At 40.2% G+C, this 60948-nt stretch overlaps 2 protein-coding genes across 2 annotated transcripts; one reads left to right on the plus strand and one right to left on the minus strand.

Moving 5' to 3' along the window:
* Positions 1-23093: 23093 nt before the first annotated feature.
* On the plus strand, positions 23094-47059 carry LOC103723434 (pyruvate dehydrogenase E1 component subunit beta-like). Its single transcript, XM_008814343.6, has 4 exons — positions 23094-23346; positions 23716-23816; positions 24096-24139; positions 45806-47059. The coding sequence occupies exons 1-4, from the start codon at positions 23244-23246 to the stop codon at positions 46776-46778; spliced, it is 1221 nt and encodes a 406-aa protein (XP_008812565.2). The 5' UTR covers positions 23094-23243; the 3' UTR covers positions 46779-47059.
* A 1205-nt stretch (positions 47060-48264) lies between these two features.
* On the minus strand, positions 48265-50907 carry LOC103723433 (F-box/kelch-repeat protein At1g30090-like). The gene is made up of 2 exons (XM_008814342.6): positions 50405-50907; positions 48265-49885 (listed from the first exon to the last, which is right to left on the minus strand). Exon 2 carries the CDS (start codon positions 49829-49831, stop codon positions 48596-48598), a length of 1236 nt encoding a protein of 411 aa, XP_008812564.4. The 5' UTR covers positions 49832-49885; positions 50405-50907; the 3' UTR covers positions 48265-48595.
* Positions 50908-60948: the final 10041 nt, after the last annotated feature.

A 60948-nucleotide genomic window follows, 5' to 3' on the forward strand; every position in this document is an offset into this window, starting at 1 on the left:
AAAAGAAAATGGACATTGTTCAAGAGATGAAAAATCTGAGCAAAGGCAAGTACTTCAATCTTAAGGAAAAGCAAAACAAGCATAATATATTCGGCACATTTGGAAGGGATAAAATCTATAATTAATTACACTCAAACAGGGAGAGTTTGAAGTAAAGATTTTAACCTTCTATATTGCTCATCATAGGGATGGTGCCAATGGGGAGGCTAGTGGTAGTACCCGGCACTATTTGACCCAACTATTCGGTGTAGGGCATATTAGGGACGGCACAAGAGGGAGGCTAGTGGTAGTACCTCGTGCCCCTTCCCAACTCCACCGGATAGGGAGCAAATAGAGTATAGAGCATAAGAAAGCAAAAATGAAAGACAAAGTAAATGAAAGTATATAAGAAGAATCAAGTCTTTTTATCACTTGAAAACATAATTTAAGGATGAAATCAATGCAAGATAATATTTAAATAGGAGGAGTTTATTTGAAAAGAATTGATTTTGATCCTTGACATGCTTGTTCTTATTATTTTAATGTATGACTTAACACTTAATATAGTGTGCATATGGTATGATGTTTTGAATTATGGGTTCTCAATATTTTGTAATGCTCCATGCTTAGATAATTTAATTGAATGTTTGAAATACTGCATAAATTTTTGGATATTATTGAAAAGAAATTTCAGATTTGTCGTTCACAATCATCTTTAAAATCTGAAAGTTAAATAAATTTGTAAAAAGGAGAAGAGAAAGATATCTCTATTTAGGCAGAATGAATTAATCTTGATCTATCTTTCTACTTGCCTAACTTTGATACATAATATCCTAATACTTGTTAAAATATCCTCCATTTTGTATCAAAACTCAAAATTAAATACAAAGATTCTGAAAGTGCTCTAATGTTATTGAAATATGCGTTTTCAATCTTAATGATTTAAGATGAGCTATAATGTGGAAGATACATATCTCAAATTATGATTTTGAAAGCCTCAATTGAAAATCCTATGTAATTCAGAATCTGATTTTGTATACAAGCTTAGACTCAATATGATTTCTAAATAAAATCTTAATGTAAGAAAAACAGAATTAATTCTGATGCCTTTGGTTGATTGCTCCGATACGCATCCGAAACATATCATTTCTTATCTTCAAAGTGTACTAATATTGGTCCAAATGATGTGTCTTTCGATGATCTTGATTGCAAACAAAAATTTCTAAATATATGATCTTATTTTGATATTAAAAAGATTTATTGTGCTTCATGTATCCATTGCAGAAAAACTATAATTAAGAAATTGAGTTCTATAAATAGATATACTTCAATGATCATCTATATGTTTTTCTCTCCTACATTATTAAAGACTTCCATCAATAGAGTGAATGATCTTAAAACTAGAAATATTTCAGTTCACTCAAATGACTCTAAAAGAAAGAAAATGTAAATGCTTTTGAAAGAAATTGAACTTCAAATGAATCATTTTCTGATTAATATTTTTATACATTTTCTCTAAGATTAAGAGAAAGCATAACTTGTTCGTAAAGGATTAGAAAGAGTAATTACTACAAATTTTGGAATAATACTAGATTACTCTACATTCTTGATATTACAGAATTTCAGTGTTATTCACGTTTATCACCAAAAATCTGAAATTCAACAATTAAAATGATTAAAGAAGAATGCATCTTTTGAGGGGGAGCTTCAGATATTCAGTATCTTTTTTTATGGATTGTTTTTAATGAATCTCCTTATATTGCACGACTTGCTTTAATTATATAATGAGTTTATACCTTGAGATGAGTTCTATAAAGGCTGTCTTATCTCAAACCTTGAGTCTTATGAAAATGAGCTGAAACTTATAGAAAATATATTTTTGAGATTGACAATTTTATTGAACATTATCTTCAAATTCTAAACTCTTAAATGGAATGATCAATAGAGGGAGAGAAAGAAAATTTCAGAAGGAGAGGTCTCACGGAACTTAATCGCGTATATCTATAACTAAAGGAGAGAGGAAGAATACAAAATGAAAAATGATCCTAATACTCTCCAATATGTATCATCTGAAATTTAATCTGAAAATCTTTATGATACACCTTGAGGCGTGTTATTTGGTTAGTATATCTTATGCATAAATCATGAACCAAATTGCAAGTTGAGCTTAAAGAGCCTCTAACTTAATGAAAAAGGGGGAGAATAACGTGTAAAATTTTCTTGAGCATCTTTTAGAAAACCTATTTTGATATTCACTAATGAGTCCTACTTGACTTGATCTTTAGAACTTAAATTGTGTGCCAATTCATATTTTTATGTATCAAATTGTGCTTACTTTCTAAAGAAATAAAAGAAAGTCTTTAAAAGAGCTCTAAGATGTATCAAAAAATTGCATGATTTCATATTTTGGTATTTGTGCTCCAATGCTCTTATTATCATAGAAGAACTTTGAAGTCATAGAAGAATTAATGATCCAACATGATGATATGTCTTTCACATATATAAGTTTTGATCTTTTACTCTGAAACTTAATTAAATTGCTCTCAAAATACTTAATAGATTGGGCAAAAGGTCTTAAATGAACAAGCTTTCATACTTATTGAAGAGGTTAGATTTCCACTCATGTCTTGAATTAACCTAAGGAAGATTCCACCTACACTTGATTAGAAAACTATTTGTGGTATCAAATTAGAAAACCTCTTGAATTCACACTCGATGTGTTCTGCTCTGATCTTTGTGCTTAATGTTTCACTATCTTTTTGATGTTGTCAAAAAGGGGGAGAAATATCTAAGTATATGCTATATATACTCATAATGCTTTATTACTTTGAATTGAATACAAATCAGCTTAAAATTTAAATATGTTAATTGTGTTAAGCTGATTAAATCTAAAGCATTATCATGAAGTATGTTTTTACATATATATGTTTTCTACTTCATGCAACTTAGCTATGTATTACTTCTAGAAATCAATATCTTTTATATTGCATATACTCCAAGTTTTGTCATCATCAAAAAGGGGGAGATTGATGACCCAAAGATTGATTCATAGATTGATTTTGATGATCACAAAATCTTGAAGTATAGATACTAATGTTTATGTTGCAAGGAGAAAGATATTTATTTTGCAAGGAACATAGCAAGTTGGGAGAACACAAGAAGGCCTCCAAAGCTCTCAAGTTGAAAAAAAAGCTACAATTTATTGGCCCAAGCTTAAAGTTCAAAGGATTCAAATTGGAGGAGTAAAATCAAAGGAAAAAATTCAAAAGAATAGTCTTCGAGTCGACTCCTGAGGAATTCGAGTCGACTCCCATGTTTACCGAGTCGACTCCGGGGAAGTATGAGTCGACTCCTAGGAGTCACAGGCAGAAAAGTCAGAGAGCAGTTTTTGGGTCTGAGATTCGAGTCGACTCTAGTGGAACGCGAGTCGACTCCGATGGTTGGTAGGTCGACTCCAAAGAAAGCAAGAGTCGACTCTCAGCGGAACACAAGGAAAAAGTCAGAGAGCATTTTTGGGACTCTGAGATTCGAGTCGACTCCCGCATTGCACGAGTCGACTTCGAGACTGCGCGACCATCAACAGACAGAAGATCAAGTTACTGCCTCTGAGATTCGAGTCGACTCCCAGACAGCTCGAGTCGACTCCACGATAGCTTCACGTCAAAAGGCAGAAGACCAACTTTCAGAAACTGAGAGCCGAGTCGACTCCGAGGAAGTTCGAGTCGACTCCAAGACTGGATGAGCCAAAAGACAGAGGATCGGGAGTTCGGGCTCTAAGATTCGAGTCGACTCCCAGGACAGTCGAGTCGACTCGAGTGGATCAAATTCAAAATTGGATCCACGGACTTCAGTGGATGAGCCGACTCCGAAATTGCCAAGTCAGCTCCAGAAGTTGGCGAGTCGACTCCAGGTTAAGACGAGTCGACTCCCAGTCAAGGCATGCACTTTAATTCAAATTTGGAACAGTGGCCGAGTCGTCTCCAGTAAAGCACGAGCCGACTCCTGCAACAGGCGAGTCGACTCCTGATCGCGCGAGTCGACTCCAATCCCCACGGTAATATTGTCAGGAAGTGCAGACTGTGTCCAACGGCTCTATTTTTGTCTCTAACGGCTATATTCTTGTTTCCACGCCATCTAAAGCTATAAAAACAAGAAGAGAGCTAGGGGAGAACGAATGGAAGTGGGAGAGATCATCTAGAAAAGAGATCTCAAAGAGATTACAAAGGAAATCTCCCATAAGCACAAAAGGGCCATCCAAAACGAAATAGAGAGAAGAAGAGCAACCAAGTGAATCCGAAAGCTTCCTCTCCATCCGTGTGCTGCCTCGGGGATCCTCTACTTCATGCCAAATCAGAGGAGGATCAAGTAAAGAAGAAGCCGAGCTCCTCCATCTTCAAAAACTCGTTTGAGGGCTTCTCTTTACTCTATTTGTTTATATTGTCATATTTGCTTGTTTAAGAAGCTTTGATTTGTTTTTATTCTTTGTTTTAATATCTTGTAACTTGATTCAATCAAGGGATTGAATCAAGGAGTTAAAGGTTTGTTGGTGAGCCAAAGGGAAAACCAACGGTGTAAGGTTTGTTGGTGAGCCAAAGGGAAAACCAACGGGATTAAGGTTTGTTGGTGAGCCAAAGGGAAAACCAACTGTGTTAGGTTTGTTGGTGAGCCGAGGGTAAAACCAACGTGTAAGGGTTTGATTGTGAGCCCGGAAAAACAATCGGGGTTGGTTCTAGTCGGTGAGCCTGGGAAAACCGACCGAGTTCGTTGTGCGCTCGTAAAACAACAAGTTGGGTTGTGAGCTTGTAAAACAACCGGCTGTAATCGGTAGGATTATAGTGAAATTCCCAAGGGATCTTGGGGAGTGGATGTAGGTGCTGGGGTGCACCGAACCACTATATGTCCTTTGTGTTTGTAATGCCTCTAGTTATTGTCTAACTAACACACTTACTTACTTAGATAAATTGCTTGCTTAATTCTTATCCGCACATCCTTTAGTTGCAAGCATATTTAATCAAGTCGAAGTCTATACATCAAACCCTTGCTAAGTTTAACTTTCACTGTGCATCTATACAACTTAGCATAGTTAATCAAAAAGTTTTAGAAGTAGCATAAAAGTTTTGAAAGACCCAATTCACCCCCCCTCTTGGCTTGTATCTACTGGGCAACATGTATGATTACTTACTGAGCCGTGTAGCTCATATCCGTTCATTTACTTTTTCTTTCAGATCCTTACCACTGATAGCTGCCAGAGACACGTTAATTTGGTATCAGGGCTTCTTTCTTTTGGGGTAAAGCAAGTATACTTTTGCGTACATAAACTACATAGAAGCTCTGTATTTGGGTACTGACCAGCATGTTGTACTAAGAATGCTTTCATATGAAAAGATTCGGTTGGTTTGACTACCCTGTTACCCAGGTATGAGGCTGCGTGCTACTGTGGGCGATAGTCGGCAATAGCACGGCCGTGTCACGAATCCGGGTCCGGGGCGTGACACAAGGCATGCTCCATGGTTTCAACCACTTGGTAGTTCGAGCATTGGGGCTCGATACCTGGTCCCCTTCTACTCAGCTTAAGTCTTGTCGGCAGTCGCCCCCATGCTACTTTCTACAAGAACAGTGCCACCTGCAGGTGGAGACCGAATCCCCAGACCCAGGCATAGTCTAGCCTCGGCCCATGCTCCCACTGGAGGGCGCAAAAAACATCCCCCACCTGTACTCTAGCTCTATAGGATGTGCTCAAAACACTCACATCTTTGTAGGACATGCTCAAAACCTTCACATCTAGGTCGGCACACTCCGGAACTGGATGCAATCAGATCCACTCAGCTAGATGCTCACCAAATAGCTGTCCGATCCTGCTAGCATCCCACTTCACCTCCTCTGGTCGAACCAGATTGCAAACTCGTAGTCCGTTCGCAACCTCGACGCTGATTATGGTTGGCCAAAGCCTCATCGGAAGTGAGTCTACCCAGGGGTCCTCCATCACGTCCGCACTTTGTTTATCGCTGATCAGCCATCTGGAGTTTGCCAAGGGATCTTTTGCCATAGGTAGGAGCACCTCTGGCCACTCGGAGCCGCTCCTTCGGACCGTACCCAGCCATACCTCGTCGTCATCACCGGCTCCAAAACTCCTGTAGCTCAAGAATGAGCCTCACCACATGATGAGCAATCAAAACCTCCTGCCTCTCTAGAAGGGACTGTACCCGTAAGTCTCCCTCATAGATTGGCAAGTAGACCCTCTCCCAAGCCAATAGATGCAAACCCCCCCCCCCCCCCCCCCCCCCCCCCGCCACCATGTGAGCCCCATAGAAAATTATGAAGGAGCCGCTCAATTTCTATTGTACAGTCTTCGGAATAATAGTGTTGGACATCAGTGAATTGGCATGGAGCTCAAGATTGACTTGACTAGTGTCATGGATAGAGATGATGCCCTCCAGCCCTCTCACCGGTCTTGGACTTGTTGCACCAACCTGGAGCACTCTAATACCCGCAACCTCCTCCATGAGATTGAAAACCCCAGATAGCTCCACGACCCCTCCTGCTCCCGCATCTCGAGGAGCATCCTGATCTCCTGCCTCACCCATAGCTCCGTCTTTGGATTGAAGCAAACCATGGACTTATGGAGGTTCACTCTCTGCTCCCAGGCCTCACAGTAATCTGCCAAAATTTTCTTAAGGGCCAGCGCATCCTTCGCCCTTGCCCTGACCAGGATGAGGCAATCATCTGCAAAGAGGAGATGAGAAATCGGTCGAGCACCAGCAGCTGGTGCATAGGCTTCCAGCTCTTGGTTCCGACAAGCTGCTCGAAGGGCACGGGAAAGCACATTAACACAAATAATAAATAGGTACAAGGACAAGGGACAACCCTGGTGAAGCTCGATAGTGTACCGAAAAAGCGGCGATGACATCCCGTTGACCAAGATGGAGAAGACTGCTCCTTGCACACAACTCAGGACCCAAGCTATCCAAGTCTCATGGAATCCAAATGCCTCCAGCGCACGCCTGAGGAAGTCCCACCGAATCCTATCGTACGCCCTTTCCATATCCAGCTTGACTGCCATCAGACTCTTCCTTCTCGAGGCTCGTTGTAGGTCCCACATCATCTCCTAGGCAATAAGAACATTTTCAGAGTTGTTCTTTCCCCCCATGAATGCCTCCTGCTCACAGCAAATGATGTCCGGCAACAAAGGCTTCATCCTGCCCACCATGATCTTTGCCACTACCTTGTAGAGAGTGGTGCAAAGGCTGATAGGCCTAAAATGGCTAGGCTATGCCGTGTTCTGGTGCTTCGGTATGAGGATAATAAATGTAGCCTTCCAATCATTAGTCATATTTGCCTTGCTGAAGAACTGCTGTATTGCCTCCACCACCGCCCTCCGGATGATGCACCAATACCTTCGGAAGAAGGTAGGAGGGAACCCGTCCGGCCCGGGGGCTTTATCCTCCGTCAGTGCCTAGACAGCCTCTTGCACCTCCATCTCCGATACTGGCCGAGTTAGCGATACATTCTCTGCCGCTCTAATTCTGATTTCTAGCATTGGAAGCTGGCCAGTCGCCTCGGGTCCATAGTCCTCCGTCCATTTGAGCCTAAAGAAGCCGACTAGAACCTGTTTGACTACATTGTCCTCTGCACCCGCCGCCCTGACGCATCCCTCAAGAACCGGATCATGTTCCTCTGTCTCCTTATGATAGTCGTCCGGTGGAAGAACCAAGTATTCCGGTCACCCTCTTTTATCCACTAAACCCTGAATTTCTATCTTCAGAAGACCTCCTATTGACATAGAAGGGAATGGTGCCTGGCTAGCTGTTGTCGTAGGACAATTATGTCCACCTCCGGAAGCTTGCCACAACTATCCTCCCTCCCCTGGAGGTTCATTATCGACGCATCCACCTCTTCCAACCTTCTGAATATATTGCTTACCACCTTCCGGTTCCACCTTCGAAGCCGCCGCTTGGTGAGCTCCAACCTGCGAGAAACCCTCTGCATAGCATCCCCCTACACCGGCACTCCCATGCCTCCCGAACAATCCCAAAGCTGGGAGTACGATAGCTAAACATTCTCAAAGCGGAAGGGGCTATGGTAACTAGTGCAGGAGACAGTGAAAATCAACAAAGGACAGTGGTTAGAAGCAATCCGGAGTAGGTGATGGATTTGGCAGGCAGAAAAGCGAAGGACCCAGCACAACAACACGACGACCCTATCGATCCGCTCCCACACTCTGGCACGGCCCAATCTGTTGTTACACCAAGTGAACCTCGGCCGAGTGAATCACGGCCCAAAACTTTTTTCTAGTTGTTAGGAGATGTATAGAAAAGAAATTAATATCCTCTCTTTCTAGAAAACAATCCTACATGGGATGGAGGATTTGGCTGGATCACTACTTGCTCTAAATATATATTTATTCTTTAATATTTCGTTTCTAAACACTCATGATAATTAAGCAAGAGACAATAAAAGTTATCTAATAACCTTAGCAACCTCTATGGATCTTAATTCACAAGTCCTGTTCATGCTAGGTGGAACCTTTTCTTCCTACCCTGCAGCGGAACTCGCCCCGCTAAATAATCATAGAGAAATATATTTCCCCAAAGAAATGGTTCTACTTTGACCAAACAAAAAAAAAAAGTGCACCGTTTTCGACAAGTCACCGTGTAGAATTTTGTTTAGTTACCACAGAAGTTCCTTTTAGCTTTTGCCATGTGATATGTTTCTTGTTCCATACCTTGCAAGCATATTGAACATGTCTCAGCTGTATATGAAACAACTTTAGTTGGACCTTTGGTGTGTTGTAATGATCTACCATTGATGGCTCACCTGTCTTTTCTTGTCCTTCATTATTCATGAATAGAGTTCCTGTGCACAGATCAATTCTCCTAAATGCACTACTTCTAGATCAGTCATTATCTGATAAATATAATGGAATGCCCTTTAGAAATTTGTCTGCCATCCATTCAACAGGGGTAAGCCTATTCGCTATTGCTCAGCAAGAGAGAGAGAGAGAGACCCTCCGGGACTACATCAGCCGCTTCAATGCACAGCTACTCAGGAGGTGCATGAGTTGAATCATTTAGCCATGATGTTCGCATTGAAGCATAGACCGAAGATATCTCGGTTGTTCTTCTCTCTTGAGAAGAAGTTTTTGAGAAACTTTTCCTAATTGCTTGCCCGAAGCGAGAAGTACGTAAATACTGAGGAAGCAATGGCAGCTCGGCGAGAGTCGGTCGGGCATAAGTCCGACAAGAAGATGAATAAATAGGCTCAAAAAGAAAAAGAAGAGCTTAGAAGGAAGCTTAGAAGGGACAATCAAGGTTCCCATCAACCATGGAGTCCACCTCAGCATTTTGAGAGGTATAAGCATAAATTCTAATAGAGATAGAGAACTAAGGCTACGTGAAATGGCCTCAGAAGATGAGACAAGCTGCTAAGAAGGACAAGGATAAGTTCTCAAGTTCAGCTTAAAAATGCGATTGAGGCCTTCAGCTAGTGGGGGAACCTCAGTCGCTTTATTGATGGCTTGTGGAGTTCGGATGATGTTGATCGGGAGCGGCATGCACCCGAGTAGGAGATTGACGATTGTCCTATAGCAGGAGTCATCAACACTATCCCAGGCTATCCAGCAGCTAGTGGAACGAGCTTATCTGTGCAGAGGAGTTACATGCGACTACCCAAGTAGAAGCTCTAATTCGAAGAGGAAGAGGATGGGTGAGGTGATTTTCTTGTTGGATGCCAATATTAAAGGCGTGTAGTCTCCACATGATGACATTGTTGTAGTTTCCATAACTGTTGCTACTTACGATATAGAATGTATTTTAGTGGATAATCGAAGCTTGATGGATGTGTTATTTTATGAGGCTTTTTGCAAAATAAACTTACTATTTTGTGATTCTCAAAAAATCGAGGTGTCACAACCCACTGAGCAAAGCAAGCTTGCACCAAACTAGGACGAACTATATAAAGTGACCGAGGTCATTCGCTTGGAAACTTACCGCTTGGAGCATCTTGACGGGACACTAGTGCCTCGGACGTAGAATTTAACCAATCTCTAAGGGTATTATCAGTAAGATATAAACCTGACCTCAATGAATGAGATATTCTACAAGAAATGTCCAAGTGTTTTAGGTTAGACAACTCGCTCTCAAGCAATTGACGAAGGGTTAGACGTGTCCTCTGCAGACCACCAACCGGACCTCCAATGAACTAGAGCCTGCACGGCTACCATAAGTCAGGCATGTCTCCTCAATAACCACCAACCTATAAGCCCACATGCTTATCATAGGTTGGGAGCATCAACCACCAACTACTAAGCCCATACGGCTGGGGAGTTAAACCTTCGGGTACTCCCATGGAACTACACCTCCGCTCCATCGGCCCTCGCACTAAAGATCTAATGAGCTAACTGACCTCTTTGGGTTGGGACGGTTCAGGTGGAGGATAATGTGTCGAGCGTGTCTCTCCTATGACCACCGACCTACAAGACCACGTGCTTGTCACAGGATGGGTGTGTCGATCACTGGCATACAAGGCCATGTTGCTACTACAAGTGAGAACTCAACAACATCCTGCTCGAACTTGGCTAAAGGCTTCCACTCTATTGCTTAGGCAACTTTCCTCAACATCTAAGCAACCCGATGGTGAGTGACTATAGCTTTCTTCCGAGCTCGGAGATCCTGAGCTCCACCTTCTCTACTTTGATTTGGGCTCCTCTTAGTTCAGCTTCCATCTCTGCTACCTTTCGACGGGCATCGAAAGCCTTCTCTGCTGCTAGCCTACTTTGCAGAAGTTCCACTTTAGTCTTGACTTCGCCCACACCCTCCATGGTTTGCTAACAGCTAGATGGAGTGCCTCAAGATGGTTTGGGAGCCAGCCTGCTGACAAGGGATCCATGCGGCAAAGGAAGGAAAAGGGTGGAGGAAGAGGATGGGCTTCATCCCATCCATAGGATAGGGGTTAACACTCCCCTTCCTTTTATAAAGAACCTGGACAACTGAGATTCACCCGTCCAGCCTGATCCTTTGATACATGGTGTGCCCTCTGAGTCTCTGGCGGTTAGCCTTTCTTTTGGAAAATATTCGCCAATGCTTTTCTTTCAGCAGACCACTGCTGCATAATTATAGTTTCCATAAAGGTGGCCCGAAGTTCAATGAAGTGCCTTCTCTAAACGGCAAGATTGAGGAAAATATCTTCGAATAATTAAAGTAATGTTACTCAATTGCTTATTCACAAGGTTACTAAGTGGTCTCAAAATTTATCAGTTCCTAACCTCGGTCACAGTAAAATCGAGGGGCAGGTGGCCTAAGAGCCCATGATTGGACCACACATCGGCCTACGCAAGGCAACCAAAAGGACTCATGAATAAGCTCTATGGAGCCTAACAAGATGAGTTACTAATGTTGGTCCAAGTTATAACACTTAACAACCCAAAAACATGATACAAAATGAGGTTTTTGCATTCAATGCAAACAGAAGGATTACAAAAGGTCAGAAGATTAAAAAGAAGGATACAAAAGAAAGCTTGCCACACAATCGAGCTGAAAATAAGAAAAAATCCATTTTATTCTTCCCCTTCTCTTCCCTCCCCTTTGGAGGATGCATTTCATCGACCATCACTCAGCATTTCTTAAAGCTCTTTTTGAAGGAGTCTGTGGCAACCTTCAACATCTTGCAAAGAAACTCCTTTGAGCCCTTGCCTGCTAATCCCTCTTCTAGGTCTGGATAGCCTTCTCCTTAGCTTGAACAACTCTCTCTTCGGCCTCGGTAGCTTGTTTTCTGGCTTGAGCCGCCTTACTTTGGCCCAGGCGAATTTCTCCTCAAACTAAGAAATTTTGCCTTCTACCTCCACCGTTGCCTTCTTGAGCCAAGTAATCTCCCCTTTGTGTTGAGCTTCCTCTTCCTTCGATTTCTTCTTTGCCTCTTCAAGCATTTTGTGTGCTTAGAGGAGCACAATATTGCCAAAATGAGCGCTCTCCTCGACAAAATGAGCTTGTCCCTCAGTATGCTCCCTTGATTCTTGAGCCATCGCCCACTCGGACTCTCTAAATCCCTCCCTCGCTATGCACCTCGCTCTTGGCTGCTTCTACCTTCTGTGAATAGGCTAAGAGGCTCTATTCATCATGTGCTCATCTTGAATTGCCGACTCCCTCACCTCATCTTGGATTGTTCCTGGCGCACAACGCTCTCCCTTATCTCTTCTTAGATTATTTTTGTAGTGCACCACTAGTGTGGTGCACATGGTGTAGGATATAATTTCTTCCAACATAGGTACACCCTGATGCTAAGATTAGGTCCTAGTCATATGTATCAATTCCAGTCAGTTGGTCCAGACTCTAGAAGTTAAACAAATTGATGAGGCATTTTGTGATTCTTTTTAATGCCTCCGTGAGGACCGGAGAGTTATAAGCCCACTTAGGTTTCATTAGGTCATGCTTTTTTGTGGCCTTATGGTTTAGAAAATAGTAGCAGCCAAGCGTATGTCAAGTAACCATTAGTCAAAGAAAAAGCATTGGTAGATTATTCCTAGCATAACATAGTGGATAGGAACAACCTCAGCCTAAATTTAATTTTAGATCTTGTAATCAAGGGAAAATAGGAATAGGTTGTGAAATAATTATCTCAATAAATTCAATTATTTTTATTCCTTTTTGCGTTATCCTCGAACCAAATACAACTTTAAATAAGCTTGCTATCAGGTTGTACAGAAGCTGCTAAGTAGAGGTCTTTGGAGCATTTTCTGGTTCAGCCAAGTTTTTGCTAGGCGTTTAACTGTTAGGAGTTAAGAAGGTCCACAACAGTGGCAACTTCCTGCATGTAGTTTTTCTCTGTAACTAAGTTGGCGTCATTTTCAGTTTTTCTTATCATTTCTTGTTTAGAAAACACAATAACATAGACAAAAATGTTTTTTTTAAAGAAATACATGAATGGTGTTTGATAACCCAATATCTATTTTTAGTTATATATAAATTTCTTTTCAATTTCTAGAAATTATGAAAATTGAAAAATCTAATTTTCAAAATTTTTTAAAACTAAAAATCTTCGAATATTGTCGCCCCCGCAGCCACCCCTACCAGCTGCTACCCATTACTCATCATCACCACTACTTCCATAGTTATCATCAAATGCAATCCAAATAACTGCCAAATAAATAAAAATAGATATTAACTATAGCTTCTGAAAGATCGAAAATTGAAAACTGAAACCTACGAGTTATATCATACACAATCGGAATTGGCCCCAATTTAATGTGGTACTTACCATCATGCCTTTTAAAGGAGAAGTTATTGGTTGGAGCAGATTTACTAACTCAGCGGAAGACTAGTTCAACCACAAAGGGACACACACAGGAGGGAAGGGAGCAATATATGTTGTATTGTGCGTGTCCTATGTATGTTCTTTTGTGGTTGGACTAGTCTACATCTAAGCTGATGGATCTGGTCCAACCAATAATTTCACCTCTTGAAGAGCTCAGATACAATGATTGCACCCCATATGGATGCCACGTCACATTGGAAGACCTTTGATGATAAATATGGCTGCTTCATAGTGCTCTCGATCGATCGCTCGTGATCTCTCTCTCCTACTCACACACATGCACACCCGCTAATCTGATCGGAAAGAAGAAAAATTTCTTCAACTTGCTCAATTCGAATCTCTCGCAAGATAACTAGAATAAGAAAGAAGAATTTCGAAAGTAAGGCTTACGTCCTCTTTTTTTTTATCAATGATTAAAAAATAGAGGTACATAGCCTCTATTTATAATGTGAGGTCTGTTCTTATATAATTTGGATCGGATTCCTCTTCCGAATCCAACATAATGTGAGGTACATAACCAATTTGCTTCTGATCCCTATTTAGCCCTGATCATAGTGGCCAAAGTGGTGCACATTGATCTCGGGATCCTCTTGGATCACCTGCGCACATACACACACAAAATCACAAAAATCAGTGCTCCTCTAAAAATGCAATAACTGATGGTATTAAAAAGTTCAACAAACAGAAGTTGGCAACTTGATGGCATCATCCCATTTGCTCTACGTTTTGAAGAAGAGTGTTTTTTCTATGTGGCACTTGCGTGAAGTTGGACATCGAACTTGACACAGTGCTGACCCAAAGATTGATTTTGATGATCACAAAACCTTGAAGTATAATTACTAATGTTTGTGTTGCAAGAAGAAAGATAATTTATTTTGTAAGGAACATAGCAAGTTGGAAAAATACAAGAAGGCCTCAAAAGCTCTCAAGAAAAGTTGGAAGAAAGCCACACTTCATTGGCCCAAGTTTCAAGTTCAAAAGATTCAAGTTGGAGTAGCAAATTCAAAGAAAAATTCAAAAGAACAGTCCTCGAGTCGACTCCTGAAAGTTTAGAGTCGACTCTGGCACTCTGGAGTTTCAAGAAACAGTGCTCGAGTCGACTCCTACTGTTTACGAGCCGACTCCCGCAGAAAAAGATAGAGAGTTGATTTTCAGCGCTACAGTGCTCGAGTCGACTCCAGCTACAGTCGAGTCGACTCCCAGCTACAGTGCCAGGCAGACTCCTATTCACGAGTCGACTCTTGCTTCAGCCAAATCGACTCGAGCACACTGGGAGGCATAACGGCTAGTTTTTCTCAACTCCAACGGCTCTATTCTTGTCTCTAACGGCTAGATTTTTGCTCTCACGCCATCCAAAGCTATAAAATCAAGGGGAGAGCAAGGGGAGCAGGTAGCAAGAGGAAGAGAATACATAGAAAAGAGATTTCAAATGGATTTTAAGAAAAACCTCCCTAAAGCACAAAAGGGCCATTCAAAGCAAAAGAGAGAGAAGAAGAGCATCTGAGTGAATCCCAAGGCTTCCTCTCCAACTGTGTGCTGCCTCAATGATCCTCTACCTCGTACGAAATCGGAAGAGGATCAAGTAAAGAAGAAGCCGAGTTCTTTCATCTACAAAATTTGTTTGAGGGCTTCTTCTCTTTACTCTATTTGTTTATATTGTTTTATCTGCTTATTTGAGAAGCTTGTATTTGTTTTAAACTCCTATTGTGACATCTTGTAACTTGATTCAATCAAGGGATTGAATCAAGGGGTTAAGGATTGTTGGTGAGCCAAAGATAAAACCAACGGCGTAAGGTTGTGGTTGGTGAACCGGAGAAAACCGACTGGATTTGATTGTCACTCCGGAAAAATAATCATTTGGTTCTAGTCGGTGAGCCTATCAAAACCGACCGAGTTCGTTGTGATTTCGTGAAAACAATAAGTTTGGTTGTGAGTTTGGAAAACAACCGGCTGTAATCTGAGGGATTATAGTGAAATTTTCAAGAGATCTTGAGAAGTGGATGTAGGTGCTGGGGTGCACCGAACCACTATACATCTTTGTGTTTGTGATGCCTTATCTCTTGTGTTTCATGCCTTACATTCATACTCGATTGTGTAATATCTCTAGCTTTGTTTCCTATTGATTTATAAGTGATTATTTAGAACTTGCTTAGCTTCCACTCCATTCTTACCATTCACATAGATTAAAATTGATCATACAACTATAAGTTAATTTTAGATCAATTGCATCTTAAAGTTATAGTATAATTGCTCTAGCTTAATCTTCCACTGCTTTACTTGTAATTGCTTAGAGCTCAAGTAAGATAACATCTTATCATTCCGCTGCATTCAATTCAAAGTTAATTAGAAAATATAATTTTTTAGAAAACCCAATTCACCCCCCCTCTTGGGTTGTCACCTTGGGCAACACACAAGATATTTAGGTATTTGAGAAGACAGTCTATAAATGCAGCAAATTATGAATATTAAAAATTCAAAACTCAAATGTTCACATGTTCAAGTTTTGCAATACTGACCAATACCATCTTGTAACGGTTGTACTGGCAAGATATCTATGCAATATCAAGATTCAATTTAGTATTATTGGTGCTCTTTTCATTTTCTCCGAACATGTCGTAGAGCTTGCTAGTAGAGTCCTATCTGAATATATATGGTAGAGAAGAGTTGTGATAAGTCCAATGGCTATGAATAGATATGCACGAGTATGCGACTAGGATTAGATCAACTAAAAGGATGATGATCGAAGAAAGGATAAAGAGTAGCATAGGTCTAGCCACCTTAATATTTAAGAACTTTTGTCACTATCACACCATTGCTTAAAGGAGATGAATAAAGGGTGCAACGCCAGGCTACGGTAGAAGAGTTAGCATTGTGCTACGGTAAAGAAGTTTTTATGTTGGGATATGGTGGTGAAAACTAAATTACAGCTATTCCTAGGGTCAAAACTAATAGTAGATAAAATTATGATAAGATAACATGTATTAGATTGATTATCGAAAGATTATCATACAGAGCACAAATGCATTGTTTATACTAAACTATAAAAACTACTCGTTCTGATGGTTACTCCCACATCTGGCCTTCATTTTTGGCGGTTCTAGTAACTGACTCTAGTCATCTTCCACTATGCACATTTGTTAGCATGGTTGTCCCGTATCAACTGTCAAATGAATAGTCATATCTCATCGGTCATAGCTTATCTTGATATAGTTTATATTGGCCGTCTCTTTTATTTCAACCTATAATATAAATTTCGTACTTGGGAGTATCTCTGAGCCTGCTTCAGTCATCTCGGTGTATTCCTATGTCTTGTGGTTGATCATGGCCAGATCATGAGTTCTCGAGCTGCTTATCAATATCATGACTGAACCCCCCTCCTTCACACTTGGTGAAAATCATCACGGCCCGACTCTTTCCAGATAAGCAAAAGTCACATGACCCTCATCTACTCTGATTCTATTAAACCTGATGTATGTGGTGCTTCCTTTCAGCCGCCAGTTGGATTGCTAAGATATGGTGTAAATAGATATATAAGTTGAATTGGCTTGTATTAGTCTGAACTGAATGGAACCATCCTATATTGCCTAGTTTTGGACAGTACCATGGTTAGCGGTGAAGAAAAAGCGTTGGAAGACTATGTTGGTATGGGATGGGTATTGTTTTGTACCAAACAAGACAAATGAGATGGAGTTTTCTCAATACTAATTTTATGGACCTTGCAGGCACTCAATGAGATGCATTTTCCCCATTAGTCAATCATTGATTGACGTAAGAAAACAAGACAAATTCCCTAAAGAGAATCTTAAGATTGTTTATTTGTTTTAGCATACAAGTAACATAAAAGTTACCAACTATATTATTAATTGAAACAAAAGAGAATTTTAGATATAGGATAGGCTAAATCGAAACAAATAAACTGAAACACCATGGTATATTGAACTCTATAATATATAATATGGCACATCTGGTTTGTAAGCAAAGTCCCAATTATTCGCAATTTTTAATTTTCTTTTATTAAAAAAAATTGTTGAAAGGCTCCATAGCCATTAATATGCTACAGAACTAGCCTTGCACCAACACCCCAATGCCGACTAAGCCCCAGAAGGGTCTGAAGTACACACACCATTGTTTCACTAGATAATAGGCAGCCAGATGTGAAGAGTTCAGATAAGGAAACAATCATACAACTTGTGGAAGATGTACGTGTGGGTTTTCCAAACACAAATCGCACATCCATTTAAAAAAAACACACTATAGTCGGCAATGAGAAAGCATCATGGCCATGGCCATTGACCATCTCTGCATACGCACCACTTGTATCTCTCGTCCCCATGAATAATGCCTAAACTCTAAACTAAAGTAAAAATAAAAGGGCTAATTTGTTATTTCTTCTATGGCCCCTAGAATGCCAATATTAGCACGGATCGTATGAAAATGTAACTTGCTATTCGGCTTAGGTAGTGACTACTTTTCAGGAACGAGGGGTGATGAAATACACCATTGTGAAAGCCGAAATGGCGGATTCATCCGCTACATTACAATACCTCGCTCCTTATACAGGAGCGGCTCTGGCTGAATATTTTATGTATCGGAAACGACATACTTTGATAATTTATGATGATATCTCCAAGCGGGCACAAGCTTATCGTATAAATTGTGTTGGGGAAAATACAATAAGAGGACGAAACCAATCGGACTGAGGCACGGAAATCTCGCTTTTTTTAAGGAGATTCAAGCCCTCTGCGGTTGGCAAAGCCTATAACCCGGTGCAGCAGAAAATACTATGGCTTGTCTCCTCCAGGATACAACAGCCCGACGATCGTCTTATGACAAGTAGTCTAGCCCAATGCTCCACCCAAGAAACACCCTTCTTTGCCAAGAACTTTTCTTAAAATATTTTTTATGAGTAAAATAAGATGATATATTGTCTCTTTTTGAAATGAAGGGGGAGAAGGATTTATATAGAGAGTTTATAATTTTAAATTTATGAGAATAATGATAGCATAAATGTACTTAAAAATTCTAAGAGTAATTCTCCCACCAAATAGACATTGAATTCCAATTTCAAAAACGGTTCATGAATTATTCCCATTTATTTCCTATGAATCTTTCATCTCTCCAAATACATGAACCTTTCATCTCCCCAAATAGTAATCCTTTCATTTCCCCAAATACATGAACCATTCATGAGTCATTAAATACGCAAACCTCATAAATGAAATAAATATTAAACTTTAATATTGAAATGCACCAACAAATTGAATGGCTCTTTCTTCTTCCAATGCTGCAAGAGCAGCAGAAGTTCTTGATCCCGCATTAAAGTATCATTTCTATACGTTGGATTCATGCAATTGGGATATTGTAAGAAACAGACATTTTTCCACCAAAATTTGAGGGCCTAACGAAATGCATAAGAGAGAAATTAGAACACTCGATGTAAGTAGGTAATTCTGAAAAGGGTGTCAGCAATGCTAAAGGACTCAAAAAATCTTTCAGTCTTCTGAAGTAGTATAAATAAACAATTGCAATTTTCTCCCCTAAGATGCATTCGTTTGTTTGGAGAGGTCAAAAATTAGAGCAACAATTCAGAAAACCTGGATGAAAATTGTAAAGAAATTAAGATCTACAAATCCCACAGGGACAGCCACATCCTTGAAAGACATCCTTTAAAATGGACTGAAGGGTGTGGAGATGAATAAGATTATCATTTGCTTTATTTGCAGGATAATCTGCAGATTCCTGGGTATAGTTTGGGCAGGAGGTATCCTTTTCTCTAAATAGTGGAATTCAGATTTGTCATAGTGAATGAAAGTTCTCCCAAATCTTCCATCAACTTAGTTTTGGTTGCTCATAACTTAACATCCTAAGCAATTGTCCTCGTAATAGTTGTCCCAAACTTCGTAATATATGTTTTATATTTGGATAGAAGTCGTTAATAAAGTTCTTAAAATTGCAGATCACTTAGGTTAATCCTAAGTACCACCATGACATATAGGTTAAAAAATACAACCAAGACTTGCATGATATTGTAATAGGTTTGAAAGAAACTTGGATTTTATGCAATTAATGATGTGTGAGCTTTCTTTATCACTAACCCAGTCACATTGGCCTACCCCCCTCCTTTATCATTCTTCCTACCCGCAGAAGCTCGTTATCTATCCGACAAATTCCTCCTGCCGGTGCTGGCTTCTTCCTCAGGTCCTCATCATATGAGAGGGAAAGTTTTTCACTGAACATACCTTAGATAATTATTGGTGGGAAAAAACTAAGAAGGGATAGAGAGATTATTATTTTAATAAAAAACTTTGGCTCTTAGAATCCTAAAAAGTTCAGGATATTGGAACTCATCTATAAACTTAATGCTTTCCAAAGGCATCCCATGGAAGGAAATTTTGTTCTAGAAACCCTTGAGGTGAGATTACTTAGTTTAGTTATGTTAGGACTTTATTTGAGTTATAATCTAGTTGTAAGGGACCCCACAGGTTTCTTTTATTATAAAGGCTGCGGAACACTATAAATAGGATCCCTATGGATTCTCTTTTCATCAATTGAAGTTAATAAAATTATTTCTTTGAAATTTCTTCTTAATTCTTCTTATGTGGTGAGATGTTGCTTAGATGCTATGGTTCGAGAAAAAGATACAGGTGGAATGATAAAGTTTCTCAATTGAAGCCCCATGAAGACGGCGGGATGTCGAAGGTTCGACAACAAGAGAAGGTGCACTTCTGATTAATTTCTCAATTGCCTTTCCTAGTTCTATTCTTTTCAAGTTACAGGTAGTTATCTTCTAGATTAATTTTAAATTTTACTTTTGTTCTTCTAGTTCTAACTTCATTATTTTTTTTTTCTTTTTCTAATTCTAACTTTTAGATTCATTTTAGCTTATAGTTTGATGCACTTCTGCTTCTAATTCTCATTTGTTATATTATTCTGATCTCATGCAGGATAGGGTTTCACTTGCTTGCATTACTCGCTCCATAACTACCCCTCCCTCCCCACCAACTTCAAGCAAATCCACCACCCCCTCCCCTTGGGCTTCGCCATTGGACTCCTTGACTCATTCCCTCGTCCATCCACACATCCTCCTTTAGGCTTGCTCCCTCCTTCCCCCACCTCTACACTCCTCTTCAATTCCTTGGTTGGATCAATTGCCTCTCTACTGACCCATCATTCCCAACCTCATCTTTTACTGCCTTCGTGTCCTCACCAGCTTTGTTATTAACCATCTCTAGCTCCAGTTTTCCCATTATATGCCTTAGTCTTTCCCTTCGATAATCTTCTTGGAATTTGACTATAGTTCAAGGCAGAAGACTAGGACTAGGAATACTATTAGGGGGGCGAAAATAGTGAGGGCTAATGCTACTTAGAATTGAACCCCCAATGACTTAGCTAAAAGACAAGGGTAATACCATTCGAGCTAGCATTTGATGGTCTTACTAACATTTTTTTATACTAGAAAAATTGATGAATCAATAACATATTTCCCCTATGTGTGATTCCTACCTTAGATAATCAATTGATTGTTTGATATTCTTGTAATATATATGAGTAATATTCATCAATTGTCTTATTGTTTGGCTTTATAAACAAAAATTAAAATGTGAGAGGATGTGGGAAGATCGCTTATGAATTCTTCCTCATGAGCTGCAAGTAACAACGATAGTGTAGAAGAGAAGTTAATCTATTTAAATTATGGCCCTTTTAGCAAAACAAATATTTTACAATAATGCAATAAACATATTTCAATAACAAATAGTTACATGTTGCTTGAGAGTCTTATTGAGCCAATTGACCACTACTAAGAAGTCATCCTCCAACACTATGCGAGGGGATTGGTAGCCAAACTTGCAACCTTGACTCCTTACCATGTTCTGCAGACTTTAGCATTGATCATAAATTTAGCAGGGATAAATTATATGGTCAGTAATAGTTTCCCTCCTTTACCACCCAAAAAGAGTTGCCCTCCTTTTTTTGCACCAAAAACCCAGCATTTGTTAAAGAAGACGAGCCTTGTTGAAGTTGATCCCAACATAAAAGGAGGTTAGGGATAACCAATGGGAAAAAAATGGTTGAGAAAGAAAGATGTAAGGCTTATGATATTTCAGAAAGTCAGTCCAACAATTCAGTTGGTTTGGATTGGGGCCCATCTTTCAGATAAGGTAAATGGTACTCCTAGAAATATGCTAAATCTATCAATTGTAGCACTAGTGAACTTAAATCCTCTACAGAATTTTGTTCTCACATGTTATATATGCAAAAATTGTGTAAGAAATCAATGTGTAGATGAACTAGTACTAGCGCCATTCACTCCCTTGGAGCACTCGATCACAACCTTTTTTGTTGTAACTAATTATCTTATATTGATAGATCCATATGAGTTTTTTGGCAATCATGTAACAAGGAATAAGGGCATACAAGAAGTAGGTAGCCAATGCCCTCCTTGTCTTCCCCTCATTGATGGTATATTGTTGGGATTTTCTGTCCATGTCAATGTAGCATATTAGCACCTATAAATAGGGTGACAATAGTGCAGAATTGGTTCAAGCTTAGGTTAACTCAAATTTATAACCGAACAATTTATGATTAGATTTGTGAAAAAGGATCATGTTGAGGGAAATAAACCAATTCCTGAATCCCATAATATCTCTAGCCATTTATAGGATTTCATTCTTAGCCAAGTATTTTGAAAAAATAAAATGGGTCCAAGAAGAAAGAATATAGAAGTTTACATCGAAATAATGTAAGAAAGAGGAGACAAAGTTACAGTAGAGAATACAACATGATAAATTTTGAACACATCATTTACTTTACTTTTCTTTTTAGTATTATATTTTTCTTTAAACTATTAATTACATAAACTTTCAAATTACATTAATCAAGTCTTAACTAGTGCATGACCTACTACTATTTCTATATTATTTTAGATATCTAAATTAGGACTTTAACGTTGAGATAATTGACGCTCAATTCCTTGATCAACCACCCTTTGATATTTAATCCCCATTGATTGAAAGTTTAATTTCCGCTCCATAATTTCTAGGCTGTTAAATTTTTAGCCCATAGTTTTGCATAGACTTACGCTCAGCCTTGCACAGCGTCATAATTAATTGTGTGCACATAGAAATTAACTGTGTTCATACAGATATAGATATGTACAAGAATAATATAACCGTACACATGTAAGCGTGTGAAAACCTCGTATAAAATTGTGCAGGATCAAAAAAGCTAACGGTCGAAAGATGGAGTGCAATTGGCACTCAAAAAGTTGGCAGGTGTTTAAGTTCCCTTTTAAAATTTTTCTAAACTTTCCTTTAACATTTGTTCAAACTCATGGCAAGTTTTTTTGTAATTAAATCAAGTTTGAACTAGTCCAAACCAATCCGTTTGTGTAAAAGAGAGCAAGCCCAGTTACGGGTTGTTATTGCCACTGGCTGCCTGATCTCAAAAGACTTCTCTGATCCCACTCATAGATTTCACGGGCATCGCAACTTCACCAGTAATCACCAGTCAATACAATCTCAACGGCTGTGATGTGGTCGGTCAGAGCTGAAACGCGACTGGATTTAGATGCGACGGAAGCGAGGCACCCTAAAAGACCCCGACCGGTTCCCACCAAATCATGCATATTATAAGAAGATAAACTGTGCTGGCCTCTTTTTGCTTCCGATGATTTCAGAAATTTTATTTAAACGGACTATGTAATATGGGCCTTTATTTTAAAATTTTGTTGGCAACATTAAACAAATAAATAAATAAATAAAAGCCCATATTAGACAAATAAATAAATAAAAAAAAGAAAGAAAGAAAAAGCCGCCCGGCCCCTTAGAGTGAGAGGGCCCTCTCCCTCTCCTCACTGTCTTCACTTCTCTCTGCCGCTTCCAGTATACGTCGGAGCCCTAGATCTCTCTCGTGCCGCCTCCCTCTAGCGATTCTTTTTTATTCTTTCGATCATTCCGAAGATGGCAGCGGCACTCCAGACGGCGGGGACACTGACGGCTTCGTCGAATCTCGTCATCAACTCCGAGAGGTTTCGGTTCGGATCGCTGCTCCGATCTCCCGCAGGTCCTCTTCATGTCCTTGTTTTCCCAAAATTTTGCTCGAATTGGATTGTTTCAGATAAAAATTTGAGGAAATATCGATGGGCTTATCCGTAAGATTTCTTGGTTTTGAGTTTTCTGCTTGTTTTTTTATTGCTTCAGTGGCTGGATCTCTTAGGCTCGCCGTTGCTTGTGGTTTTCTTTCGATTATTTAATGGAAATTTGAATAAATTTACCGTCTTTCTTTTATTTTCTAATCGTGGCAAATTCTGGCTCTGATTTTTACAGGCTTTTTGTTAGAGTGGAGTCGGTTCTTGGAAACTTTTGAATGGTGGAGTTTTTGAGCTGATTTTGGATCGCAGGCTGATTATTGGTTTTGCCTTTTTGTTTTTAGGAATGAAGGGAACCATTTTGGTTGTGAAATCTGATGGAAGGCATACTGGTGGTTTTAATGCCGGGTTGCGTGGGGCGAATTTGATCACAAATGCAGTTGCAGTTAAATGTCGAAACCCCCATTAGTGTATCTTGCGTGCATTTTGACTCATTCGTACATTCCTGCCTGAGACTGCCTTTGTTGTGTGATTGATTTGACGGTCTATTAGAATTCAATACATAGTTTACAAATCCTAATCTTTTGTATTCCCTTTGAGAGATAGCAGTGTTTGTATCTTTGATTAGTATGTTTTTTTTTTGGAGAAGTGGTCTTATACACTTATTCATTTTTGAAATGTGCTTACTCTTTCTGGGGACTTGGTTTTTGATCTGCGTTTCCAGGCAAAGACTGAGGATTCTGCAAAATCTACATATTCCAAGCCTGGGTAAGCTCTCATGTATGTATATTCCATACGCCTGATTTTCCTGATCATCTTGAATATTAGTTGTTGAATATTCATTATGTTTTGCATTGAGAGAATTGCTTTTATTTCCATCAATTTTGAAATTTCAAGTTGAATATTTCCTTCATAAGAATCTTTCAGCTTGATGTGATATATGACATGAAGAAACATGATCATCTTAATTATTTTTCTAATTTTTTTAAAAGGGAAGTACAATACCTGGTGTTGCATGACTGTGGATGGTTAGATGATTTAAATTTTGCAAGTTATATTGCACATATGCTTGGATATATTTTTGTATATAGTACTGTACTGAAAATTTGGGTGTTAATTGAAGGGTTCTAATAGGTCTATGATTTCATTGGTTGAAGAGCTTGAAATTTAGTTTATGCATGAACGTTATTACTAAAAAAATGTACAAAAGCTGTTGTCATCCAATTTTGAATCCTAATTTATTAGGATTAATATGTCAAACAAACTTTGACTGGCTGTAGGTTTAACTAGGAAAATTTATTTTCACTAGGGCCGTACTTTAAATTGATTTTCTGGTCTTGCTTCTTTGTAAATCCTTACTGTTTTAGCTTCCTATTTGCTAGCAACTAGAGCACTCAATATTCCTTGTCCTTCGTTGCTCCTTTTTTTTTCCTTTCATCTTTTCCTTCTCTTTAATGATATCAGCATCTGTAACCAGTATTGCTTTCAACAACAACAAACATAAGTTAACAGCTGGTACCCTGTCAATTAGTTTTTTCCATTCCTTTTCCTTTTATCATTATTACTTTCTTTCTTTCTTTCTTATTCTACTGATTTTACTTCATTTATAGCTGTTGGGAACCCGCCCATGCCGCAGAAATTTCAAAAATTCAGATTGCAGCGGAATGGGCATGCGCGGGATCGATGTTCATCTCATGAATGTATTTCAAAAACCGTTCGTAGATAGATTAGGATTAAAAACTTTTAAAAACATTAGGAAGATCAGATCTTCACCTTGTGCAGGTAGATGATCACCGCAAACTGAAGTTCGTGGTTTTGGATGAAGGTTCGCTTGAAGCCGCACACGTGTCCGGCCTCTACGGATATCCACACGAAGCAGAGGACCGATCAAAGCTTCTTTGTCTCCCCGGGGTGCTAGCTCTCTTGCAGAGACAACTTTGGATGGCTGATTTCCTCCCTTAGAATCAACCCTTGATTATGCTTGGGAGGAGGAAGAAGGAGGAGGAATATGGATGAAGAACCAAAGCCTGCTTGCAGCCTCTTTTCTTTCCCTTGCGTTGGAAGAATGAAGGGAGGAGGGGAGGGCTGCCAAGCCTTCTTTTGTTTCTTTCCTTGCTTGCGGCTGAAACCAAGAGGAGGAAGAGAGGGGGCGTACGGCTGAGGAGGAGAGGGCTTGAATGCTTGCCCTAGGTGCCGCCCCATGCCTCCTTTAAATGGTGTGTGGAGCTCCTAACATTTAGGAGCTCCTAATTGATTTCCTAAGAGGGGCGCCGACCCCTCTTGTTGTGCCGCACCAAGCAAGGAAAAAGAGGAGGGGCGTGCGCCCCTCCCTCTTGGTTAACCCTAGTCCTCCTCTAAGGAGGATTAGGAGGTCTTCTTGTGGCTAAGTCCTAATCTAATTAGGCTTAGTCCAAGGGTGAACCAATATTGGGTTTAATCCATGCAAGTCCTAATCTAATTAGAACTCAAATAAATTATAACTCAATTGAACTCTTCAATCCTAATCCAATTAGGAGTCATGTTAATTCATTAGATTAATAATTAATTAAGACTTAAGAAATCCTAATCCAATTAGGATTTATTCAATTTTAGTCCTAATCCAATTTGGACTCTAATTTGAATCCGAAATCCTAATTCAATTAGGTCTCTGGGAATCCTACTCTAAGTAGGACTGCAATTCAAATTCGAAATTCTAATTCAATTAGCATTGTAGGAATCCTACTCTAAGTAGGACTTCCAGTCCTAATCCAATTAGGACTCTAGGAATCCTACTCCAAGTAGGATTCGTGTTTAAGTCCAATTAATTAATTCCCATTATTTTTTTTTCAACTGATTATCAATCGAATTGATTACTTGTGATTCATAATCACAATTCAACCATCGGATCGGTCAATGCCTCTAATGTGTGTGACCCCATAGGTTTTATTCTGTCTGGTAGTGAGATATATTGCGATCTCTATCACAATATCATTGAAAACTCCTTTCAATGGGTTGGAACAATTCCAACTCAACTTATTATGGTTTATCGACCATCGAGATATTCCCTGTGAGTCTCACCATCCACCAGTGACACCTAGCAGCATGTAGTGGCTACCTAGCAGAATGGAATGATGAACCTCTAGGTGCAGTTATCGTATGATACAGTCCTTCTATCGTGGATCCCTACAGGGCGGAGGTCATGGACAACTCGTCAAACCCCATCGTCTGTCATATGTCAAGATTTATTCGATTTAAGTTCGAGAGTGGAAAACTATTTCTCCACTATGTATACTGCCCCGGCCGAGGTCTTACGAACTCAGTCTTATAAATCACATAGGATCTCTTCTTATCTATCAAGGTCGATAGATTCCATATAAATGCATACCCCACTCCTACAGTGAACCTACTGCAGCCAATCTACACTGCATGTACCCATATGTTTAGAGACCATGTATACGTGCAGTCAAACTACAATAACCTCACTGTGAGTAGCCGAAGCACCGCAGGTCAAAGGACCAGTCACACTACTGCAACATCAAGCAAGTCACTGATGAGTGGATAGACATCCAAGTGACTTCTTATCTTGGTCACGCTCAGTACCTTTGTTCTCTAACAAGCACCTGCACTATTACTTCAGTATCCCCACACTGTGAACTCGAGTCTCGTCCATCCACAAGGAAAGCAATGTGTGCACTGATCTTATCGGATCGATCACCGTCCTCGTGATGATCTATCGATCAGGAGCATTTAGAAATTAATCACCAATGATATATGGCTCATATTCATAGACACATAAACAATATGAATGAAAAAAATGCCTTTTATTATTTAATAATAATAAAGTCAAGTACAAAATTATGTTCCAGAATTAATAATGTGCCAGCCAGTTTGACTTTTAGGGCATACATCTAACAATCTCCTACTTGCACTAAAGCCAATCAGTCATATGTCTAAGTCCCATCTTTTCAAGGTGGGCTTCAGTCTTTTGCTGACTCAGCTGCTTAGTGAACGGGTCCGCCACGTTGTCCGCGGAGTCTACTCTCTGCACCTCGACATATTTCTTCTCAACATAGACATATTTCTTCTCAACATAGTCGCGTACGAGGTGAAAGCGCCGCTCTATATGTTTGGACTTCTTATGAGACCTTGGCTCCTTAGCAAGAGCTATGGCGCCATTATTATTGCAGGAGAGTGTTATGGCATCTGATGACATTACATCTAATTCCGCAACGAATTTCTTGAACCAGAAGCCTTCCTTAGCAGCTTCAGAGGTGGTGATATATTCAGCTTCCATAGTAGAATCAATAATGATCGGTTGTTTACAACTTTTCCAATTCACTGTACCACCATTGCATAAGAACACATATCCAGATGTAGACTTTCTATCATCGATATCAGTCATGAAGTTTGAATCTGTATACCCTTCTACCTTTAACTCTGATGCTCCTTCAAAGACCAAGAATACATTTTTAGTTCTTCTTAAGTACTTAAGAATATTTTTCACTGTTGTCCAGTGCTCTTCACCTGGATTCGACTGATATCTGCTAATGACACTCACAGCAAGTGCTATATCAGGTCGTGTACACAGCATGGCATACATGAGGCTCCTTATTGCCGAAGCGTAAGGGATCTTGCTCATGCGTTGAATTTCTTCAGATGTGTTGGGAAACATCTTCTTGGAGAGATGAATTCCATGCCTAAGGGGTAAGAGACCCCTTTTGGAGTTTTCCATGCTGAACCTTTTCAGCACTTCGTCTATGTACATCTTCTGTGATAGGCCAAGCATCCTTTTAGATCTATCTCTATAGACCTTTATCCTCAAAATATAGGATGCCTTCCCAAGGTCTTTCATGGAGAATTCTTTTGACAACCAGACCTTGACCGAGGTTAGCATGGGAATATCATTCCCTATCAGGAGAATGTCGTCCACGTACAATACGAGAAACACGACAGCACTCCCACTAACCTTCTTGTAAACACATGGTTCCTCTTCGTTCTTGATGAAATCAAACGTTTTGATTGCATCATTGAAACGAGTGTTCCAACTCCGAGATACTTGCTTTAGTCCATAAATGAACCTTTGCAGCTTGCAGACCTTGTGATCTCTATCATTGGAAGTGAAACCTAAAGGCTGCTCCATATAGATATCTTCATCAAGATATCCATTCAGGAAAGCAGTTTTCACATCCATCTGCCAAATTTCATAATCATGAAATGCTGCAATGGCAAGCAATATTCGGATGGATTTCAGCATGGCTACAGGTTAAAAGGTCTCCTGATAATCAATGCCTTCGCGCTGACTATACCCTTTCGCCACTAGCCTTGCTTTATAGGTCTCTACCTTTTCATCTGAACCTATCTTCCTTTTGTAGATCCATTTGCATCCAATAGATACAATACCTTCTGGTGGATCTACTAAGGTCCAGACTTTGTTGGAATGCATGGAGTCTAACTCTGACTTCATAGATTCCAACCATTTTTCGGAATCGATATCTGATATCGCCTCGTCGTAGGTTTTGGGATCCTGTATGTGTTCCCTATCTTCCATGAGAAATATTTCCGTAGTATCCTTTTCTAGCATACCTAAGTATCTATCGGGAGGATGGGAGACCCTACTAGATATGCGAGGTGGAGGAGGGACAACGTGTACTGGCTCTGTATGAATGGGTTCTATAGGATCCATGACTCGTTGCTTTTTAGAGACTTTCTTTTCAAGCTCAATTTTTCTCCCACTGCCTCTGTCAAGGATAAACTGTTTTTCCAAGAAGATGGTATGTCGGCTCACAAACACATTATGATCCTCTGAGACGTAAAAATTATATCCTAATGACTCTTTAGGATATCCTATAAAACGAGCACTTATGGTCCTAGCCTCTAGTTTGTCCGCCTGTAGTTGCTTAACGTGGGCTGGACATCCCCAAATCTTGAGATGACCAAGACTTGGTTTCTTACCATGCCATATCTCATATGGTGTGGTAGGAACGGATTTAGAGGAAACTCTATTCAATAGATAAATTGCGGTAAGTAAGGCATCTCCCCAAAAAAATATAGGTATGTCAGTGAAGCTCATTATGGACCGGACCATATCCAATAGAGTCCGATTTCTCCTCTCTGACACCCCGTTGAGTTGAGGTGTACCCGGAGGAGTCTATTGTGAGATTATGCTGAAAGTGCATCCTAGGTTATTCAGCGTTTAGCATGCTGAATTTTTTTTTTTTTGAAAACTATGGCTGAACCTGATCGGGTTGCCTACGTACCCCTTCACAAGGGAGATCAAACCACATGTAGTTCTTTTTTAATTTCAAAAATGCAGCGAAAAAATGAATCAAACAATTTAATTCATGCATGTTTACAAGATCAAATATAGAAATCAGCACATTAAGAACACATAGGATTATGCCGGAATCGTTTAAACAATTATGCTAAAACTTTTATGCATAATTAACTATCAGATTTGAAACTTAAGAACTCTATTCCAATTAATCTCCGAATATCCATCGAATGGATTCTGGAGATATCTCCGTGAGGAGCCCCAAAAGAGGGTAAAACCTCGGGAAATCGGACCTATACCTTGACACCATAATAAATGATTAATGCTAGATTAATATCTTTTATGATGGATGAAAGTTGTGGATCTGATCCTTGACTTTGCAGCCACGCACACGAATGGCCTCTACGAGAAGTACATGCGAAGCCCTGAAGGATCTTTTTCCGCAATAGTGCTAGCAGCTGCAGAACACTTGAAAGCTGAAATCTGCTCGCCGGGATTCAATCAACTCTTGATCAATCGTATTGAAGCAGATGGAGATGAGGTTTGTAAGGGAAGTAGAGGACTCAGATCTGATCTTGAATCTTCTAGATATTTACCCTGAAAATCCTATCTAAAATGGAGAAGAAGAGGAGGAGGCGTGTGAGGAAGAAGGCTGCAATGGATGTGTTTTCGGTGCCCATGTTTGACCCCTTTTAATGGCCTCGAATTTTCATTCAAAATTCGAAATTTATCTTCAGAAAACCTCCTTTAGTTGGCGCATGCAAAAGAATAGGAACAACCCAAATCAGATCTCAACCAAATCTGATTTAAATTCAAATTTTAAACACATGTGCAAGAGGGGAGGAATTTGAAATCCATCCAGCAGAATTTTCCTTCCTCTTGTCGCATATATTTCATTTGAAATTCGAATTTAAATGATTCAGAGGTTCACATGCCAGCTAGGGAAGTTATTTGATGTATGAAATCATTTAATATACTGCTTAATGTTTGAATTCAAATTCAAACAACAAACAATGTCGCCATGTGTCAAGCAATGGGTCCATGCGTCATGTAATAATTTTGGTTTATTTAAAATTCATGAAATCCAATTCCATGTCACCACTAATTGCCACATCATCTGAGCCTAATCCTCTTGGGTTGCACCTAATCAAATTTGGTCAAACCCGGATTAAAACAAAGCAATATGGTTGAACCCAATCTAATCAGGTCAGACCCTGATTGAGCTCAATTTGAATCCAATTCAATTTTTGGCTCATCCAAACTCAATCAAATTGAATTAATTACTTTGTGTTGGACCTAATCCAATTAGGTCAATCCCCAATGAAGAACAAATTAATTTAAAATTAATTTGATCAGCTTAAGTCCTTTTGGTTCTGACCTAATCCAATCAGGTCAAAACTCTGATTGAGCCCAAAGTTGAATCCAATTCAATTTGGCTCATCCTTAGCACAATTACTCAATCAAATTGAGTTTATTAGTAATTTAATTACTAATTAATCCTCCAATAATTACTTTAATTATTTTATAAGATAATTTGCCAATCAAATTGACCAAATTACCCCTGAATGATTCTTAATCATTCATCAGCCTTCTTGATCAATCAGGAATCTTCTATGCGTGTGACCTCATAGGTTCGAACCTAGGCCGGTAGTATAGGAACGACTTCCTACACTAATCGACGTGACCATCTAGCAATGGTACCCGACATCCGGATAGGCCGAATATATGTGAAGCAAATATTCTGAAACCCTGGACTATGGTTACTGTATAATTCAATCCCTTTGACTCCTAATGCCAGGATGACTTAGAGCTCACTGTCAACCCTATAATTAGTATATCCATTATGTGATTAACTTTAGATATCCCGTGACTCCTCACTGGGATTATCCTGGCAAAGGTTTTGCTAAATTAATCACAAGACATTATCTCCTATTTTCAGGAGGAGTCAATTCCATCTTGACTCACAACTGACTACGCAAGTACTTGACTGCACCTAGTGACCTTCCGTCACTGAATTAGAAATTTAGGTAGTCCGGTACCAAAGTACAGTGAGTTGCTTGCTAGTCACAGGTTGCGGTCTCAGGTCAGAGGGCCAAACTTATACCCATATCCACTCGGAACATTTTTCGACAGTAGAGCGTTCCAGAATTGGTCACGTTCAGTGAAATATACTCCTACACTTCACCTGTGTGGCATACCAGTGTCTCCACACTCCTTAGTTAAGAGGACAACCAACGTATATGTCACACAACGATCTAATCTCGATAATGCTGTCGTCCCAGTAACAACATATCATTGGGTCGCGAACAAGTTTAAGGACTCAAAGATAAATCCTCCTTTATCATAAGTCCTAAGGACTTCATCATATAAGAGTTTATTTGAAGATGAAATGATGAATAATGCCAAATAATACTTTATTAATTTGTCAATTCATTTACAAAATTGAATCATCAATATGCTGACGATTGACATTTAGGATACAAATCCCAACATATGCCATTCTTCTTGAGATAGTTCCGAAATTCCCCACTAAAGTATTCTCCTCCTCAATATGATCGAAGAGCCTTAAGGGGTTTTCCAGTTTGTTTTTCTACTTCATTTTTGAACTCTTTGAACTTTTCAAAAGATTCAGATTTGTGTCTCATAAGATACACATATTCATACCGTGAATAATCATCGGTAAAGGTAATGAAGTACGAATAACGACCCCTGGCTAGTACATCGAATGGGCTACACACATCTGTGTGTACCAGGGTGAGTATTTCAGTGGTCCTCTCCCCATGTCCTACAAAAGGTAATCTAGCCATTTTTCCTTGAAGACAGGACTGGCAAACTGGATATGACTCAGAAGTCAATGAGCCAAGAAGCCCATCTTTCTCCATTTTGTTCATTCTGTTCTCTCCAATATGGCCAAGCCTGAGGTGCCACAAATATTTTTGGTTTATCTCATCCCTGGATCTCTTGGATCCTTTGGCATTCACTTATTGCTCAGACACATTTACAGATACATCCATATGCAAATGATAGAGACTGTCAATCATAAAATCACGTGCGACTATTTTATTTCTGAAATAAATAGAACAACAGTCTTTGTCAAATGTAAAAATATGACCATCCTGTACTAGACATGAAACATAAATCAAATTTCTGCTAGCAACAGGTACATAATAACAATCTCTAAGCAATAAACTAAAACAAGACGGTAGTCGCAGATGATAGGTGCCTACAGCCACAGCATCAACTTTTGCCCCGTTGCTAACCCGAAGGGTTACCGCACCTTCTGCCAGCCTTCTACTTTTCTTTAGACCTTGCATAGTAGTGCACAAGTGAGCACTAGAACCAGAATCTATAACCCAACTAGAAGTAGAGGAAACCGTAAGGTTAGTTTCAATTACGAGCAAGTCTAACATACCTGCTGAAGGTGTGTCTACTTTCTTGTTCTTCAGGCTCTCGAGGTATAAAGGACAGTTCCTCTTCCAGTGGCCATCGACATTGCAGTGAAAACATTTTTCTTTGTCATTAGCCTTTTTCTTTTGAACTTTCTTCTTTGGCTTCTTGTCTTTCTTCTGCTTCTTCGCTGGCTTCTTCTTCTTTCAAGTAGACTTTCTCTTGGAACCAGAAGTCAACTCAGCAGCAAGGAGATTGCCCCTTGAACCTTTCAAGGCTTCCTTAGCAGTTACCAACATATTTAACAGTTCAGTCTTAGTGCATTCAATCTTATTCATGTGGTAGTTTACTATAAACTGTCCAAATGAATCAGAAAGGGATTGCAGGATTAGATCCACTTGCAATTCCTTATGCATGTTTATACCGAGCTTCTCAAGCTCCTCTAGGTTCTTGATCATAGTCAGACCGTGATCATGGACAGACTGCCCCTCGCGCATCTTTGCCTTGAAGAGCCTCTTGGATATTTCAAAACGAGCTGTGCGACTCTGCTCACTATACAACTCTTGCAGGTGTGCCAGTATGTCCCTAGCAATCTTCATATTCTCATGCTGGCATTGGAGTTCCTTGGACATGGATGCCATGATGTAGCACTTGACCCTAATGTCATCGTCTGTCCACTTTTCATGCGTCGGACGCTGATCAGCGGTCGGATGTGTTGGTAATGTGGGGATATCATTGTCGAGCACATAGCCTATTTTCTCGCAACTCAGAACGATTTTGAGGTTTCTAAGCCAGTCTTTGTAATTGGTACCTGTCAGTCGGTTGGTCTCAAGAATACGGGTCAAAGGGTTTGAAGCTGACATTGTGATCTGCAGAGAGTAAAGATCCTAGTTAGATTTTTGTACTTGATTCTAATTTGTTCTAGGGTCTTTTAGAACAAATGTACCTCCCACTATTTTCTCGAATTCCTCACTCCCCTGGTAGAAAAACGAAAATCCTACGCGACTAGGGTTTCTAGTGGGTACTGTGGTTCCACCGATTTACATGCCACCTCACCTAACAGTTATTGGTGACACATGAATGGATGAGTGTGCAACTCTTGTACAATGCTTCTCAAGCATGTTGCAGTGCTACTTGGTCTCTAAGTCATGAAGACCTCACCTAACAGTTATTGGTCTCATTCCTTAGTTAAGTCAGACCCACCGTATAACCATAGAAATAAAATCGTTATTGGATCCTCACCTAACAGTTATTGGTGCCCAACCCCACCTTTACCCCTACAACATCTCATGTCTATAGAGAGGTCCAGCCTCCCGATGCAACTTGCCCACTGTGTCCTGCCGAGACAAGTCAACACCAGAAAGACCTTAGCAGCTCTACTACGGTGGAAGACCTATGGACTTAATATTGGTTAATCATGTCTTAGTGTTTGCAACCTTGAGCTCTTCATAAGAGGTAATCGAACAATTGGCCAGGTAAGTAGGTGGGAGGCTTTCCTTACTCAGAGAGTAAGGTCCTACTTAAGTAACCACCTTTCATGCTTTCGTAGACACCAATTAGATCAATTAATCTAATATGACTCGCTCATGTTGGTTCACTCTTGACTGATTGAGGAGGTTTTAGTTTAGGTCTCTTTCGATTGACTATTCGCATCTCGTGCACACATCCATCTACCCGCTATGCATAGGCATAAACATTAAACATCCAGGCATATATATAAGAAAGTAAATGTAACTGGTGATGATCATAGATCCAGGATGGGTCATAGTACAAGCACGTGCATGTCAATTGGTTTGATCGTCTTCAACTCTTGACTCGATCTTGATCCCTTAGGTTCAATTGTAATCAACTCCTTGATCCATCTTCAATCAACCTTTGATCTCGATCCGCGCAAGGCTTGCTTGTAGGAGGCATGCATCGATCAACCATCGACGTGCAACATACATCACAGATTACATCCTAGATAAAATTCAAAAATAAAAAAATAATTACAACCCTTTTTCATGAGACACACAGGTCTCTAATACATTTAAGATGCTCGCAGGCATCTGAAAAACTGATTTACATTTCATCACATAACATCACAGAACATCGCAGAACATTTCAGCACATTCACAAAAGGGTCATCCATGATCATCACCATTCGCATCACATTTATAAATATAATTTACAGATCTGAAACTTAATTGATTATGTAATCTAATGAGTCGCTGATCATGCAATACATGATTCCAAACTTTTGTAATCTCATTAATAAAACAATAGAATCATCAACTAATGCACATAAAAATCAGCATGCAAAAATCAACAATTTTGAAATTTTGCATGCAGAAAATTTCAGCATGCATAACCTTTTAAATTTCAGATCTTATATGCCTTTTAATGATTAATCCTAATCATAATCTACGTAGCCTAGGCTCTGATACCACTGTTGGGAACCCGTCCATGCCGCAGAAATTTTAAGAATTCAGATTGCAGCGGAAGGGGCATGCGCGGGATCGATGTTCATCTCATGAACGTATTTCAAAAACCGTTCGTAGATAGATTAGGATTAAAAACTTTTAAAAACATTAGGAAGATCAGATCTTCACCTTGTGCGGGTAGATGATCACCGCAAACTGAAGTTCGTGGTTTTGGATGAAGGTTCGCTTGAAGTTGCACACGTGTCCGGCCTCTACGGGTATCCACACGAAGCAGAGGACCGATCAAAGCTTCTTTGTCTCCCCGGGGTGCTAGCTCCCTTGCAGAGACAACTTTGGATGGCTGATTTCCTCCCTTAGAATCAACCCTTGATTATGCTTGGGAGGAGGAAGGAGGAAGGAGGAATATGGATGAAGAACCAAAGCCTGCTTGCAGCCTCTTTTCTTTCCCTTGCGTTGGAAGAATGAAGGGAGGAGGGGAGGGCCGCCAAGCCTTCTTTTGTTTCTTCCCTTGCTTGCGGCTGAAACCAAGAGGAGGAAGAGAGGGGACATACGGCTGAGGAGGAGAGGGCTTGAATGCTTGCCCTAGGTGCCGCCCCATGCCTCCTTTAAATGGTGTGTGGAGCTCCTAACATTTAGGAGCTCCTAATTGATTTCCTAAGAGGGGCGCTGGCCCCTCTTGTTGTGCCGCACCAAGCAAGGAAAAAGAGGAGGGGCGTGCGCCCCTCCCTCTTGGTTAACCCTAGTCCTCCTCTAAGGAGGATTAGGAGGTCTTCTTGTGGCTAAGTCCTAATCTAATTAGGCTTAGTCCAAGGGTGAACCAATTTTGGGTTTAATCCATGCAAGTCCTAATCTAATTAGAACTCAAATGAATTATGACTCAATTGAACTCTTCAATCCTAATCCAATTAGGAGTCATGTTAATTCATTAGATCAATAATTAATTAAGACTTAAGAAATCCTAATCCAATTAGGACTTATTCAATTTTAGTCCTGATCCAATTAGGACTCTAATTTGAATCCGAAATCCTAATCCAATTAGGTCTCTAGGAATCCTACACTAAGTAGGATTGTAATTCAAATTCGAAATTCTAATTCAATTAGCATTGTAGGAATCCTACTCTAAGTAGGACTTCTAGTCCTAATCCAATTAGGACTCTAGGAATCCTACTCCAAGTAGGATTTGTGTTTAAGTCCAATTAATTAATTTTTATTGTTCCTTCTTCAACTGATTATCAATCGAATTGATTACTTGTGATTCATAATCACAATTCAACCATCGGATCGGTCAATGCCTCTAATGTGTGTGACCCCATAGGTTCTATTCTGTCTGGTAATGAGATATATTGCGATCTCTATCACAATATCATTAAAAACTCCTTTCAATGGGTTGGAACAATTCCAACTCAACTTATTAGGGTTTATCGACCATCGAGATATTCCCTGTTAGTCTCACCATCCACCAGTGACACCTAGCAGCATGTAGTAGCTACCTAGCAGAATGGAATGATGAACCTCTAGGTGCAGTTATCGTATGATACAGTCCTTCTATCGTGGATCCCTATAGGACGGAGGTCATGGACAACTCGTCAAACCCTATCGTCTGTCATATGTCAAGATTTATTCGACTTTAGTTCGAGAGTGAAAAACTATTTCTCTACTGTGCATACTGCCCCGGCCGAGGTCTTACGAACTCAGTCTTATAAATCACATAGGATCTCTTCTTATCTATTAAGGTCGATAGATTCCATATAAATGCATACCCCACTCCTACAGTGAACTTACTGCAGCCAATCTACATTGCATGGACCCATATGTCTAGAGACCATGTATACGTGCAGTCAAACTACAATAACCTCACTGTGAGTAGCCGAAATACCGCAGGTCAAAGGACCAGTCACACTACTGCAACATCAAGCAAGTCACTGACGAGTGGATAGACATCCAAGTGACTTCTTGTCTTGGTCACGCTCAGTATCCTTGTTCTCTAACAAGCGTACCGACGTACCGGTCGGCTCCGGTATCGGTACGGTACTGTTGCCGAACCGATACCGTACCGATAGGGTACATTCAGCGACCCCATCGTCGTTTTTTTTTGGAGTTTTTTGGATGTTTTTATGTTTAGGTTTAAGGTTAAAACTAGATGATGCAACTTATTACTTCCAAATGATTCAAATAATGAGATGAAGAACATAAAAATTTTTCAAATTACGATACAATCAATTACATACGTTTAAATCACTCTCGAATATCTAAAATTGGATCGAATGGCGATGCTTCTCGTCAATATCTGGATCATCAGCATAATATGGAGGCAGATCAACCCATCCCTCTAACCAAGCGGCATTGTAGTCTTGTATGCTCAATCCTCGAGGAATGCGCGTTGGATTATAAGAACTCTCGGATCTCTCGCTGAAGCTCTGGCTCTGAGAGGTGTCTTGATAAGGGGCCCATCCGAATATGCCGGCACTAAAATCCGATCCGTAAGATCCTCCGGGCTGCGCAGGATAGTAGCTACCGGAAGATGACTCCGATGCACCATATCCATAGGCTGGCTGAGGCCGCGGATAATAGGAAGACTCGGAACTTGATACATCAATGGATTCGACTCCATATGGAAGGTCATCTGCAGCTGCATCCTGGCCTCTTGAACGACCTCGAGGAGCTCTTCTTCGATATGCAATGGTATCTGACCGGCTTATATCAGACGGCCTACCGTGGTCCGTATCTTGTGTAGCATGTGTAAACTGAGACTCACTGGTGTATCGAAAACCTCTCTCCGGCTGTGTCTCATAACTAGTACCATACTGTCCTCCACTTCCTCCATGGCTAGTAGATCCATCACCACCAGAATCTTCATCGCTGCTGGTCCAAGTCTCCTCGACACTCTCCATTGGGGCCCTTTCCTTTCCTTTTCTTGTTTGTTGGGATTGACGCCCTCCTGATCGAGTCGACTGGGTAGTAGAGCGTCCTCGTCCTCGTCCTCGCATGAGAGGATCATCTCTCTAAACGGGAGCATCGTACCAGTCATGCGGTGACTGGCTCCCCTCTAGCCACGTCATATCAGCTGTAGGAGTGCGTGGAATGTTGCGCTCAGCCCATTGCTGTGGATCGACCATAGCCTCGGTGGCTATGATACTGGCTGGTCGTCGAGGCGATCCTGGCTCATCAAGCTCGGGCTCCTGCTGCTGGGCCGCAAGCCAGTCGAGCATAGGATTATCATCATCATCTGTAAAAGTCCTATAGATGGGATCTGCATACTTGAGCTCCACTTCCTCTTGAATGCATTTTAGCCTCAATCGTAGATTGTAGTGCACATAAACTAAGTCGTTGAGGCGCTTTTGTGTCAAACGGTTCCTTTGTTTGCTGTGGATGAGGCCGAAGGTGGACTAGTTGCGCTCACAGCCAGTCGAGGAGACCGTTTGGGAGAGAATCCGGATAGCTATCCGCTTAAGATTTTTTGCGGATCCGCCAAAATGAATCCACCATTTAGCTGCAAAAATATTGAAGATAATTACATTTTATATATATGATGGCCTCATAGTTGAAGATAATTCAGATGCAAAAATGTCTTGCATATTTGTATTGTACCTGGATTCATAGTTGTCTTGCTCACGACAGCTGGTCGCTGTCCAAAGCTGTGGCTACCTCTCTAAATAATTTGGTCTGTGGAAAGAAGCTTGTTGTAGTATGTCAATAATATAAGATCTGATATATTTACATATGTTACTAAATCATAGTTACCTCTTCTATACATAACGCGGCGACTTCTGGATCAGGCTCCATCTTATAAATAACATTACGCAGAGCATGAAGAAGTTCATCATCCATACCAATTCCACTCTCGTACTGAAACCGGGGATTCAGATAGTATGCTGCACATAGATGACACCATCTTAGTATAACTATACAAATATATCAATCAGTATAATTATCAATATTATCGCTTACCTGCTAGATACAATTCCCTACCCATTTGGGCTCCCCACCGCCGCTCAATGATATCGATGTACTCCTGGGCATGGGCTACATCTGCCTCCATGATCTGAGCCTTTGCCTTCTCCATCATGTGATACAAAAAGCCCATATGGGGATACCTCTCGCTATCCACGGCCCGCAGCACTTCATATAATGGTTTGATAGCCTTGACTATCGCATTAGCCCGCTGCCAGAATGACTGCCTGCTTACCAAGTCTTCCATCCTGCTTCCTTCAGTGCCGGCCTGGGCATATCTACTTTCCTGCCACTCGGGACTAACAAACATCTGACGTAGGGCTCCTTTCTTCTCGATAAGGCTATCAAGTGCAATGTAATTCGTAGCAAACCGTGTGACTCCTGGTTTAAGAATTTCTCCCCCTGCATACCTTCTCATTAATGAAAGAACCCAAGTATGGCTATAAATATACCTGGTGATGCGTTGGGCTATCTCCACCGTATGTTGCACCCTACGGATCTTTCCAATATCCATCAGGATGAGGTCGATGCAATGTGCAGCACATGGGGTCCAGAAAATTTGTGGTCGCCGCTCCATCAAGACCTGCCCGGCCAACTTATATTGCGGTCCGTTATCAGTGACGACCTGCACGATATTCTCCTCTCCAATCTGATCAATCACCTCCTCCATAAGTCTGAGGATGTATGAGGCGTTGTGCACCTTATCCGAAGCATCAACTGACTTGTGGAAGAAGGTCTTCGTATCACAATATGTCAGAAAGTTGACGATGGCCCGCTTTGTCGGACCGGTCCAACCATCACACATCAGAGTGAGCCCATATGTGGGCCACTTGCTTTTATATGAACCAATCCAATTCTCTAGCTCCTTATTGTTGTCAAGAAGCTTACCGTAGATGTCCCTCGAACCTGGAGGATCAACACCGGGACCGGCAGTCTGTATGGCAGAAATGGCAGACTTGTAGTATGTATTGTCTGCAGCATTTGCTGGAATGTGGTTGAAGTGGAACCAGGATCCAATAGCTCGCCGCATATCCTTCTTCTTCTCCTTCTTCCACATTGTGTCTACTCTTTGCTGCTTCGAATCTCTTCTGGGGAAGGCATGCGGATCTACATCATGGATTGACGCACCTGGTGGAATCCCTCCAAAAGACTTCTTTCGGCTACCAAAACCATCCAGGATAGATGCAATCCGGCTACGTCCTCTGCCCTCGCCCTCCCTGACTGATGTTGTCCTTTGAAACTCTGGATCTTGTCTGCTTCCACCAGAACCGGCGACCGACTCAAAAAACGAGGGCCCAAATCGAGTGCGATGCCTCGCCACCTCCTCCTGCTGCCATCGATCATCCAGACTCGCCCACATGGCAGCCTGGATCTGTGCCTCCTCCTCATCTGGACCCTCGACCTCCTGTGACTCCATCAAGTGATAGGAAGGTGCTTCTGCAGCTTGGCGTTCCACCTCCGCTTTTTGCTTGGCAACCCTCTCCTTGGATGCTTTGATCTCAGCGAGGTTTTTCCTCATCAGCTGACGGGTGGTCGGTGGGCACTCCGAGCATGCAGATATCTCACGAGAATTACCGGCTAAGTGCTGCTTTAATCTGGTTACTCCTCCTTTGAAGCACTTGTGGCAGTAATTGCACTGAAACCGGTGTGTCATCATTAACATCGTCCATATATCAACAACATATAAAAATTTCAAAACGAAATGGAATCATTGAATCATTTCCTAATTTTTGGCAATTTTTGACTTAATTTTTTTAAGCAATTTAAATGAAATATTAAAAAAACAATGTAGGGGAATTTTACCTTATTTTGTTTTTGCTGGATTTTTCTTCAAGAAAAACGACGCTCTCCGACCTTTCTAATTTTTTTTCATGCCTTTGTCTTTGCCTTTCTCTTCTTTTCCTCCTCCTTTCTCTTTGCCTTTCCTTCACTTAAGCTGATGGATTTGGCTTCAGCCTTCAGCATTCGGTCGGCTTTTATAGCCAACCGTTGGGTCACTGTGGCACTTTGAAAAGTGCCACTGTGAGCCACAGCGCGGCACTTTCGAAGTGCCGCGCGAAGTGCCGCACCGGCACTTTCGGTCGAAGTGCCGCACAAAGCGGCACTTTCGGTCGCATTGCCGCACAAAGCGGCAATTTAAAAGCGGCACTTTGAAAGTGCCGCACAAAACGGCACTTTGAAAGTGCCGCACAAAACGGCACTTTGAAAGTGCCACAGTGCCACAGTGTGGCACTTTCAAAGTGCCTCTGGCCAGCGCTGTGGCACTATCAAAGTGCCACAGCGCTGGCACATTATTTCCAGCACCGAACCGGTGCGAACCGGCTCGGTTCGCACCGGTTCGAGCATGTACCCGTGCGAACCGGCTCGGTTCGCACCGGTATGGTGCTCGAAACATTCGGTTCCGACCCATATTGGGTCGGAACCGTTTTACACACTGGAACCGGACCGGTTTCAGTCGGTACCGGTCCGTTTCGGGCTGAACCGACCGGTACAGGTCGGTTCAGCAGACCCTGACCTGCACTATTACTTCAATGTCCCCACACTGTGGACTCGAGTCTCGTCCATCCATAAGGAAAGCAATGTGTGCACTGATCTCATCGGATCGATCACCGTCCTCGTGATGATCTATCGATCAGGAGCATTTAGAAATTAATTACCAATGATACATGGCTCAAATTTCCAACTCTTGAGAATATGCATTATCTTATTAATTCCTTGGACGATTCATAGACACATAAACAATATGAATGAAAAAGATACCTTTTATTATTTAATAATAATAAAGTCAAGTGCAAAATTATGTTCCAGAATTAATAATGTGTCAGCCAGATTGGCTTCTAGGGCATACATCTAATAATAGCTTCTGTCTACATCAGAGTTGGGTCTGATGGAAACATTTGATTGCAGACCCCAATACTGATCCCTCAAATCATGTAAATACTCAACCTTTTAGCTAGAGCTTCTGCTAACACTGTTTCCCTCATCCTCTAGAAATATATAAGCCAACATGTTTTTCTATTCATCCTTAATTGCTGAAGTTTCCAGTTAAATCTGGTACAATATAGAGTTGGATGACAAACCAGCAAATTCCATTTCCCAACATATTAAACCATGTCAAACATAACTTATTTCCAAGCTACTGGGAAACTGAGAATCATTTAGTCAACTTTTTTTGGCCTGTTGATGACATCTGAGTGCCAGTTAAAGTAAATGTTTTAATTTCTCCTGCACAGGTCATCATAGAGCTCATTCAAATTCATACCATCTGCTCTCTTGTGATGTTTGGACATCACTATAAGCAAATCTCTTTTAATTGTCTATCATTTTAATATTCTTTGCATGCAAAAACTGTGTTATGCTTCCTTCGGAGCCTTGGAATCACAAGTTCCTGTATGGACGAGAGACAGCTTTCCTTTATGTTAATGACGAGTTGACAGTACATCATGTATTGCAATGCACCATGATGGCCACCGTTACCCTATGTTCAAAAGACAAAACATTTATATTTTGCATGATTAACCATAAACCAAGAAAGTGATTTCCTTAAGTGTATTTGACCAAGCTTGCGATTTTTTGGACCATTGCATCTTTAGTTCTAGGTTGCAACATGTTTACTGTTCTCGTGGAGAATATTTTCACATAGCCTTGTATCAATGGTTAAAGTTCACTCCCACATGAAATATGCAAAAAAGTTGATTGTTTCTTCATCTATTTTTTTGGTTTTCTTGGAGCTTTTAGAACTCACAATGTTACTAAACTATTGCTTTCACCAACATGAAGCATGTTTTAGGTAAGGTATCTTTTCCTTCACATCTGAATTCATTTGATCTTAATCTTATTATCTCTGTAAGTCTCTGTGTGATACATTCCTTCTTTGGGCATACATAGTCATCATGGCTCATCCTGCTATGCTTAGTGCAAACATTAATGTTGTTTATGTTGCTAAATCCTTTTTTTTATTTGAGGGTTTAGGTAGATAGCATTTATCAGGCACTTGCATTACCTATGCCCTTAGAGACCGTTGACAATTTTCCCGATTCCGATTGGTTATAAAGCTTCTTTTTTTTTAAAAAAAAATCTTTTTTCAAACTAAAGGGTAGTCATTTAAACTTTGCAAGTAAAAGGATGGACACATTTCAATTTTTAGGTTTTAATCTTCTAAAAGATTTCATAGCCAATTGTTTGTACGAGTAAGGGCTCTGCACTAAAGTAGTAGAAACCGTTATTGCTTTCTTGTGAATTTTGTTTTGGCATTGTGATAATTGATATAACTTCTTGAACACAAACTATATCTTATCAGAGGAAATGAGCAAACTAATTTCATATTTTTCCATGGTTGAGAAAAATCAGTATCAAATTCACCTGAATAAATTAAATATCAACTTGAATGTTACTGACACTGCTTGTCTACCAATCTTGGAAGGGAGTTTTGGAGGTGGGGAGATTAAAGAGGGGTTTTTCTTGGACATATTTTTTGAGGCAGGGAGTGGTGAAGAAGTGAAATATTGGTGAGAGGCTTTGATTAGTCACTGCTTTGAGTGGAGGGCGATGTGAGATATGGTGTCCTAACTTTTGGAAGAATATTTGAGATATGAATATTAAAGAAATTATCATTTTCTTCTATGATGGATAAGACAAGAATTTTAAGAGTGAATGATGAGTTCCTTTGTGACTGTTTCAACTAATGGTGGGTACATGATTTCATGCCTTGAAATTCCTAGAATTTTTTTTTTAGTTAATCATTTTGGATAAAATTTCTGCCTATCTCATTGGAATATTGATGGTACATTAGGTTGTGTAGGTTTTCTAATAGAAATATCTGCTATTCTCTTGTCTATGTACTTTTGGCACAACTACTTGAACATAGATGTATGATTGCTTCCAGACTTGCAATGTGGAACCCTGTTCCATATGCTTGTTGATCGGGAGGCTGGGTTTGTGTCCACCTAGTAGGAGATTTGAGGAACAAATGAGCCTCTTATCTGTTTGTTGTATGAAAGGAGCTTTTCCCCATGAATATGGTTATAAGCCAATAATATTCGGGATCTTTCCTATAAAATGCTTCTGGATGTCTAGCAGTGGTTGTGAGATTGTTTGAGATTTGGGATAAAGAACCAATAGTGATGCTTGGCTTTTCTTTCCGTCTCTTTTTTCCCTGAGAATTTAACAATGACTTGAAGATGAATTCCTTTTTGACTTGTTTAAGTTTTAACTAAAGGTGGGTCCATGATTTCATACCTTAAAGTTCCTAGACAGATTTATAAATTATAGTTGATCATTTTGGATAAATTACCGCCTGCCATAATTCTCATAAGAGCGAGAGATTGGAAAATTGATGGTACTTGTAGGTTGTGTCGGCTTTCTAATAGAATTGTCTGCTGTTTTCTTGTCTATGTACTTTTGGCGCAACTACTTGAACATGAATGCATGATTACTTCCAAACATGCTGTGTGGATACCTGTTCCATATGCTTGTTGATCGTGGGGTTAGGCTTCTGTTCACCTTGTGGGAGATTTTGAGGAACACATAGTCCTCTTTTCTGTTTGTTGTATGAAGGGACCATTTCCCGTGAATATGGTTATAGGCCAATAATATTGGGGGCTTCCCCATAGAATGCTTCTGGATACCTAGAGGTTGTTATGAGGAGGTTTTTCATTTGGAATGAAGACCAAAAAATGATGTTTGGCTTTTGTTTCCCCCTTTTTCTTCTCCTCTTTGGTTTTCAGACTCTGTATGCCCTCATGCTAGATTCATACATATATTGCATAAAGACACATACATCAGTGATGTATATTCTTGTTATTAGATACAAGGAATGACATGCAATTGCAACAGCTTCAATAAGTGCCAACCTTTTTAGGAATTTGTACTTCCGCATGCTACTATGCTTTCTGTATGCTTATTGCTGGCCTTCAGATGCCTCTAGCTCATTGTTACCTTGACCATCATCACCACCTTCACATCTGGATCAATTTTACGTTCCTTTTTTTCACTAATAGAGATACCCTTGTAAAAGGGCATCAATAGATAAGCTTTTAATGATTTATCAAGCATAACAGAGTTCTTCGAAGATGCTTCCAAGGATGGACTTTCATGGATAAATTTATGTCTACCTATATTCGCTTGTGATCTGTTTCAAATGTTGCTAAAACTAATATTTATGTCCATGAACTTGTAAGCTTGCCAATTTTTGGCACTTGATGCTTTACCAACCCCATAGCATCTATAAAGTTCCTTTTTTTTTCATTACGAGAATGATTCATTTTGAAAATTCCTGTGGACATTTTACATAATAATGGCTGTTTTGCTCATTTTATGCTTCTGATGTGTTGATTGTAAAATCTATAAGCAAGTAGCTTGTACGTCGTGTCTCAAGTTTATTAGGTATGGTTGAAATATATAATTTTTGTTGTTAATTTTCAGGCATGAGATTCTGTTGTTTGAGGCTCTACGAGAGGGTTTGGAAGAAGAGATGGACAGAGATCCTCGAGTTTGCGTTATTGGGGAAGATGTGGGTCATTACGGTGGCTCGTACAAGGTAACCAAAGGCTTAGCAAATAAGTATGGAGATCTGAGGGTTCTTGACACTCCCATTGCTGAGAACTCCTTCACAGGCATGGGCATCGGGGCTGCAATGACAGGCTTGAGGCCAGTTGTTGAAGGCATGAACATGGGTTTTCTCCTGCTGGCCTTCAATCAGATCTCAAACAATTGTGGTATGCTCCATTACACTTCTGGAGGTCAGTTTACCATTCCAATAGTGATCCGAGGGCCTGGAGGTGTAGGCCGCCAGCTTGGGGCAGAGCACTCACAGCGCTTGGAATCGTATTTCCAGTCGATTCCAGGTCTGCAAATGGTTGCCTGCTCGACCCCCTACAATTCCAAGGGACTGATGAAAGCAGCTATCAGGAGTGAGAATCCTGTAGTATTGTTCGAGCACGTGCTGTTGTACAATTTGAAGGAGAGGATCCCTGATGAGGATTACATTTGTTGTCTGGAGGAAGCAGAGATGGTACGAGTTGGTGAGCATGTAACAATCCTGACATACTCACGCATGAGGTATCATGTGATGCAGGCTGCAAAGACTCTGGTGAACAAGGGATATGATCCTGAAGTTGTTGACATTAGGTCATTGAAGCCATTTGATCTCTACACCATTGGGAATTCCGTGAAGAAGACACATCGTGTGCTGATAGTGGAAGAGTGCATGCGTACTGGTGGAATTGGTGCCAGTTTGAGGGCGGCCATCATCGACAATTTCTGGGACTACTTGGATGCTCCGATCATGTGCTTGTCATCACAGGATGTGCCAACACCATATGCTGGGTCATTGGAGGAACAGACTGTAGTGCAGCCAGCACAGATTGTGGCTGCGGTGGAGCAGCTCTGCCGATAGATAGGCTTTTGCAGGCAGTTTTTTCTTTTTAGCATCAGGGCTTGGAATCCTGTCTGTTCTCAAACATTGTGTTACTTAGTTTTGGGTTCCACCTCGATGGCAGTGTTTCCATACCGTCTGATTAGATTGCACCATTTGATTTCTTCGTACTATGGCCTAGCATTTGTTAGCTTAAAATATTCTTTCTGTTGTGCTAATTAGAAATCTTTTGAGTTCCATTGGTTTAACTAGGTGAACTTGAGGTTTTGAACTTGTGAAAGCAAAGGAAATTTTCTTTTTTCCCTCTGGCGCTTCACCTGTAATTAAAATTTGGGAAGTTCTTTAAATAGCTAGATAGATATAAGTTTTTTTGTGTCAAGTGACTAGCTAGATAAGGTCCAGAGATATCTGGCCCTCTTGTAATGATTCTCTCTTCCCCACATATTGAATATTATATTCTTATTCAGAAAATCATAAGAGTAGGATGAGCAGAAAGGTAGCAGAAACAGAATCTTCACCATGTGTTATTTTATTCAAGGTTTCATAGAAAAAACCTCCAACCAATAGTAGCCGTTTCTTTCAAGAAATGGATTGATGAGTTATCTCCTATTCTGAAATGAAGGGTTGGAATATCCGCTGCGGTAACCAGAAGCTTATGTTTGGGCTTCATCTGAGTCTTCTTAATAGTTTGACTCTTCCATGCTGTGTCTCACAAACCTTTTCAATACAGCTCCCGTTCATAGTTCTGCTACAGACGATACAGGATAGCTGTTGAGGATCCATTTATTATCCGCTGCAGTAATTCCGTGATTGCAATATCTGAGAGGTTATAATCTGAAGGTGTTGAAAACTTCACTGAGAATATGCCTTCTTATGTGAAAGGTCCTGCTCGTTTTAATACTGATTGTGACACCCCAACATATTGCTAATCTACATAAAGAACCATGGCTGGTGAAGAAAGGAAGAATCATAACCTTTTTTTTTTTTATATAGAAAGCAAGTCTAACATGACATGCTCCAAGGTGATCATTTGTCCAAGCCATGTGGTGAACAGAAAGTCTCACGCATATGGAATTCCCATGTTTCCTTTTCTTTTTCTTTGTTTGTTTTTGCTGGTAGGTGATGCCTGTAGGAAATTTCTGACTGCACCGCCAGAAGTGACCATCCCCTCAATATACTCCTAAAAGCCTCCAGTGGTGTTCCTACAGTTTCAGGATCGAACAATCTTAGCTAACTTAGATTGTGCAGCTTCCTATCTCTTTTAGCTCCATGTCTTTCACCAGATCATCCTATGGATATTGAAAGATAGGCCCTGAGGACCTTCATGTGTGTGCTATTTTCTGATGTCTGTTAATTGATTGTGCCAAATGCCATTATGAACAAGCATAGCCAAGCAAGCAATAAGCTGCAAATCTCAAAATTCAGCCTGAAAGTCAATCTTAATGTTTAAATAGCCACAAAATAATGAAAACAGCAAGTAAATCTTATAAAGCATTCAGCACAGGAGTCAACCCAACAGAAGAATAATTTCATAATAGCTATGAATGTAGTACCATCAATGCAATTGGCTGTTCTTGTTCCTAGCTCGTTAACAAGACATATTAACAGCCATGGCTTAGCAAATGATGAGATTTAGAAGCACAGCACACCTCAATAAGATGAACGACATGTCCAACGAAGGCAATCAAAGTGTAAATAGGAAACAAAATACTACAGCTGCTCTTATGGATGACTACGGCATCCAGCTATATATGCTAAAACCGTACAATTATTTGGTTAAGCCTTCTCAGTTTTCCTATACAACATAAGCAGTGCCAAACTGGTATGCAAACAGATGATCAAGCATACAAAACCTGAGTACTGGAGGGTGTCAAGTCAACAAACACTTGTGGCACATCGATGTGTTGCCATTGAACGGAAAAGCTCTGCCTCCTCCCCTTCCCGTCGGAACCAGCGCAACTCTTCTTCTCTACATGTCCAACTGCAACATGAAGGCCTCTGCCGACAATAAAGATCCTACTACCAACGGAGTTCACAGAGAAAGGCTTGCGAATTTGCTCGGGTATAGGAGAGCTTTCAACGACGTCCCATGAATCAGACTCAACATCATAGACCTTCACCTTCATCCGCTCATACTCGGAGATTACAAACAGATGCCCATCAACAACGACACTTGAACCTGTCCAGCCTTCCCGCATTCCAACAGCCATATCCCCCCAACTGTCAGTTTTCGGATCATAGACCTGCCCTGTTGGTGAAGACAAGAATGGCCAAACACAGCCTTCAGTGGCATAAAGCCTCCCATTAAGCACCGCAGAGTCATAGGCAACCATGTTTGCTCTCATGCTCGCAACAGGCCGCCAATTCCCCTTAACGGGATCAAGAACCTCAGCTGAATTTAGCTCATATTGGTCCTTGCTGTAACCTCCAGCAACATAGACCATGCCATTGATCACCCCGCCAGCAAAGAACGACCGGGCAGCGAGCATCCTACTCATAATGGTCCATCGGTTCTTATACATCTCATACTTCAATACCAGGTGGAGAGGGCAGTCCATGTCGGAGACCAGACCTCCACAGACAAGGAGGGTGCCATCCGGGGGAATGGCGATGCACCCGAATCCACAAGGGCAGACCCGGTCCTTGCAGGGCATGGCTGGAATGGTGTGCCAAGAGAAGTGAGTCAGGTCCAGGACTTGCCACTGGATCTTCCCAGTGCATCTGTGGAAGGCTAAAGTGAACAACCAAGGGTTGCGGAAGCCCAGGGCCTTCCTCTGGCTAAAGAAGCGTTCCTTGTTGGCCAGCAGGCGATGCCACCGCCGGCAGACCAGTCGGCCGGCCGAGTGGGCCTCAACAGGCAGCCGGAGGAGGCAATTGAGCGCAATATCATCAGGGAGGCCGGGTATGAGGGGCCCCAATTTTTGTGGTGACTCTAATTCTGATGATGCAGAAGATGATGGAAATGAGGAAGGTGGTGGGGTGATGGCCAATCTAAATTTGGGGGATAGTTTCATCTGGGAATCACCTAGCTTCTGCACTGGGGACTGGTGGGATGAGACTCGAACACGTCGCATATTTGCCAATTAATTCACAAAATATTGAGGACCAAGAAGGGGACTTCCCAAACCCTAGAATACAAAATAAATAAATAAATAATAAAATAAAACAAATACAAGCAATTTTTCCTCCTCCTTTCTATACCATCCACCTTTTGATGTTCTTTGGTTGAATATAAAACAAAAATTCAACCTAATATCACTTCTGAAATTGGAAATCTCTATTTACCCTTTTCCTGAAAAAGTTTAACTGACCTTTCTGCTAGAGTCTATGCCCAATTTAGATAAAGAGAAACCCAGAACCCAAACATCAAAATCTATACAGATTTATAGATTAAACCTGTCATGCTTCTCTGATGAAGAGAACCCAACAAAAGGAAACCAAATATCTAATATAATAAGAACAAAGAAACTAAGCCTTTTTTGACAAAAAAAACAAAGGAAATAAGTTTCTCAACAAACAAGCAGTTTCAGATGGCTCCACAATAGCCAAGGTTTGTTGAAACTACTGTCAGATCTTTTATTTTTAGAGGCCACGAAAAGCGAGGAAAAGAAGGTAAAAAAGCTATATAGTCATGAAGAAGTTCTTACATGGATATGATAAGCTTGGCTCTCCGGGAACTGCATCTCTGGGACTCAAAAGCAGAGCGATGGATAGAATTTTGAAGTCATCAACTTGGCCTAGACGAAAGCTGCACGGAAGGGTGGGAAAGGGCTTCTGTCTGTCCTGCACCCTTGTGGATGTTCTCCTCTCTCCTCTAACACGACACAAAATAATATACTAGTACTTGAAAAAGAAGAAGATGAGATTGAAGGAAGGAAGGTAGGCTCAAGAAAGGTGAGGAGAAACAAAGCTAGCTAAAGACATCTAAAAAAAACAATGTCTCTCTCTCTCTCCCCCTTCTCTCTCCGTGACTCTCGGTCCCTCTGTCCTTCACTCCTTTTTGACTATTGAAAGCTGGTGGTTTGGTAGGTGGCTAGGTGGGTGGGATAACATGCTGGAATACGTTATACCATTCAAGAGTTATACAGTATATGATACACTGCATCGTGCTTTGTTATAACGCAGAGAAATGCTAGAGAACCATCCCTCTGGAATAAAAATTCAGTACGGGGTCCTTCATAATGCATCGGATAGAATGTCTTCCATAAGGAGCCACGTCTACCATTTTCACAATCTCCGGACACTTGTATGCAGGGACCAAACATGAACGGGCACATTCTTTATTTGCTCCCGCATAACTTAGGCCAGGTTATTGGATCTTATCATGTTTGATAGCAAGCTATTGAATATAATCTATTATCCTTAAACTGCTTATACACCAAAAATCACGTTGATTAGAGACCTTTAGTCTAGTATCAAGTGCTCAAAAATAAATAACACGAAATAATGCATATTCTTTGACCACTCGATGCATAATTAAGGCATCTTCAAATATATAATTTTCAGTGTATAAGCAGTTAGAATAGTAGATTATATCAAATGACTTGGATCATAAGTATTCCGTTAGGATTGATCGAATCTAACCTAAAATCTGATTTGAGGAGCTCACTTTAGTGCTTTATGCTCATGCAATTTTCTTGTGAGGATCTACGGCAGTGCTATTTGCCCTGCACTCACATAGAATTTAATGTTAACAACCTAACTCGAGTATATTCTTTCTTTGGAGAAATCTTAGGTAAAGAAATTCAAGATGAGAGTTGAGGGAAAGAACTTCTCATTTTCTCTTAATTTTACATTCAATATGTTTATATATTTATATAAGTATAGCGTATTCAAAATTTAAATTTGAATGAATTTGAAATTCAAATTTTTAGCTGTTATGACAGTTAAGAATTTCTCTTCTGGTGAGTCCAAATTTGGTAGCTATTATGACAGCCAAGAATTTCTCTTCTGGTGAGTCCAAATTTGAATGAATTTGAAATTCAAATTTGATGAATTTGAAATTCAAATTTGATGAATTTGAAATTCAAATTTGATGAATTTGAAATTCAAACTTACAGCTCTTATGGCAGCTACGAATTTCTGGGATTGGGCTACTCCTTAACTTGTGCAGAAGACTCGGGCTTTTTTGGTGAGTCTCGATCCAACATTAGGCAATGCTATTTGCCAACAAATTTGAACTTCTCCCTAGTTGATTCGTAGTGGAGAGTTTGGTGCTTGCTTGGATAGTTTGCACACAAGGGGTAAATGATCCAATATGCTTTCTATTTAATCCATAAGCGAGAGAAATAATGGGAATCCATCATATATTATATTCCCGATTATTTCATTGCTCTGTTTTCCTTCCTCTCTTCTCATTGCACCATCTCTAGCCCTATTCGATTGACCGGTCGGGGTCGAGTGATCAACACCTGAGGGGTTTAGGGGTGCTGAATATGCTGGAGGATATACAAAAATCAAGGCCTAAGATAGATCTAACTTTCCGAAATATGGCCGAAGTTGTTTAGTTCCATGTCCTCTGCTAGGTTTAAAATGCATCTGCCTGATTGGTTATAATTTCTTATTTTAAAAATATGCTAACTAAAATTGAATATGCTTGGATGTTTTTAAACTATAAATTATATAAAATATTATATCTAGCCATTAAAATTTTTGAGTTCCTTCATACATAGCTAAATAATTTGAAAATACATACCATGAAGTGCTTGCTTGGATGATATTACCTGCAGGCAAGAGGATGGAGTTCGATTCTCAGTGGTGCTGGCTATTGTTTTGACCCTTGATTAGTAAAGACATAATTTTGTGAACTCGAGCTTAGTTTGCTTGGTGGCCTAGGCTCCAGCCCAAGTATGTAGGATGAGTATAGTTAGTGGGTGGGTTAGAGCACTTTCTGATCTTAAAAAACTTTGAAAATACACAATTCATTATCTATAGCTATTTTAAACGTCATCGATCAATATAAATGGCATGAAACATCATCTTAGAACACTCATTTTTGATTGTATAGCGTGTATTGTGGCGTTCATATGTTCAAGTAAATACTAGTACATGTGTGTATACCTCCTACTATTCCACATACTAAAGAACAATGGAAAAGACATAATGCTCCTTATATAAGTTATACTTCCACTTTTCCCTTTTCCTCTAAAATTTGTAAGGAAAGGAGGGGGAATCTTGCACGCAATTGGCTCAAGTAACTAAATCTAGGCCATTTTGACAAAGGGACGTCTCTTTTGGTGTGCTTCCCCAGCCATTGGCCAAGTTTTCGAGAGCACCATGGTCCTGTATAGCTTAATGGGGTGATTATTTGCTACTTTAACTTCCCCCTTTTCATGACCCTAATCCTCCTTTTGTTCATTTTAGTTTTAGTCATACATGTATCTGGCCAACTATGTTTTTCCTATGAGTTAGAAGGAATACCTATCATATTGATGGAAGTGGAGATTCTGTCAGCGTTTAATATAGATAGTAATTGGCTATACTGCTTTGGCGTGAGTTGGAGCACAATAGATAGGCTTAGAGGACTTTCATTGCTGACAGCATGATTTAAAGCATGAGTAAGAGTTTTGGTTTCTTAATGGTGGCTTGGGTAATCTTGTAGTTTATAACAAGTGTCACGTGTGTGACCAAGATTATTGTAGTAATTACAGTGTGGTCATCCTTAACTGCCACAACCTTCACACCCACGACCTCCTCATTGGTTACTGGAGTGACTAGAACCGTGAATATCAAAACATGAAGTAGACATGGCAGTGCCTTCAAGAGTCTATATTGGTTTGTCTTACAGTATCTTCTATTTCTCCTCTTGCAAAATCAGAAAAAAGATTTTACTTACTGTAGGTAGTGTCTCCATGGTCAATATCTAGCTTGAAACAGTTAAAAAAGAGTCATTGAGACCCATAAAAAATTGAAAAATCTTTTTATCTTGAAAGATCTAGTTCAACTCTTTCTTTGTCCAACAGGTGCAAATACGAAGTAGATATAGATTATTGATTTCATCCCAATATGATTTGAGTCTCTATATTTAGCTGTTAGCCTTCAGACTAGCATCATTCCCAAGTTTGAAGTTCCTCCCGGGCCTCCTGTAACAACCTTTCTGTCTCCCGCAGCTCTGAAAAAGAGGCAGGCTCCGGCTCAGCAGCCGGGGAGAGGTTGAGATCGGGAAGATTGATTTTGAACATGCATTAAGATATCTCGTTTGATACGATAAATTTGAGCAGCCTTACCATGAGAAAAACTCTCCTCCAGGTCTTCCCATGCTTCCTTTGCCGTTTCAAAATAGACTATATTGCTCAGAAGTTCTTTATGCACTGCATTCCAAATTTAGAAAAGCACCATGGTGTTGCAATGTCGCCATGCATCAAGTGTTGTTGAACTTTTGTGAGGCTTTTTAAGAAAGCTCTCAATAAAGACAATTTTATTTTTGCCTAAGAGAACAATCTTCTTGGCATGCCTCCATATAGAATAATTGTAACCAGTGAGAGCTTGAGAGACTAGGACTATACTTGGGTTATCCTAGTGATGGAGAAAGAATAGTTATGTTACATCAACACTAGGATCGGATGGAGAATAAAAGGCCAAAAAAATAAATATCGAGAGGATAATAGGAGAACAAAAAAGAGGGGTTGATTGATCAAGAAAAAATTTGCCTGACACCATGAAAAATTTATATTGAAAATATTATTTAAATTGTTTGTTATATTCATGGCATTGGTGTGCTTTATATAAAAATAGAGCCTCTTTAACTCTAGGGATTAGATATAGTAGAATACAACAACAAAATCTCATGATTATGCAAAAGATACCGGGGACAAGATATAGTATGATACCATAGAAAATTTCTATGATTTGATACATATACTAAATTTGAATATGACAACTGGATCCCATAATTTTTGGAGATTGCTCTAAGCTGATATACTAAGATTGTGCATGCAATATGTGGCGACTGTGAAATTCAAAATTCTATATACTATAATGGACGAGATTGTGCATGATTCTAACAATCCTAATAGATTCCAAAAGTCACAAAGACCTACCAATACAAAGATAAATTACAAGGTATCTTTAACTAGCTTTCTAGTTTCCATTCTAGTTTTCTTTCTTCTTTTATTTAGCTTTCTAGTTTAATTTTTCGCTTTTGATTCTCTTCTAGTTTTTCCTTTAAAACTTCTTGTTCTTTTAAAATTAATTTTTGGCTTATTGTTATTTTACTTATCTTTATAATTTCAGTGTGTTGCTCTGAAGCTTAAATTGGCATCTCCCTGCATGAGTCATCTGACTAGACCTCCAACAATAGAGATGATACTAGTCAAATAGAGACTATGGAGGTATTTTTTGGAGAATTTTGTTTGTTCTCAAATTGAAGTTCAAAAAAAAAAAAAGTTGAACTGAAAAACCAATGCAATTCTTTCAGAAAACTCATTCCAAAATCTCGGTCAAGAAAAAGAAAGTTTCTAGGAGTCATATTCCTAGTAAATATAGATTAAAAAGGTAACACAATAAGAAGAGAAGAGAAGGATTTTTAGTTCCCCTCATCCTGCAATCTATTTCGACACATTACTTAAAGGTATAAATTCCAAATGATTCGAAACAAAAGGAAAAGGGAAGAAATATTTGAATTAAGATTTCTTATCAGTGATCTTGATAAAACCACTCCTGCTGTATGATATATCTCGCATTTTCATTTGTTTTGTTGGATGAAGAAGGTATATACTGGCGCAGGATGAGTATATCGTAAATATTTGTTAATCAAATGTTAGATATTCATCAAATCGACCATGGTTGTAGAAACTAGTGATTGATCCTGATCATAAAAACTAGTGATATACATTTAAAAATAGATTCTTTGTAGTTTTCCATGTGTTTTGCTTATTTCATGATTATATTTCCTGTTTCAAACATTAAAGACTTTTCTTAATTACTGCATCGCTTGTGCATTTCTTCCAGCATTGATTTTCTTGGATGTAAACTATGTCTTTAGCATGCTGGATGGCGACATTCACCATCCATGGCATTAGTTTATCTACTTACATTATGTGTTAAGTGTATCGCGCTAGGTTTCTTGTATGTTGGATTTGGGCTTAAGATTAGATGTTTGCCTTCATGGGTTGGATGCTATGGTCATTGAGCACCCTCTTAGACTAAGGTGGCCAGGAAAGTCTATGGCAGGGGTGCAACTTGGGTTTTGGCTTGGCTTAGCCCAAAGCCCATATAGCCCAAATGGATAGGTTGGGCCCTATATCTATTTCGTTGAGGCAGCCTAGATTTTGTTTGATGAACATTATTCTGAAGTGAAGTCAGTTTGGGTATGGCTTGAAGAATTGAGCAACTCAATGTAATCTGGTCAACCCGACCAGATCTAACAATAACCTGTCTCTGTCCGTAAAAGTATACCATATATTGAACTGAACTGATCATGTATAGTATAAACTCATCAATATTCCTGTGACCTTCAAGTCAATTTAGTTGATCAGTATTACCATTAGATTATACGACCAAACTTGGTTATGGAAAATATGAGTTGGGGTTGTGTGATCTAGCAAAATCATTCTGCAAATATGTACAGCATCATGCTAAGTAAAAAAAATTACATGAGTGACAAATTATTTGATAGATAAAGATAAGCTGAGAGCATATAAGTCTGCCAATGGGCGAGCCAGACACGAGCAGCTGAAAGGCCAAAAATAGGCCATCATGCATGTTTTCAGCCCCAAGGCTCCATTGGGCTCGAAAAGTTTCGGGTCATATCCGGGCAATTCCTCGGAGTAGGAGGTAGGGCTACATTAGAGATAAAGTAATAGGCCAAATATGGGGTGGAGGTTGACTTAGCCTAATGATTGTAACTCCATAGGCTGGAAAGCATGAAAGTTGGCCCTTGTTGGAATGCTGGCTGGCAAGACTTCTTATTGCATAATGAGACTTGTTCACAGACCAGACAGCCTACCTGACTTGCTCAAGCCCAAAGTCTTCTGGATGGGCCGGGGTGGGCGTAAAATAAAAGCCTATCTATTAAACGGGTTGGACTCGGATTTAGATATTAAACCTAGCTTGAATATATATAACCAGTTAACTAAGTAACTCCGAGTTAGTCAAGTTGATTCAGGTGGCCGATTCACTTAAGAAGGCTAGGCCGCTAGGGATGGTGGTCGTTTCACTTGAGGTGATCGGTCCATCACTTAATTCTGATTTCTCATTCCCTAGAGAATGAATTGGCTCATTTTGTCTAGTTTCCTCCTCTCCTTTTCGACCTATGGCTCCCTCTCCTCTTCTTCTTCTCCCATCATAGCTATGGTAGCACCCCTCTAATCCTCTTATTCTCTCATGTAATACCTCTTCGGCCCATTTGGCAGAGCTTTTGATAGGCCAGAAATAACTTTTTGACCCTCCAAAAGTATTTTTGGATGGAATAGAGGTATTTGGTAAAAAAAATTGGAAAACTCTTTTAGCTTTGCCAGAAAGCTAAAACAACTTTTTGAGAGAAGCTCCATTTTGGAGCGTCTTCGAAAAAACACATTTAACATACGTCCGAAAGCTATTTTGATTTATAAACTTTTTTCTTTTTTAAATAAAGATACCCATGATAAAATATTATAATTATAAAAAATATCTCTTTACATTATAAACATCTGCAAGAGTCCCACAAGAAAACCTAATCAGCCTAACAGATTTCCATGATCAAGGTATTCTATTTTTTCTATTTTTGTATCCATCGTTTTGATTTTTGAGGAAAAAAAACTTTTAGCTTTCTTTTTCATTTCTTCTGAAACAATTCGTGATAGAGTCGTCCCTCTCTTCCATCGATCTCTCCTTCTCTCCTTCGAAAGCTCTCTCTTTATCTTCTTTTTCTCCTCTTTCTCCTTGTCCTCCATCACCTACTCTCTCCCTCTCTATCCCTCTCTCTATTTCCTAAATGCCGACCTCCCAGCATGAACCGCGGCATCACGGTCCACCTCTTAGCGCAGGCTATAGCATCGCGGTACACCTCTCAGTGTGGTCAGCATCAGAGAGGATAGAGAGGGACAAAGAGGGATAGAGAAGGTGATAGAGGATTGCGACAGCACGGTCCACCTCTCAGTATGGACCATGACATCGCGGTCCTTCTCTGAACGTGGATAACGATATTATGGTCCACCTCTCAGCGTGGACAACAACATCGCAGTCCACCTCTCAACGTGGTCGACATGATAGAGGATTGAGAGGGTAGAGAGGGATTGAGAGGGTGATAAAGGACCGCAACATCACGGTCCACCTCTCAGCATGGACCGCAACATCGCGGTCCACCCACTCTCCCTCCTGATTGATATCGTGATCCATGGTACACCGCAAAATCAATGTAGTTACAGAGAGAGGATCTCTCTCTATTATAGAGAGAAGATCTCTCTCTGTAACAGCGTGGTCACTATGGAATATTAATTTGACATCTTAGTAAAGTTGATAGTTCATGTACATAATGTGAGGCCCAATAGTCCCACATCGGAAAGACTCGTTCTAGAGCCTGGGCATATGAGGCGGGTGTCTCCTAATCCTGCAGACGCGTTTTGGGTGGAAAACAAAACCGGAGAGGGGTGAAGGACGCTTGCATGAAGCTCCAGAACCGGACAATATCTGGCAGGGGAGCCCCGTGTTCCCCCCTCATGTGGCCCCCACGTGGGCACTAGGTGCCTCACGTGCCTCGCAGAGGCGGGGGCGTGACATTTGGTATCAGAGCCGAGGACGGCTCTTGTCCGATGGTGGGAAGGGTGTGAGGCCCAATAGTCCCACATCGGAAAGACTCGTTCCAGAGCCTGGGCATATGAGGCGGGTGTCTCCTAATCCTGCAGACGCGTTTTGGGTGGAAAACAAAACCGGGGAGGGGTGAAGGACGCTTGCGTGAAGCCCCAGAACCGGACAATATCTGGCAGGGGAGCCCCGTGTTCCTCCCTCATGTGGCCCCCACGTGGGCACTAGGTGCCTCACGTGCCTCGCAGAGGCGGGGGCGTGACATTTGATACCACTAAATGTCACGCCCCAAATCTGGATCATGACACGGCCGTGCTATTGCTAACTTATGCACACAATAACACGAAGCCACATAAAATTTCATAATAAAAATAAATAGTTTCATTTACTAATGTCATAACATTAGTGAAGAAGTTGGAACAGTACAGAGCTTCTAAAATCTGATTATTACATAACATTTTCAATTACCCCAACCCTGAATAACATCAAGCTCCCTGCTCCTAGTGGTCTTAATCATCTGTAGGAAAAAAAGTAGATAAAAAGGTATGAGCTACACAGCTCAGTAAGTAACCAGGTACTATCTTATTGGATCAAGTACAATTATGCCAATGCAGTGATTAAAAAGCCAACAGTTGATGTAAAATAAAACATTTTATAGATGATATACACAAATCAGGTCATAAAGCAATGCATGTTCTATCCATAAAAATTCATAATCATGATAATGCAAGTCATATAAAAATATTGCCATTTATCCATACTTTATAAAACATACTCTCAGACGGATGTGCTGCTATGGTCACTATAATCCCGTGACAGGGCCTGTTAATCTTAGTCGACTAATTCTGTTATTCGTTACCAACTTTAACCCGTTGGCAGAGGGCCTGTTATTCTTTGGATGCTAGCTCCAGGGTGTCGACTGGCCTCTATTTCTAGAGGTGGTCATAGCTATCTGAGAGTTCATAAATCATATTCTTTTTCTTTCATAAATCATAATCATCATAAATAGGTTTGAAAATGATAAATGGCATTATATAATTTAAAATGCATAAACATGCCTCAAATATCATTTTTCATACAGTCTAACATAATCATAATTTCATAACTCATACACCATCAAATATTCATGAAGGATGCTCTTTAATCAAATTCATGAATTACATGCAATCATATACTTGATCCTAATTTTGAGAAAAATATATCATAACCAATACATTTTTATAATTGTAAATATACAGTAATTTAAAAACTTTAAGATCAGTGCCAAGGTTACTTACAGCAATATGCTTTCCAATTTCTTACGTCCGGGTGACAAATCCTTGATCACCTAAATAAATCACATAGGGGTCACATTTGTTAGATGTATGCCCTAGAAGCCAATTTGGCTGACACATTGTTGATTCTAGGGACATAATTTTGTACTTGACTATTTATTATTGAATAAATAAAAGGCATCTTTTTCATTCATATTGTTTATGTGTCTATGAATCGTCCAAGAAATTAATAAGATGATGATACATATTCTCAAGAGTTGAGAATTTGAGCCATGTATCATTGGTGATTAATTTCTAAATGCTCCTGAACAAAGGATCATCACGAGGACGGTGATCGATCCGATCAGTGCACAGATCACTCTCCTTCTGGATGGACGAGACTTGAGTCCACAGTGTAGGGACACTGAAGTGATAGTGCAGGTGCTTGTTAGAGAACAAGGGTACTGAGCGTGACCAATACAAGAAGTCACTTGGATGTCTATCCACTCGTCAGTGACTTGCTTGATGTTGCAGTAGTGTGACTGGTCCTTTGACCTGCGGCGCTTCGGCTACTCACAGTGAGGTTATTGTAGTTTGACTGCACACATACATGGTCTCTAGCCATATGGGTCCATGCAGTGTAGATTGGCTGCAGTAAGTTCACTGTAGGAGTAGGGTATGCACCTATATGGAATCTATCGACCTTGATAGATAAGGAGAGATCCTATGTGATTTATAAGACTGAGTTCGTAAGACCTCGGCCGGGGCAGTATGCACAGTGGAGAAAGAGTTTTTTCACTATCGAACTCGAGTCGAATAAATCTTGACATATGACAGACGATGGGGTTTGACGAGTTGTCCATGACCTCCGTCCTGTAGGGATCCACGATAGTAGGACTGTATCACATGTTTAACTGCACCTAGAGGTTCATCATTCCATTCTGCTGGGTAGCCACTACATGCTGCTAGGTGTCACTGGTGGATGGTGGGACTCATAGGGATTATCTTGATGATCGATAAACCCCAATGAGTTGAGTTGGAATCGTTCCAACCCATTGAAAGGAGTTTTCAATGATATAGTGATAGAGATCACAATATATCTCACTACCAGTCAGAATAGAACCTATGGGGTCACACACACTAGAAGTATTGACCGATCCGATGGTTGAAATCGTGATTAGGAATCACAAGAAATCAATTTGATTGATAAGAAGTTG

This window comes from Phoenix dactylifera, chromosome 9 (assembly GCF_051530095.1).
Source record: "Phoenix dactylifera cultivar Ajwa chromosome 9, Ajwa_hap1_PhDact_Kaust_v1.1, whole genome shotgun sequence".
Classification (NCBI taxonomy): domain Eukaryota; kingdom Viridiplantae; phylum Streptophyta; class Magnoliopsida; order Arecales; family Arecaceae; genus Phoenix; species Phoenix dactylifera.

Coding starts and splice junctions, on each gene's coding strand:
- LOC103723434 (XM_008814343.6), top strand. CDS start 23,244: ATGGCAGCGGCACTCCAGACGGCGGGGACACTGACGGCTTCGTCGAAT. Junction 23,347..23,715: donor GCTGCTCCGATCTCCCGCAG/GTCCTCTTCATG, acceptor TTTTGTTTTTAG/GAATGAAGGGAACCATTTTG. Junction 24,140..45,805: donor TCTACATATTCCAAGCCTGG/GTAAGCTCTCAT, acceptor GTTAATTTTCAG/GCATGAGATTCTGTTGTTTG.
- LOC103723433 (XM_008814342.6), bottom strand. CDS start 49,831: ATGCGACGTGTTCGAGTCTCATCCCACCAGTCCCCAGTGCAGAAGCTA.